We start from the raw sequence: 72,089 nt of genomic DNA on the forward strand, positions 1-72,089 counted from the left end.
TGCTTATAAAAAAATACTTTTTTCTGTTTCGGAGCTAAATCATACTGTAGTAGTTAAAGTAGCGTAGCATACAAAGTACTTTAAGAAACCTACCTGCCGACTAAAATACACGAAAGATTTAACCGATTGAATTCCTTGCAGAGAACTTTAAGCGTATTTGAATACTTTAGATCGAGATATTGAATTTTGTAAATCGTTTTAATGCTTTATAGAATATTTAGTATCGAGGAAGTAAGCTCACGGTATTCAACTCAACGCCAGGATACACGCAGGTACAAGTGTTTGTCATCAATCAGCTATTTCTATAGTAAGTAGTTCAGCACGATTTCATGCACATGATTAATGTCACAATAAACAAAATGATGCCAATGAACACCAATATTACTATGAGAGTTTTACTTGATGTTTGAGCTTTGTGCCAGCCCGTCTGGATAGGTACCACTCTAATTATAAAATCCTTCCACCAAATGGCAATACTTCGTTTTGTCCTGTTCGGGTTTGAAGAATAAGTGAGCTGAATTCCGAAGGTTCGTGGCTCATTGCCGATGTAAGGAATGGTTAATAGTTCTTACAGGGCTAAATTCTATGGGTGGAAGTGAAAACTTACAATCAAGTGACCCCTATTGCTAGTCCGCCAACGAAAAATTATTTTATCGTAAAAATAAGTGGATTGTATAATTTTTTTTCATATAGTTATATTCACACACAAAATATTAATAAAATAAGTTTCAATTGATTCATATTACTACGAGTTTAAATACAACATAGTAAACCATCACATCGGTGATAGAAAGTCTCAGCATGAAGCTCGTGATGGTGACACGTATAAGAATAATATTTTTGGAATGATTAATTTTGGTTACTGCTTAAGTAAGGGTAACAAATTAAAAATAAATGTCTCGAACTTCAATATATTGCATTGAAAGTCGGCTTTGGTGATTGTAATTATTACAATTACCTATTGTTTTTCAATTTAGAAAATTAAAATGATAATTAAGAAAACTCACAATACAGAAAGTATTATAAGGATCAATGAGGACAAACATACAATAACCTCCGCTTTAAGTTGATGAGGAGTTGAGTACCCCGCTGATTTCAGATTATACTGCAGGATTAGGCTAGCATTACCATGTAACAATTGAAGTCACAGGGTACATCTTGAACCGTTTAAACCAATGAAAGTAATTCTCATCTCTTTAACAATTAGAAAAGAGCAGATAGTCATTAAACAGCTGAACAGATTTTGTTTGACCATATCTACTAGTACTCTCAGTCAAGTTACCAATCAAACCAAAGAAAATTAAATAAAATTCAGTTTATTAGTTTAGGAGCTATGGTAAGCCACAGGCGGAACCACTTACGTTAAACTTATAACAGTCCTCGTTTAGCTTCGTTTTTTACCCTCTGTACCCCACGCAAACAATAATTAGTCGCGGAGACGCGTGTTTCTTTGAGTATAAGCTATAATCATGTTGTTTCGTTTTTTGTCAATAATTTAATTGGCGTCTTATATTAAAATAAATAGCCAGTAGGACACCATTTTAAGGTTTTTTTTTTTTGTAAATTAAATTATTTTATCAGTAAAAAAAGAATCTCTTAAAAAAATAGGTTTTGCTAAAAAGTTTTTCGAATTTGAATACAGAATATAATTTAATGAATAATCATAAATAATATATTATTATGTTAGGTATTTAATTAGCAATATCCGTCTCTATTTTTGTTCGATTTCTTCGTGACACCTTAGTCCACTTTCGAAAACGTTTATAATAATGATATTTATCTATTTAAACTTATGTAATTGCATAACAAAAAAACAGACATGAGGTAGAGTATTAAAAAAAACGGTGCGCAAAACCGATTATCGCCTACAGCGATCTAAGAAACGACTATCTATACAAATAAATAATATTGGAGTGTCCGTTTGTAGCGTAGAAACCTTATACTCAATGTATTACGATACTTATAACAAAAAAAAATCTAAGACTTTGGTAGGATGTCACAAAATACAAACAGATAAGCCGAAATATCTGTCAATCTTTTTGTTCCGTCTAATTATGATTTTGACGGAACCCTCACATATTAAGTCTAGTTTTAATAACTAAATAAATCAACCATTTTTAGATTAATTTTTTTTTACTTTTTTTTCTATGTATCAAATTGTTATTTTCGATTTATTTTTTTAAGTATTTTTAAATTATTTGTTACCTAATAATATTTTCATTTTCAGAACAAGTACAAGTACAACAGCATATGGCAGGCTAATAATATATTGTATTTGGTATTAACAAATTTATTACTTAAATCGTAATTGTACACATAAAAATTATGCTACATTCTTAGCTAAATATTGTCCTTAAATAATTTAATGGTGAGACAGAACGTATTGAGGTGCTTGATGATGACCGTGAGCTGGCTGGGCGTGTGTTGATGGAGCGGAGTTTTCCACTTGAGCATTGAATCTGTAAATAACAATTAAAATTAAATACAGTTTAGCACTTTTAAGTATCGTTTTTAGTCATATCATCTATCGGTTGCATCGGGCCTTGTATATTTAAATTCTAATTCAAGTCATAACTTATGAATCAATTATGAAACAATTTTTTATCACGAATCATAAGAAAGTTATATAGCAATATTAGCATAAATTATATCAGCAAAAAATGTACCCATTATGTTTATCAGCGTTGTAGTGGACGGTGCGTACGGAACCATCGGGCTGGTGCAGACTGTAGGAGCCGGTCACGTGGTCACCATCACGAGCTTCGTGCTGAGACTTGATGTCACCAGTGTGATGGTCTTCTACGTTGTATTGGAACTCGTATTTAGGGTGCGACTGAAAAACATAATTTTATTAGAGTATTATAGTTAGAATGATTATTAAATATTCATTATATTGATAATTTAAACTGAATACATATTATAAAATTATGTGATACTTACGTAGTAATCCTGGTGTTCATGAGCGTCATTGTGTTGGCTGTGGTAGACGGGAGATTGATGGTATGCGATAGGAGATGCATGATGAACTACAGGAGCAGAGTGAACAATGGGGGCAGCATGGTGAACGGAAACAGCGGGTTGATGGTATGCGACTGGAGCAGCGTGGACGGCGATAGGTTGGACGTGATTGTAGCCATGTTGGTTGTGGGAGATATCGTGGCGGATAATTGATTGAGAAGAAGTTGCATGACCATGACTTTGTTCATGATGCTGCGCGCTGGCTACCATCAGCGAAGCTGCGAGGAAAAGTACCTATACGAAAAAAAGGCGAAAAAATATTATTATATCATTTTAAATGAGTTTATTACTTTACCATTAATAACAAAAATACGAGTATAATTACTCAATATAATTTATTTATTTCGAACTTACTTTAGATAGCATTTTGCGTTTTTTGGTTTGAGTTCCGAATCGCAATGATATTAAATCGAGATCACTCGTGCTTTTATATTCATAATCGCTTACTACGTGCTTATTTCGGACACGTTACGTACGTTTGATGGAGGTGACAACTTAAAACCAGATTACAAATTGTTCTACTTATTAGGCAACTTACATTTTTAACCCTTCGAGCCTTTGATTTACTAGCTTAACAGATTGCTTCATAAATACATAACGAGAGATATTAAATTATAATCAATCCACTGAAAAAACGCAGCATATGCATGCCGAGTGCGGCTAAATAGTACCGGGGTGAGCACATAGTGTAGTTGACCTGCCTCTGCGGTCTCTAGCTCATAACCTCCTGTGAGTACAGAGTGCAGGAACACCCTAAACTCCTGACCAGAACAGAGGTTCTGGTCAGGAGTTTAGGGTGTTCCCTTATCTTCATCGACGCTTATGGTGGCGGAAGAAGGTGCGCTGACGCTTTCAACTCTGTTGTTTATGGCATAGCGGATCAGCGGTGGCAATGTCCTCTTAGTGCCGCTCCATGGCTACCTCTTGCAACATGACATTTTCGCTGAAAAGACCATCTCCTTCCAGTATCGCTTGCTACTAGACATGACGTTTATCACGCTCGGCAACGAGAAGCCTTAGTAAATAGTGATGGTGCTGTCTTCGGCACACTTTGAACGTGAGGTGCCGAATTCAAGGGCGCGTCATTATCGTGGCAGGAGTGTAACAATTCCCACCTCACTATACAGTCTAGGTATCTACCGAAGTATCTACGTCTGATAAACATCTCCATCGGCTTGAATGTAAAATATCCTCCAACCTGCGAATCAGGGTTCGATAGGCTATCTCCAGCTTCACCTCTAATGACAATTCATCCTCGATTTCACCTGAGACCTATATAACTAATAATTATAAATAAATAAATAAGTTATTTTTTATTTTTTACGACAACTTTTACACATTCTAACTTTTTAAATTAAACTATATTTATTGCCAAATCAATTCTTAATAATCTAGTATTATTGAATAGCAGTTTTAACTGCTGATACCTTTAAATGTTTAGATGAATACTTCTCTTAATAATATTTCTTATTCAACCTGTTAGGTATTGTAATTGTCGTACTATTGATGAAAACTTAAATAAAATGTGTAAGTAGTCATTTCGTATTTTATGTGAAATGTTTCAACATTTTTCAACCGACATATAATACTTTATTTTGATGGATGTAGGAAACACGTCTTTAAAGTAAATGTTCCCACAATAATCAGTAATAGCTAATTATAGCAATACCGTTGATGACGCTTATATCTTTTTGTCATTGTAAGATCGTGACCCACAGTGCGATTCTGTAAGTCTATATTTCATATCTCACTTGTGAAATGTTGACCACCGACTTACGATGATACCATTGTGATATGTGTATTCTATAAATGTTGTAATTTTTGTAGACAATATAGCATTTCAAATTCTGACATTTCATGTTTGGGTTTTGCGGTGAGTTTCAAATTTCTTCTTACAGAATACTCCTACTGAGGTGAATTTGTACTTATAAAAAAACAGTACTGAACGAAAAATCAGTATAAAATAAATATTTCCATCCACACGCATATCTTATACTCAGTATTTAATACCTAAAATATAATAGTAGATTCATATCATGTTTTCTATGAGTACCAAGAGGATTATTTATAAGGTTTTTTTTATAGATTTTTTTATATTTATTAATGTAAATAGTCTTAAGTAAATAAAAAATAAATAAATTGAGAACTTAAATAAGTATTTATTTACGAATCAAAATAAATATAGCTACCGTACAAATTATAATGAAATGGTGGCAAGAACTCAATAGCACTTCCACGTTGAATTGAAATTCCGATTTTATGGGCGAAAAATTAACCAGCAACTGTCACCCGTGGAGGAAATACGACAGGGTATTCTGTGTAAGGAATATATTTTCACTATTATTTCAAATACCGACTTCAAATGTAAATTTTGAATTATTTTAAACAGAGGCTTATAACACGGATACGAATAACATTATGTGAAAGTTACTATAAAGGAGTGGAAATAAAATAAAGGAGAATGGCAAAGTAATCAATCACTTTACTAAAACCATTAAAGTTTTTATTATTCATACTAGTTTACATTCACGAATTCGTCCGCAAAGTGTGGCAGAGTTCTTAAGTACTTTATATCCTTCTCTGTATCGCTGACAATAGGTATGAAAAATTCAATAATAATAATCAGTTGAGTAGTCAAGGTGTAAAAGCATAACAAAATAAACGGACTTTCGCATTTATGAGAATAAAACTCAATATCAGCACGTATCAGATAATTATAATTTATTAAGCAAACTATTACAATTTATTAAGATAACGGGCAATTCATCGAACTGCTAATCTTCAGTTTTGTAATTTTCAGTGATATTATATTTCAATGCTTTTAATAAAAAAAAATATAATAAACATAAAAATTGCCAATGTGACTTTCGATAGTACGCAGTTTGATATTGGACCTAGTTATTTGTTCTAAGTGTGTCGTTTTTCAAACTTTTTCACATGCATCTTTATTGGTTTTTTTATGTTATAGATATTTTAAAAGCGCGTGTAGTCTTAAAATTGTGACTTTGTATCTATAAGAAGGCTATAACTAAAGTGTTTATCAATGAACCAGTTTTAATAATGAAATAATGCATATTTTAAGTTGATAGGCAAATACACAAAATAAATGAATTTTCAGTTTTCTGAATATCAAACAAAATTTGAAACGTTTTAATCGATTTATTGTGATACGTTGATCGGGTATTAGGATTGAATTTATTCACATAAAGTTCTTTCTTAATGTTTTTATTGCTTAGTCTAAGTATACATAACTAAAATGCTATAATACATTATTAAGTAAATATAGTTCTGTAGTAATTTAATGGTGAGACAGAACGTATTGTGGCGCGTGATGCTGAGCGTGAGCTGGCTGAGCGTGTGTTGACGGAGCGGAGTTTTCTACTTGAGCATTGAATCTGTAATAAGTAAATACAATTAAAGATAAATAAATTGTAAAATAGATCCAAGGCTTAAAGGATTATAGTCCTGCTTGTCAAGTTTTAATAAAATCTATGAACATAATACTAATGTAAGAAAAATCATAAGTTGAATTATATTTAAATAAAAATTCAAATAGTAAAGTCATATCTCATCTCATTCATCATTAGATCAGTTGGTAAAAAGTAAAAAAATTACCCGTTATGCTTGTCAGCGTTGTAATGGACGGTGCGTACGGAACCATCGGGTTGGTGCAGACTGTAGGAGCCGGTCACGTGGTCACCATCACGAGTTTCGTGCTGAGACTTGATGTCACCAGTGTGATGGTCTTCTACGTTGTATTGGAACTCGTATTTAGGGTGCGACTGCAAAACATAATTTTATTAGAATTTTATATTTAGAATGATAATTAAATAATAACACTGAATACATATTATAAAACTATATGATACTTACGTAGTAATCCTGGTGTTCATGAGCGTCATTGTGTTGGCTGTGGTAGACGGGAGCTTGATGGTATGCGATAGGAGTAGCGTGGTGAACTACAGGAGCAGAGTGAACAATGGGAGCAGCGTGGTGAACGGAAACAGCGGGTTGATGGTATGCGACCGGAGCAGCGTGGACGGCGATGGGTTGGACGTGGTTGTAGCCATGTTGGTTGTGGGAGATATCGTGACGGATGATTGATTGAGAAGAAGTTGCGTGACCATGACTTTGTCCATGATGCTGCGCGCTTGCTACCATCAGCGAAGCTGCTAGGAAAAGTACCTAGAAAAAAGTATGTTAGAGATAAATAATTTAAATTTAAAACGTAGTAAAACTATATGAGACATGTTAATAACGAATTTAATATAAAATTCGTGACAATAAATAAAAATAATGCTTTGACAAAAATAATTTATTAAATTCGATCTTACTTTGAATAACATTTTGTGTTTTTTGTTTTGTGTTCGGGATTCGAATGATATTAAATCGAGATTACTCGTGCTTTTATATACATAATCTCTTACTACGTGTTTATTATGGACATTTTACGTACGTTTGATTGAGGTGACAACTTAAAACAAGTTTTCACATTCAAAATTGTTTTAATTATTAAGCAATTTAAATTCCTTAACCTTTTTTATCTACTTAATAAATTTATTAAATGGCTGACTGATATTCAAGGAATACCCTAAGCCAGTGAGTCTAACGGCGTGAAATTTGGCACAGGTATTCTTCATGGAACGTAGACGTAGGGGGTATCCCCTAAGAGAGTCGAATGGCATTTATATGGGTTTGTTTGAAATAGATTAAATTAAAAACATATTATATGAAGGAAAACATGCAAAACTCCAATCAAGGTTCCTGCTTGGAAATCGGTATGTGTTAGTAAAAGATAAAAGAACTGCGACAATATAATAATTCACTGGGTTAAGTTTTGTGTATATTACTATTATTCTTATTAATAATTTTTTCCTTTTTCGGCACATTATTTAGCGGTATTTTTTCAAAACGTAATAAAAGTGAATTAAAATATTGTATCGTTACTTTCAAGTTCGTATAAAATTTATTTCAACCTTAAATAAGTAGACAGATAAGTATAAAACATAAAATAGGTACACTGACGGACTCATAAACTGCATCAATGTTCAAAGTCACTTTGAAATAGACATTTTAACCATGTGTTCATAAGTAATTATACTTTTTTAAATTGAAACCTATAGTTTGATGCTGACTTGACTCTTTGTATACGTTTTGCTTATAACTTAAATAATTTGCAGGTGGCCAAATACTTTTGAGCGGTAGTTCATATGCCTTTATTATTTACGTTATGTGTATGTTTGTATACTGGATTCCATACCATAACTTATTTCTTAACAAAATGGATAATTGTACATAAAATTGGTTATGGTTTTTTTATTGAATTATAAATTTTTATAATAAAAAAAGTTGAAGTACGATTTTTTTTTTCTTTTAATAATTATGCTGAATTTCCTCTACGTGCCCTTATTTCAGATTCTATTCGGTGCCGCATATATCTGATAAGGTTTATTAAACGATCTTGCGAAATATTGTTCCAATTTTGTTTTGAATTCCGATAGTATACTAAAGGCTTTTTTGATAACATATCCAATAAAATAACAATTCACTTAAAATCATCTGCTCGTACATTAGATGCAATAGGTTTCTAAATGAGTTATTGATTTTTCATTCGAAACAGTCTTTGTTGATATCTTAAAAGCATTTAAAATAAATATTAAAAAAACTAACGACATGGGGGGTATTTTGGTAAAATTCATCCCATCAAAAACATAAATGTAAACATGAGAGCTAAGTTAAATATTATGATATATATATCTTTATTTAACTTGGCTCTCATTTTTACATTTATGTTTTTGATGGGATATCACTACTTTTTGTATACAAATTATTAGTAGGTACTTATTAATAACAAAATTAATACCAAATGGTTTTTGTTAAGCTATTCTATTTTCCTACGTTTACGGGGTATAATTGTATTTTTTTTGATACTTTTTTATTTTTCTTGTAGGTACCTCTGAAATGTTCGAGTGAATTGCCCATTCAGTGTCCGGATTTTTTTTACGCGTTTTCTGTTTATACTTAATTTGGCCAAGTCGGGGCGGTATAACGTGCGCAGACGGTTGTACTCTACAATAGAGCTCTCTTGTGCCTTGATTTGACTTGGACCTAAATTGATAAGATGTACTCCATCTAAGTTTTTAACTCTGGAGAGGTCAACGTAAGCCTGCTCTTTACTTAATGTAGTGAAGCCTATGTCGAAAAGAGCACCGTCAAGGCGAAGGCCTTATGATTTGTGTAGAGTAGTAGAATATGCTAAGCAAATAGAGAATTGTTTCCTTTGAACATATATGTACATTACTTAATATCTGTAACTTAGTTTGGACTTCTAGTTCGCAAATTAAATTATTTTTAAATTGAATTGTTATATTACGTGCGCTATTGCTGTTGTCGACGTCCCCAATGTAAGGTACATATTATATATTATAAGGTACACTCTATTTTTCCATTGGACCCATTCACCAGTCCTTTGCTGACATCAGCATGCTTGCTCGATACTTTTCTTCCAAGCAATAAGGATCCCCGTTTGTAGCGCTAGAGTACAAACTTAAATCATTCCAGTTAAGATATACATACTCTACTACAGTCTCACGAAACCTATTTTATTGTTGTATACTAGTATACTCAAACAAAAAATATGCAGTCGAATAGACTAGGCAGCTTCCATCAGAAAGCATTGAAATAATTCTTATGAGCGCGGTTGCCACTCGCTCAGACACGTCCGCGTTAAGGTTTAATCGCAACGCTCCTATCCCGCTGCTCCGGCTACGCGTCGCACACCGTGTACCGAAATGCCTATTATTATTATTTTTTTAAGTATAATTATTTTGCACCATTGATGTGCGCTAAATGCTAGTTAATAACATAATAAATACGAAAGTCGGCTATACTCATAAGTAATAAAACGGAAATATTTGGAATTAAAAAACTTAAGGGTGGTATTCAACTTGTTATATATTCACGTGAAGACCTTAAAATCCACATTAAGACCAGCTGTCATAAGTTTTGATTGCTGGTTCTTACATCATTTTTTTTATTACAGTTATTACAGGAACTAGTATATAAGTATTCCTAATCGACCCAATAAAAAGAAAAATTATATTAAAATGATAAAAAATTACCAGTTTCAGATTTTTTCCTTTATAATAATTATCTACCTGCATGCCCAATTTGAACTTTCTAGGTCACCTGGAAGTAGGTTATAGTTTTGATCTATAGGTCAGTCAGTGATAAAAATGACGATTTTTAGACGTTAATATCTAAATAACCATTTGAGGTGCGCTTATGAAATTTGGAACACATATGTATCACGTGAGTCTCAATATGTGAGCCAAATTTGACACATTTATGTCAAATAGTTTTTGAGTTATGAGGAGGTCAAAAGTAGCTCCAAATGGTTCGTGTAATATTACACACGGTGCTGCTCGCCAGTTCTGTTACTAGAATTTGGCTGACACGCTACCGCGTGTCTAGATCAATAACGTCATATATATTAGATATTGCTCGTATATAGCAGTATTTTTTTTCTGTAGTACTGTTATTTTAACAAGAATTTGGACACGGGTTAATTTCCTAACTTGTTAAAATTTTGTAAACTTCTAACAATTATTAAGACTGGAAACAGAAGCGATCTCAGTAATTACAGGACTATTTTCTATACTTCTTTATTTAAATAAATGTTTTAAATCGACTTCTGGTCCATTTCGGTATAAATACTATTTTTCGTAGCGAGGAATTTGGTTTTGCAAGAGATCGGGACAAATGATGCGGTAAGAGCATTTCTCAAACATATTTACGGTATATAGAAGAAATCACTTAATGATTTTGAAGTATTCTGTGATTTGTATAAATCATTTGATTGTGAAAGTTACATACTATGATATTAAAGGTAAAGCTCTAGATATAGTTACTTCATACTCAAGACAAAGAGTCCACCGAGTTTTAATTAATGGATAAAGTCGTCTGGATGCCTATATTGGGTGGTTCCACAAGGAACAATTTTGGGTCTTTTTCAATTTCTAGTATATATAAATGATGACTTTCTATTAAAAGTATTTGTGATACAGTGTTATTTGCTGACCATCCTTCATTGATTTTTAAGGTCGATAGGAAAAAAACTAACAATGACGATGTAAATAATGCATTATCACACATGCACGATGTTTAACAATGTGAAGTTTCTCCCTATCAAATGATAGAGAGCCAAATATATTATACACCGTATTATAATATCTCATAATACGGTGGCTGTCTTGATGTAGCCAACAAAACAATGATTTGAGGTATAATATGTCTGAAAAAGTACTCCAAAATGTTGATTTTCCAAATAAAAAACCATTTCAGCAAAATAAACACGCTTTCTTGCCATTAAATTAAATTTTAAACCTTTTTTAATCCCCCAAAAACGCTGTCATTCCATTTGATGACGTCAGATAGTTAATAACAACAGGTCTGTATGTACTTCCGATACTCATTCAACGTAAACAGCTATTAATATTTGATGTTTTTTGGGAAAACAGCGAATCACAATCATTATCGTTGGAGTTTAATGTACAAATACTAGCATGAAAACTCCAGAAAAGTTGTTTATCAAAGTGCCAGATGATATTGAAATGACAGTTTTTGCCTATCTGACGCCACACCAGGGCAGCTCGTGTTTTAGGTCACGTGATGTACAAACTAATTTTTAGTTTGTACATTACGTGACCTACAACGTAACGTAATGTGACATATATAAATTAATAATGCGCTTTTATAATTAAATATTTAAGTATATTTCTACGTATATAATCGGTCCCAAATATATCTGATTATGTTTACTAAGCGAACTTGCGAAATATTGTTCCATTCTTCAGTATATTTTAATTTTTATGAAATTTTATAATTTAGTTTTCACTATTGAAAATACCCTTTTGCTGTTTACGATTTATGACGTATTAAAAAAAACTACTCAATAAATTTTTGGTGGAATTTTGCATGGTAATGTGATGTACATAATTTTTTTTACTTTTATTATAAAAGTTACACGCGGGGGGGGGGGGGGGGGTATATTTTACCACTTTCGAAGTGTCTCTAGGAAATCGTGACCGAATTTCAGTGTCAGGAAGATTTACGTAATAAGTAAAAATAATTCAAATTTTTCAATGAAATGCTTAATTGCGTCAATGTGAGAAAGTTGTAAGGGCTATAATATAATAAGTTAGGTGTTTTAATTTAAAATATAATTTTACTTTAATATTTTATTTTCAAATATATAATAATATTAATTAAGGACTCTTCTTATGTCTATCAAATTTAAACTATTTAGTGATGAGATAGGATGTGTTCTGAAGCGTGGTGAATCGGCTGGGCGTGTGTCGATGGGGCGGAGTAGTCAACTTGTGCGTTAAATCTGAAAGCACATAAAATATAATAAAAACCTTCACATTAGCCCTTCAGTATTAGAAAAGAATAATTTTATTTCCTATTGCAAAACTAATGAAAGTATTCTTCCGAACCTGACTGAAAGATATAAGACGTAGTATGAACTTTTATCTTCCAGTCTATTAACAAATACATTTAACAAACCGTAGACATTATACTGTTTAAATATTAAATGATATATTCCGGACAAATTTATTTACTTAACCAACATTTAACTCGGTATAGAAAAGAAATATAATTTACCCGCTATGCTTATCAGCGTTGTAGTGGACGGTGCGAACGGAACCATCAGGCTGGTGCAGACTGTAGGAGCCGGTCACATGATCACCATCACGAGCTTCGTGCTGCGACTTGATGTCACCAGTGTGGTGGTCTTCTACGTTGTATTGGAACTCGTATTTGGGATGCGCCTGTTAAAATCGAATTATTAGTAGAATTTATTAAACGAGTTTCTAATATTCTGAGATAAAACATATACTTACGTAGTAATCCTGGTGTTCATGAGCGCCATTGTGTTGGCTGTGGTATACGGGAGCTTGATGGTATGCGATAGGAGTAGCGTGGTGAACTATAGGAGCAGAGTGAACAATGGGGGCAGCATGGTGAACGGAAACAGTGGGTTGATGGTATGCGACTGGAGCAGCGTGGAGAGCGATCGGTTGGTGGCTGTAGCCATGTTGGTTGTGCGAGATATCATGACGGATGATTGATTGAGAAGAAGTTGCATGACCATGACTTTGTTCATGATGCTGCGCGCTGACTGCCATCAGCGAAGCGGCAAAAATTACAACCTGATTAAAACATATACATTTTTATTGTAATAATAAAAATTAAAAATAAATACATTTTTTTTTAATTTAACTCACCTTAAAATTCATTTTGTACTTTTAGATGAGAAGCTCAAATTTGAATGACATTAATTTGAAATCACTCTGGCCTTTTATATTCTGAACGATTTAATGTGTTTAAATAAAGAACTACTTTCGTAGTCACCTTACTATGTGTTGAAACTTAAAACGAGTTTATGGTTTTCCGATTGTTAGTATTCAAATATGTTTTTACGCAACTTCATCGTAATTAATTAACGAAAGCTTATCAATACAATTAACAAAGAAATATTCTACAAAATATTCATAACACTATCATATTTATATAGCTTAATCTGTATTTCATACAAAATTATGAAACGTTTAGATGAAATTAGAGACGAGTATTTAAGATACTTGCTAATTTAATTACCATTTTTTCACGGTTTCAGTGTTTAAATGAAAAGCACTATCACCGAGTAAAGTATTTATTTTTTAATTTGATAGGGCTTTGTGAGACCGTGTGGCGCCGCCCATTTATCATAATTATTTTTCACCACCAAGTAGGACTACTTATAGTTGTGTTCCGGCTGTTAAGGATGAGTAAGCCTTGTAATTACAGGTACAAGGGTACAAGTTCCTTGTAGCTGTAATTACAAGGGACATAATAACTTGACGAATGGCGACTGACTTGTGGCGAATTCACGATTGACGAAAAATTGTTAAGCTTTCTTATTGCAATATCTATGTGGCCAGATTAAATCAGGTGATACATTTGGCTGTCAGCTACTTCGAATGAATGTAGCCAGTCCAGAGTCTCTTACGTATATCTAAGAACGTCTATTTTACAAGATACACATTATTATAAAGATATTAAAAGTGTTGATGAAAATCAATCTTAAGAGTAAAAGTGTTATTTGTGTGATACAATTAATGCTTAATAACAAATGAGGAGATTTTTTTTAATGCTTAATTGAAAAAAACTACGAAACCAATATACATTGCATATTTCGGGGTAGGTTTTGGTATAAAATATTATTATATACTAGCTCCGGCTTAGCACAGGAGGCACTTTCTACTCGTGAAGATTAATTTACAATTGGATCATTCATTAACGAGATTACCTCCTACATATAAACAAACAAATTTGGTTTTTTCATAATATTAATATAGAAGTAGGTACCTGCGCCTCGCAGTTTCTCCCGTATTAAATTTAAGCTATATTGCCGTGACACTCTATAATTTCGTCTTTTTGTATGTTATAAAGGAGACAGGTAAATGGTATAAAATCTAATTTAAGCTTAGTAAATCATTTGTTTACATTTTCGTATTCGTATGTAATATATACTTATCGATTATATTTAATTTGTAAATAATTTAATGAATCAGTAACATATTTGTTTAAAAAATACATTTACAAAAAGACAGATTACTCTTTTATTAATACATATTATTCAGAGATTATTTTGGCATTATACTTAATGTGACACAGAATATTTGTTAATGGTCTATCAGCACATTTTTGTACATTTCTCTTTAGTTCTTTATTCTGAAACGATGTCATTGTCATCGCCGAATCGAATTAATTAATTATTGAACAAAAAATTCATTCTCAGAATTTTGGAAGAATCATCACATCACAACAATTTGACTCAATAATGATCAAATACTATATCATATCACATGATCATGTAATATGATATTAATATATAATTCAATTAACATGTAAAAGTCTAACCTAATTTCCATCGGTAGGGACTTGGATTGAACTGTTTTAAAATGTTATTGTCTGATGAACTAGAAATGGCAAATTATTTAAACGAGATAACTAACGTATACAGATGTATACGTTAGTTATATCGAACTATTAAAATTGTTGTAAACAATGAATACTTTAAAATTTACAATATTTATTCGAAATAGTGCGATGATTTAAGGGCCGCCTAGCTATGTAATAAGTCCGTGGACCGATCCTGACTCTGGAATATTGACGTCCCTACTCCTAAAACAAGATTTAAGCTTAAATGGAGTGGTAAGTAGGAGTAATAGTAATTTTTTACATTGTTGCTATTCTTTTTATTAAAAAAAAATAATTTTTATGTAATTGATAAAAAGTAATTTTATGAAAGTGATGTTATAATTCTAAAGTCTACAAGTTAACCAGATGGGCTATGGGCTCGAATAATACTTCAAAATCTATAGTAATTTTCAAGGAATTTGTGATATCTTCTAATTTTTTGACTCAGTTAAAACTATCTAAATTTAAATCTATGTTATCGAAATTTTTTGATTTATATTACGTAATAAAATAAGGCAAATCGCTTTCTAGTAATAAATAAAGTTAAAAATGATTGGAATCAATGCTATCTTTGAAGAAAAAGGATTGACAGGGAGTATCTTTGATTGCCACTGGCTGACTGATACTAGAATTTAACAACGATTTTAGTTTTAGGTTTAGTAGAAACGATAAAAAATATTCATATATTCTTTATTAAAGAAAGTTTTTGGTAAATATCTCTAAATTTCATAAGAATATAAATAAAAAATTAAATAATATTTTAATTTTTTTTATTAATTAAGCTAATAGTATACATTGAGAGTTTCCTAATGACTGTTAAATCAACGCTTAGTGATGAGAGAGGATGTGTTCAGGAGCGTGGTGAATCGGCTGGGCGTGTGTTGATGGAGCAGAGTAGTCAACTTGTGCGTTAAATCTGAAAACATTTTTCAACCTAAATAAAACTTTCCTCATGGTCATTTTCGATGCTCGTAAATAGTTTGTAAGTTGCGCGTGTCAGCGTTGATACAACACTCATTCCTTACTTTGTTTTTCATAGCTGTCATTTGAATGTATGGACTTATACATAGTAATCTACTAACTGGAAAATTTCTTACCCGCTGTGCTTATCGGCGTTGTAATGGACAGTGCGGACGGAACCATCGGGCTGGTGCAGACTGTAGGAGCCAGTCACGTGGTCACCATCACGAGCTTCGTGCTGAGACTTGATGTCACCGGTGTGATGGTCTTCTACGTTGTATTGGAACTCGTATTTAGGATGAGACTGTAAATACATGAAGATCATATTAAACTCAAAGATTTATAATTAAAGATCGAGATATTTTTTTTTTCAGTTTTTGCAAAAGTAAATAAAAGCCGAATTCTCAAAATAACACAAATGACTAAACTTACGTAGTAGTCCTGGTGTTCATGACCATCATTATGTTGGTTGTGGTAGACTGGAGTTTGATGGTGCGCAATGGGAGCAGCATGGTGTACTATTGGAGCAGCGTGGACGATAGGGGCGGCGTGTTGGATGTAAGCAGCTGGTTGGTGGTGATATACAGGAGCACTGTGGACGGCAATTGGTTGTACGTGGTTGTAGCCGTGGTCATGGGAGACGTCGTGCCGGATGATGGATTGAGAAGATGTTGCATGGCCATGGCTTTGTCCGTGATGTTGCGCGCTTACTGCCATCAGCGAAGCGGCAAAAATGACAACCTGATCAAATAAATACAATTACTAGGAGACTCTTATAAAATATAAGAAAGAAACAGTTTTTTTTTTAATAATGTGAGAGTTAAATGTAATTAATTAATTATTTAAACTAACCTTAAAATTCATTTTGTATTTTGTGACGTGTAGCTCAAATGAGAATGATATGAAATCCAAATTACTCTTGCCTTTTATATTCTTGATGATTTAATGAGTTTCATTGAACGGCTTACGTAGGAACTTGATTACAATTTGTAACTGCAAACGAGTTTATGATTTTTGGATACTTCATAGTTCATAAGAAAATGAATTACATTATATGATTACATTATTTAAAAAAAAATGAGCCAATTCTATGATGGTATGCTCGTTCCCCTAAAAAATTAACGCTATCTTGTGTAAGTGGTAATTTGGTGATGTGCTTTTTTTTATAGTCCATTGTATAAACTTAGCTTATATCGGCCTGGCGACCAGTGATTCTAAATAATAAAAAAAAAAATATCGTCAGTAGCGCTTGAAATTTCAATTACAATAAGTTATAGTATAAATAAATAAAGTACATTGATTTATCAAATGTTCTTTTATTTCAAGTGTGGGTCACTTGGAATAAAAGAACATTTGATACGCATTTAACACGCTGTGTCAAATAACTGTAACCTAATTTAAAAAATAAATCTATTTAAATAAAACTTTTTTACACCCAAAATTTTTATACAACAAAATGAAGCTAACTATGCACATAACTTAGTACTTTTTAGAATTGATTTTCATTGATAAGGTATATTTGCTAGTATTAATATACAATCAAACAAACTTGTAACTTATATTCCTCAAGCCCTTAAACTAGGGGATGGCAGTTAGTATGAGACCTCCAAAATGTTGACACTAGAGATCTAAAAATGAAAATAAGGTGTCTTTGTTAAAAAAATATCTAACCCTGTATAATCATAAAAAAAAAGTTATATACATACATCATATCGTTTCTTTACTACACGAATTATTGTATAATAGAAAATAAAATTTTCACGTTACGCCCATGGGAATGTAGCAACCTAGCCAAGCCACATATGCATTACTTAGGTAGAGAGTTTGTACAGTTAGGTCTTGTAGAGGTAAACGCACTAAGCGAAGAGTTAGAAGCTTGGCTCCACAAGAGATCTGATAACTTTTGTCAATGCGAGTTATATGGACTTGGCAACATTTTACGTTTTTTTTTTTGTGGGATAAACTATTAACGTTTGAATCTTTATTTTCGTGTTCTTTTATAATATAAAGGATACACGTAAATGGCATAAAATCTAATTTAAGCTGAGTCAGTAATTTGCTTACATTTTCGTATCTCTAACAGACTTTAGATTCTATTAACTTTATAAATAACTTTATGAATTAGTAAAATGCTTGTTTAAAACGCATTAACAATAACTTAAATAAATCCCGATACCCCATAACCCATACCCCATGTTTTAATAAAGATTTATCAAAGATTATTTTAGCGCTATACTTATCGTGCTATAAAATATTTGTTAATTGGCTATCAAAACATTTTTATACATTTCTCTTTTGTTTTGAAACGATGTCATTGTCGTCGCCGAAATTAATTAATTCATTATTTAACAAAAACTGCGTCCAAATAATTTTGGAATGTTGCTCTTACTCAATGAATATACATATGATATGATACTACATATATGTGTATTGTCATGTAAGGCACATAATTTCAAATAATAGTTAATTAATTTAAAAATATATAAAAATTGAAAAACTATTTTGGCTCTGCTTTACTTTACTAACAGTATGGAATTTTTAGCAAAACAAGGCAAGGCAATTTTATTTTGTGTATTTATTTCAAACCAATTCCAGTAAGATTTTTGTTTTAAATAATGTTATTTAGCAGTATTAAAATACAATCAATATCGAGCTAAGAAATTGATCCACCTGTACGTATGCTATGTTTATGTAATAAAAAAATATGTTAGTCGAACAAAAAAGACAATTACACAGATGAGAAATTGCATTTTTTTTTTTTTTAATCCTGTGTTTATTATAATAAAACTATTTCTAAATTACGAAATATATATAAATTATATCACAAAGTTTTACTTGATCTGTTATAGCTGTAGCATATTCATTAGTCTCTGTTAAGCGCTCGTGTGCAATTTTTTGTTTTATACACGTGTTAGATTTTTAATAGAGACTTAATACATTGTGTCTGGATATTTTAAGATAATTTCTATTTCTTTGTTACTTTATTATATTTTATGGATACAATAAAAAATTATATATTAAACTCAAATATTTATTTAATCATTATAATAGCTGTAGTAATCGTAATATTGTATCAATTAATATTTACAATAAAACCATTCATACTAACTTTGTATCTTGATAATTGCAAAAAACAAAATTCATATATTCATCAATAATTTAACAAGCAATAACATTTATACTATATCAAAAAATTATATCGTACCTTAAATGTTAGCACCTTGCTGGTCCAGGATCAAAGTAAAAGTATAAGTCTTCTGTACCGAGCTTCCATCACTTATATAGGCCTCACTACCTACTACTAACCTACTAAAAGAAAAGTCAAAGTACCCTCTTATTTAATATCAATGTTATCAACACAATTCAAAAATAACTTAAATTAATATTATTACAGAATTGATTGAAACATACAATACAAAGTGTAAGCCTTGTTTGTAATCGTCAAATTATTTATTTATTTATTACTTAATCTGTCACACGCGTATCAGTTAAAATAGCTCGTGTTAAATATTTTCTTTATAGAATACATAACAGCTAATTAGACTTAAAATATATTGCTTGATAGTCATTTTGTGTTTTACGGATCATAATAATTACAATACTTTTACTCCTAGATACTATATATACTATATTTTATACTTTTACTTTGTGCCCAACAATTCTGAGTATTGTTGTTTGGCGGTAGAATATCTTCTGTGTTCGCGGTACCAACCCAGACGGTTGCGCAAAGTACTACCACCAAGTAAATTATTAATACCTATTCAGATGAATATGTTACTTATCACGGACAATTAAATTAGATTCAAATTGGCCTGAACACTATATTACTTAAATAAATACTTTAGATTCTAAAGTAATTTTAACGTGATTTGAAATCGGTGATTTTTTAAAGTTCCAGAAGAATCGTGTGCTGTAAAAAAGGTTGTCGAATAACTAATTATAAAATTATGATCTTAAATCCATCGATTTTTTGTATCTGTGTTTCATAAAGAAATTTGATAAAAATATTTTATTCTTATTTTGTATTATTTATATTTTCGTTTACTACTTTTAAACTTTGGAATTAATGCGATCCTTGAGGAACAAGGATCGATAAGATCCGTCTTTTATTGCCACTGGCTGGCTGGGATAAGAAGTTTATCGACTATTTTAAATCCTCGTATACCGAATTGATCAAGCTTGAGAAGTATAATTGACTGAAAATTTATCACAGGCTTTAGTGCAATTGATTTTTATGGCATCTACTTCGCGATCGTTATAGTTTCATGCATGTAGTTAAATAATTCACATGATTTATTTTCCAAAGGATTGTGACAAGATTAGTATCTGTTGAGGAAATCAGAAGTTTTTCATAATTTTTTGAAAATTTGATTAGAATATAAATAAAAAAATAAATAAAATTTTAAGTTTATTTTATAAAGTAAGCTAATAGTATACATTGAGTGTTTCCTAATGACTATTAAATCAACGCTTAGTGATGAGAGAGGATGTGTTCAGGAGCGTGGTGAATCGGCTGGGCGTGTGTTGATGGGGCGGAGTAGTCAACTTGTGCGTTAAATCTGAAAACATTTTTCAACCTAATTAAAACTTTCCTCATGGTCATATTCGATGCTCGTAATTAGTTTGTAAGTTGCGCGTGTCAGCGTTGATACAACACTCATTCCTTACTTTGTTTTTCATAGCTGTCATTTGAATGTATGTACTTTTACATAGTAATCTACTAAATGGAGAATTTCTTACCCGCTGTGCTTATCGGCGTTGTAATGGACAGTACGGACGGAACCATCGGGCTGGTGCAGACTGTAGGAGCCAGTCACGTGGTCACCATCACGAGCTTCGTGCTGAGACTTGATGTCACCGGTGTGATGGTCTTCTACGTTGTATTGGAACTCGTATTTAGGATGAGACTGTAAATACATGAAGATCATATTAAACTCAAAGATTTATAATTAAATATTGAGATTTCTTTTTTCAGTTTTTGCAAAAGTAAATAAAAGCCGAATTCTTAGATATAGATATTAAGATTAAAGATTTAAAGTTAATATTTGGATATTTTTTAAAGCAAAATAAAAAAAAAATTAATAAAGGTAAATAAATTCCGCATTTATAAATGACACAAGTGGCTCAACTTACGTAGTAGTCCTGGTGTTCATGACCATCATTATGTTGGTTGTGGTAGACTGGAGTTTGATGGTGCGCAATGGGAGCAGCATGGTGTACTATTGGAGCAGCGTGGACGATAGGGGCGGCGTGTTGGATGTAAGCAGCTGGTTGGTGGTGATATACAGGAGCACTGTGGACGGCAATTGGTTGTACGTGGTTGTAGCCGTGGTCATGGGAGACGTCGTGTCGGATGATGGATTGAGAAGATGTTGCATGGCCATGGCTTTGACCGTGATGTTGCGCGCTTACTGCCATCAGCGAAGCGGCAAAAATGACAACCTGATAAAATAAATACAATTACTAGGAGACTCTTATAAAATATAAGGAAGAAGCAGTTTTTTTTTTAATAATGTGAGAGTTAAATGTAATTAATTAATTATTTAAACTAACCTTAAAATTCATTTTGTATTTTGTGACGTGTAGCTCAAATGAGAATGATATGAAATCCAAATTACTCTTGCCTTTTATATTCTTGATGATTTAATGAGTTTCAATGAACGGCTTACGTAGGAACTTGATTACAATTTGTAACTGCAAACGAGTTTATGATTTTTGGATACTTAACAGTTTAATTTGTACGCAAGAAAATTTTTCACATATTATGATTTGAGAATAAAAAAGTATTATAATAATCATATGATTTACTCAAAATATGCCTGCGTGATAGAAGTCTTTGTTGATGATGGATGATGGCATACCATAGGATTAATAAAATAAGGAATAGGGCGAAAATGATATTTATATAATTATACAAATATTATTAATAATGTACACAAGTAAATAGTTCTCCTTTTTTCTCACACCGAATGCTGAGGTCCTTCTAGGTTGAGGTAGGTCTTCTTTTATGTAAAGGGGGTGTCAGCCAATTTAATTAAAGGCACAACGAAACTACCATTGTAGATTCAGTAACTATGGGTGACAATACTGACTTAGCATCAAGTGCTAACAAATATTGAAAAAAATATAAATATATATATACCTGTATAAGGTACCTTCTTAAGGTAATTTCTTGCGTCAGATAGGTATAGGATGTAATTTTTTTCGCCGTAACATATTCAAACAAGTTATGACCTTACTTATAAGCATTGTTTAGCGGGAACAACCGCTTTTGAGATGTATTATATGTGATTTGATCGATTTTCAAGATATTTTAAATAGCATTGTAGTAAGTGGTCACTACCGCTCATTAAACATTAGCGCTGTATAAATATTAATCATATCTTATATCGCTAATACGCAAAGATGTTATGTTCCTTGTATCTGTAGTTACATTGGCTCACTCAGCTTTCAAAACGATACACAACAATTCTGTTTTGCATTTTCGCGATGGAATACCCGGTGAGTGGCCGTTGCCTATCTAGACGGATTTTCGCTTACCTCTACTATAGCTACATACATCTAGAGAAATATAAAATATTATCATTTAAAATTCATTGTTACGCTACGACTGAGCAATTATTTAAAAGTTTTAACGTTTAATTTCTTCTGAATGTAATAAATATGTTCATGCAACGTCGTTTTGGTTAGTTTCTAAATTAATTAAAGCCTTATGAAAAATATGTTAATATCTGCGATTTAACCATAGCTCCGATCAAATATAATAGAGGTTTTATTTATTTTTATACATTTTACAAAATATTTATATACTTGTACTTTACTTTCATTATTTTTTTTAAATTAATATATGGTATCAATAAGAATTATTTATACTAAGAACTTAAGGTTATTTTTTATGTGACTGGTATGCGGTCGAGCAAATGAGCCACCTGATGGTAAGTGGTCCCCACCGCCCATAGATAATGGCGCTGTAAGAAATATTAAGCATTCCCTACACCGCCGGCTTGCATAAATCCCTCACATCAAAAATATACTTCAATCAAAATTGAAAACATCTACTGTACAAATCAAGATCACAAGTTTTGGTAGCAATAATGCTTACACTTTCTTAAGTTGAATCGCAATTTCAATCTCAATATTTAAAATTGTTACCAAAATTTATTATATCATTATGAATATATAAAAGTTACTTATGCAATCATTATTGTAATAAATATGTATTACGTCTTTCGTATATATTATTTTGTAATTGTAATGTCTTTGTATTTTATTTATTTGAAATAGACTTGGATTAATTGCTGGATATATGTTATGTATTTTTTATGTATTTAGTAATTAAAAAATTTGAAGTTTTTGCGAGATAGTTTCTACCAAGTTGTCTTTTAATACTTTTAGTATTATGAAATAAAAACAAAGGATAATAATTAATGAATATGAACGTAAATATATTATTATAGCCTTTGATTATATAATTCGGACTGATCTGTAAAAAATGTGTTAAGTTAGAGCTAATACTAAAATTGCGCAAATGAAAAAGAAAACAGTTTTTTTATATAGTTTTTGGATCCATAACAAACAAACAAACTCTAGAAAGGAATGGGCATACGGGGCAGATGTTTATAAGACATTTCCACGTTTGCCGAGCACGAGTTGAAACTCAGTGTTACAGCCCAAATTTGAACTTCGGTTAAAATTCATTTTGTCCTTAAAAAATATTTAATATTAAAGTGTTGTAAGTAGCATGTTAGCGCACAACTTCATATACTCGCCAACTTTAAAAGAGGTTCTATGTTTGACATGTAAGTTTTTTTATGTATACCAATCACTCGAAAAGGGCCGGACCGATGATAATGATTTCAACAGTATTCTATTCAGGTAGCTTATAGGCCGATACTTTAGTTCTATTTAGGCGGACTCTCACAGATTTTGTTTTTTTTTTTTTCAATTTTTTTGTCCAATTACCTCACAAGACAAGCATGTCGTATTCTTAGTTGCGTAATAAACTTAACCAATAATTAAATTAAACTTAAATATTTTGAGTAAAACATTATGTACACATGGGGTGCACAAAAAGTAGAAAAAAGACAAAACTTTAGAATGTCAAAGAAACTAATAGATAGGTAGTCTAGGTAATTAAAAAAACAGATCTGTATTTTAGACTAGAATTTATTTAAAAACAAAGCATAATAACATTTAAATCTATTGGTTGATAGGACATTATTAAACTATTCAGTGATGAGACTGGCTGTAATGAGGTTGCTGGTGTTGCGGCTGGATGTGGGTGGAAGGTGCAGAGTGTTGTACTTGAGCGTTGAAACTGCAAAAGGTTAAAAAACGTTTAGAAAAAGAAAAATCACAAGTATCCTTAAAATAACTATAAGATTAGAATATTGTTTTCTTACCCGCTGTGCTTGTCAGCATTATAATGTACAGTGCGCACGGAACCATCGGGCTCATGCAGACTGTAGTATCCAGTTACGTGATCACCATCACGAGATTCATGCTGCGATTTGATATCACCAGTATGATGGTCGGCTACGCTGTATTCGAACTCATATTTTGGATGCGCCTGAAAATACACAACGATTAGAAGATAAGTTAATCTATTGATTAAATAAAAAAAAAGATAAACGAAAGTTAGACATTCAAAACACAGCCTTACGTAATAATCTTGGTGGCTTTGAGCATATTGATGTTCATTGTGATTTCCAGAATGTTGAAGGGCTAGTACAGGAGTTGCATGGTGAACCACGGGGGTAACGTGGTGAAGAGAAGAAGCAGCATGCTGTACTACAGGAGAAACATGATGGACTGATTGTGCAGCATGATGTACTACAGGAGCAACATGATGGACTGATTGTGCAGCATGATGAACTACAGGAGCAACATGATGGACTGATTGTGCAGCATGATGAACTACAGGAGCAACTTGATGGACTGATTGTGCAGCATGATGCACTACAGGAGCAACTTGATGGACAGAGTGTGCAGCATGATGTACCACAGGGGCAACGTGATGGGCAGAGGGTGCAGCATGATGTACTACAGGTGCTACGTGGTGAACGACAGGTACTGCGTGATGGACAGTAGGGACTGAATGATGAATTACGGGAGCAGAGTAATGGACGTTAGGAGAGGCGTGATGGGCAATTTGAGCTACATGATTTATAGTAGGAGTCGCATGATGAACAACAGGGGCTACGTGATGAACAGAAGGAACAGAGTGATGAGCTATTTGGGCAGAGTGGTGTACGATAGGAGCAACATGATGAACGGCAGGAGCTGAGTGAACAACAGGGGCGATATGTTGAACAGTGATTGCTTCATGGACAGGGGCGGCATGAACCGAAATAGGTTGATGGTACGCTGTGTGATGTCCTACGGGTTCGACGCTATATCCATGCTGGTTGTGCGAAATGTCATGACGGATTATTGACTGGGAAGAAGTTGCATGTCCATGTGAGTGATGCTGTGCATTGACTGCCAATAGCACAGTTGTAAACAGAAAAATCTAAAAACAAAAGTCACATTAATATATTTATTTAATTTAAATATTTTATAGGTAATTATTTCATATCAATATTATGAGTGTACTTACTTTAGATATCATTTTGTGTGCTTATTAATTTGAACTTCGCTATCGAGTGATATTCAATACACGAACTTACGCTTTTATATTATGTTTAAGCTTTCATTATGGTAGGACGAGTTTTAAAAATCTTTATTGCCCAGCGAGTAGTAGGGCAAGAACTGGTTTAAAAATTGTGATTGTCTATATTGCAATCATCATGGGTCTTAAAATGGGTAAGTATTGAATAGGAGAAAGTAAGAATGAAACATAATCGTATGAGAAAAGATATATTACATATAAGCAAAACTGGAGCCTTCGCCAAGCACCCCTCAGGCATATTCTAACGTTTCATAAAATGTATTCTCTTAACTAAGTTTGAAAACGGTAAAAGACTTACAAACTAAAAGAAATTATAATACAAAAGCTAGCACCCTAATAAGAGGTACTGGTTGTGAAGTCTTGGGCCGTTGTCCCAGGTCGGATACACATTATGAAACGCTGTGCCTCGAAGCAGACCATTCGTTGTACCGTTACCATGAAGCATTCAAGTTACATTGTCGCATTCTGTCTTAGTCTAAATAATTATAGAAATAAATAGTCATAGTCTTTTTAGCCGTGGATGAGATGACCGTGGCCAAGAGGTGCGGCTACAGCAATTGGCGCGTGCGCAACGGCGGCGGCGGGATGCGCCGCGTGGCCTTGTCTGCTGACTACAGCGTTGAATCTGAAAAGAGAAGTACGTAAATACTATTCCCATTTTTTATTTAAATATATTTACTGCAGAATGAAAATTGAAAATTAAATAAAATCGTCTCGTCGTCTGAGAATAGCTGAGATGGCCCAGTGGCTAGAACGCGTGCATCTTAACCGATGATTTTGGGTTCAAGCCCAGGCAGGCACCACTGAATTTTCATGAACTTAATTTGTGTTTATAATTCATCTTGTGTTCGGCGGTGAAGGAAAACATCGTGAGGAAACCTGCATGTGTCTAATTTCAACGAAATTCTGCCACATGTGTATTCCACCAACCCGCATTGGAGCAACGTGGTGGAATATGCTCCAAACCTTCTCCTCAAAGTGAGAGGAGGCCTTTAACCCAGTATTGGGAAATTTACAGGCTGCTAATGTAAAAAAAAATATAATGTCTGAGAATAATAATTGCTTACCCATTGTGGTCATCGGCAGAGTAGTTGACGGTACGGATGGTGCCATCGGGTTCGACAAGAGAGTACTGGCCCTTTACAACGTCCCCATCACGAGATTCCCATTGGCTCTTCTGGTCGCCAGTGTGGCCGTCAGTGACACCATAGTTGAACTGGTAACGGGGGTGGGACTGCAACATAATATTTATAACAATAAAAAATATGTATGTAAGGTACAAATAAGTATGGAATTTGCTATGTTGTAAAATTATATTTGAATCATCATTTTAAATATCTATCGTAAATTCTGACTGAATATTGTATGGCAAAGAACCGACTAATAGCTCAATTTTTTTAAACAATACATTTACATATATATCGTTACTTACATAAAATTCAACATTAGATTACTTACATAAACCTCAACAGGGGCAACGGCGTGGGCGACCGGCGCGTGCAGCACGGGGCCGTGAGAGACGATAGCACCGTGACCTGGCATATTTAAATTCAGATTAGAAGATTTAACATAACTATTCTGAAAAAATGCCGATCTAAAGGCATGCATCGCAGTTTGAAAAAACAATTTTTTACGGTTTTTTCATGACTCTCCACCACTGAACACTCAGTAAGCGCTCATATAATAAGGTATGTTATCTTATTAAGATTAGCTAGTTTGTAAATTTATCTTTAGAGACTGATTGTATACAATCTTACACTACCTAGTCCCAATCCATAAGCTGGTGCGGCCAGAGCAGGGCCGACAGCGTGAGTGGCGATGGCAGGAGCTGGGTGTCCTAGTACTATGCTTTGAGATGAAATAGCTCCGTGAGGACTCGCGATGAGTCCACCATGAGCCACCACCAAAAGAGCACAAGCAACAATAGCCTGTAAAAATGAATACAATCGAGGTTAAACATGAGAGCTCCTTATTTGAATGGATTTTTTACTAATTGGTTCTAAATCATAAATATAATGTTATATATTTTATATTTACAATAAATTATAATATATACTTAAAAAATAATAAGTATATATTATTTTTAATAAGCTTAAAATTATATAATTAGTAAACAAAAAAATATCACAAATATAAAATTAAGATAAAAAGAAGCCGAATGAAAGACATTTCTATCACAAATTGAACGCTTAAAGTGATAGCGTAAAATAAACCCTTACATTCTTATATTTATTTACCTTTGCGAACATTTTCTCAAATTATCTCTAAGATTGGAACACTAGTTCACTAAGCACTAGGACTTGATGTGTGCCTAAATCTGAGATACTTGGCGCTTATATAGAGGCTGTACTAATACTATGCCCTATAGGTAGACCTAAGGTCCCGCCTGCGGTGTCGCAGGCGCACAAAACTATGTGACTATGTATTATGGGCGCTGCCCGCAATAATCTAGATAGTAATACATAAAGGAGACATACCTAAAACTAATTTTCTAAAATGAAAAATACTTCAAATTATTGTAGAACCCTAAAAAAATTCAAACATTGTCAATAATTAAATATTAAGAGATGTAAAAAATGTAATAGACATTCCATCATTTAAATAGTCGTGAACATTTATATTTGTTTTATTTGTCAAAATTAAATTAAATGAAATATAATAAACTTGTTATTATTAGTTTTATAAATGTTAACGAATTATCCACATAACTCTTTCGTTATTAAACGAGTTAAGAATTGGTTTAAGAACCATAAATTTATACACTTGTGAGTACAGAATAAGGAATAAATTAAACTTTATAACATACGAGTACAGTCCCCCTAATAATTATTTTATTAAAATTTGAATATAATAACAATTATTACATATCATTGTCATTAAACATATACAATAACTATAAAAGTACTTATTTATTAGTGTAAATTTGTTGTTGATAATATTCATTAATATAGATTTTTATTACGAATTGTTCCTTAAGGTAGGAGTTATTACTTTGATTTCTTCGTAAAGACAAATTGTCTGAAAGTAGAATTAAAATACTATAATTAATGAAAAAATATTGACGCTAAAGAAGTAAGGGTGATAGCGAATTTAATTTTTTTTCTATCGAATTCGATTAAGAAATAACTTTATGAAAGTGACTACATTTTATTAATATACGCATATGATATTAGCAGTATTCTTGATGTGCTTCATCTGTATGAAGCTTGCTTAGGATATGCTTACATAGATCAAACACGTCATACGGAAAATTGCTTTATCCTAACATATATCCTAACAGAATATCCAACATGCTTAAATAAATTACTTTTATTTATATTGTACTGACAAATTATTATTTAACGATTATAAATGAATAATCTAAATGTATACGTTTTGGATTGAGGAGTGAGCGATTCACAATAAGTAAAGGGTACAGAGGATTTAGCTTGACCGAATCACAAATACTAAACATCTGCGTGGAGAAATTTGAGTTCGGCAACACAGATCAATTGCAGAACAAACAATCAGAGCTGCTTCTAATGTACAGAGATAGAACACTACTAACGTTCAAACTACGCACTATTATTAAGAATTACTTTACACAAAAACCAATAGTTTTTATTAGTCTTGTCTAGGATTTGAACTCTTTATCGAGAGATTTGCTGTCATATAAGTTTGCCTCCAGAATAACAAGGCAGTTTTTGGACTCTAATATGTTGCCTAAAATATACTGATATAGTGTCATATTGCATTAAATTTAAAATATTTTTTATATTATTTATTTAGTTTTATTCTTGGTTTGAATTGTGATCATGCCATTGTTCGTTGATTCAGATCTCGTTATATATTTACCGGGCTTTCTAGGCTTTATTTAACGAAGCAATTCATTATTATTTTAGTAGTATTAAAATATATTTTAAGCTATCTAGAATCATAGTTCAATTTTGTATTTAAAAAAAGATATATTAAAATATTTAAAAAATCACATAATAGGTTTTCCTCATGCTTGTACCAATACCATTAACATATTTACAAAAACTTTTATTAATTTACTTCTGATTGGTTACTTATATTTTTAATCAAAAAGAAACAGATAGTTTTAAATCTATGTGGCATTTTGTGTTAAGGTCCGTTTTAAAAGTAGAACACAAATTCTTTGTCGGATACATGTCCAAATACAATTAGATTTTTCATTTGAGTACAAAATATTAGTGTGCGGTAAGTTTCATAACGTAATCAATGATTATTGAAGTACGTATTATTAGCTCCTGAGAATTATAATAAAGACGTAATATAATTTGCAAATTTATGTAAACTATAAATAAAAAACAAAATAATATAAGTATTTAAAAAAATATAAATAATTAATTAAAGGATAATAAATAATAAAATTAAAATAAATGAATAAAGTTAATTTTAATTTATTAATCTATTCACTAAAATTTTAATAACCACGAAAAATTATATCATCAATATTTATTTTGTGCTTGAAATTCAAATTTATGTTCGAAGACAAAAACTCGTTTTGCCTAAATTAGATCGAAAATAGCTACCATTCGGTCCGTTACATCGGAAGATAAACTGTACTACGTGCTTTGAAAATAAAATAAGTAACTTTCGTTCTATTACCATTATTAGAATTAGAGCGTTTTATATTTTATTCATGCTTGATCCGACGTATTTACGAAACACTAAAGATTTGTCGAAAACGATTTTGAGTAGTGAGAAGGTTAAATGACCTAATTAAAAGGATTACACTTACAAAATAATTATTGTTTTCTATACACAAAACCTCGCACAAAACATTCATTAATTCTCTTGTTTCTCGACCGCGTAAACCACGATACGTATCTAATAACCTTCCCAAGTCTAATAATTGATTAAGGCTTTGAACACAGCCTCGTCAAGACAATCGCAAAAATATTAAAAACTATTTCTAAGCGATTTTATATACGAAATTATGTTAAATATTTAATTATTACTATCAAATATTTATTGAAAGAGTTAATAATATGTAACGCGGGCTATACACGTATACTTATGCAATCAATATTTTTTTTGTTTCAATATATTTTAAAATCTGAGTAAAATATACATATGTATTTTCGTGATACATGTATATTTATATTATACATATCTACATTATTTCTAAATCATGAAATAAGTGGTCAAATCACGTCTTTTAAATATAATTGCGTATATAGTTTAATAGAGCTTACCTTATTATTTTATACGCAGTTTTAATTCCTAAAAAAAAACACTATACGGAAAGCCATTGTCTGTGATCCGTTTCATATTCTAAGTATTAAATAACTATTTTTCTTCATGTTCATTTGTTTTTCATTTCCTTTTCTTTATAAGAATGCATTTTAAAGAAAGTGTATGTAATATACTTACTTAAAAGCCTTTTTATATAAATGTGTGTATATGCCCTAAGATTGTGTTAAATGAGTCATCGTGTCATTAACCGGCGCCTATGCAAACCTTACTTAACTAGTTATGTTAATTAGTGCATTGAAGGTCGAATAAAATGCCTGATGTTTTCGAATTCAAATGCCAAATTAACACGCGAGGCTTATTTTCATACTTCATACTATTTACCAGTATCTCTCTAGTTTTCAACTTATTTACACACCTCACATATCGAGCTATCATTAAAAGTATCGTGACGTATCAACGCTTTAGTTAGATTACCTAGTATTTATCGTCGGTTGTACATAAGAAGTTCTTCTGACGTGGATCTGTGTTATATGTTATATTAAAAGTGTTCAGGATAGAATTGTCGATTTGACTTTTCCATTTGTCACAGAAGATCGTCAGATGTTTCTAATACTTAACAGTTACTACATATCTGCATATCATATCTACATATCATTATTATAAATGACATAATGCAAATCATATTACGACAATAGTAATTATTTCTTAGAAAGAGATGAAGCGATAGTCGATTTGTGGAAAATTAACCGACTGTTACTTAAAATTATTTAAACAAAATATTTTAAATTTTTTATCCATTTTTAAACTGTCTAATAAACTCACCTAGAAAGTGTGTAGTTTCGTAATATATGTTATTGACCCTGTCATACTTCAGTGAATTTTATTACAAGCATAATAAATCAATCATTAATACTCTCAAGTTCTAGATCTACTAATTGACGCTTGAAATATTAGCACAAATTATATAAGGATAAGAAAAAAATGTTCGCTCACTATATATGGATATTACTTTCATAACACCTACATAGCTATGTTTTTACTGAAATTAACCCGGTTTCGTTTTGTCACTGTCATACCTTGCGTAGGTTAATTTGTATTAGTAAATATTATATTAGTTATTGAGCCGCTTTACTCTGCGCAAAGAAATCTATCGCCTTCCCATATATAATCAAGGGTGTAATTTAATAATTGGGAACACAATTACGTATTACATTTACATTTCATTTATACGACAATTATAAATACGAAAATACTACGTAACTTTGTCTGTCTGTCTGTTGCTTATTCACGGCAAAACTACGAAACCGAATATGATGAAATTTGATATGAAGTAAGCTTGAACTCCAAGGAAGACCATTGGTAACTTTTTATGCCTTACATACCAAACCCCTAAATCGCGACCAAAGTCGCGGGTGATAAATAGTATTAGATATTCCTTTCCTTTTAAACATGTGTAAGTTGACATTATCTGTCGCTAAATCTAAATCCTTTTCGAAATCCGTATCCGTACTTTGAGAAGTAATTGAATCATACAAATATACGGCGCATACTATATTTGTTATTATTTAAAATGCCATCAATATTTAAACGAATTTCGTGGAAATTTTAACGAATATTGAATATGTGTCATAATAAAACATCACAAGGGCTTAAAATATTTAGAGAGAAAGCTTTTCCAAAATACTGATAAATTAAATTCATAACCGCCCCGCCGTAGCGACTTAGTGAAACTAGTTCACTCTCCCAGCTTTTCTTCTCTGCGGATGTCATAATATTAAGAAAAAGACATTTTCGTTAACATGGAATGGAATATTTTCAACCTCGCATTTAATTTTAATTTTTTTTTTAAATCACAGTTGTTTTCGTATTAGTAATTACTTATGAAAATGTAATTCAACAATGTCACGTTTGTTTAACGTTTGTATTTGTAAGTAGAGATATTACTAGTGACAAAAAATGTTTATTTAAATCACTAGGCTACAAAGAAACAGTATTGAATATTTAAACGCATTGAGCGATTGATCTGACATTATTCAAGTAAATTTCAATGCAATGTATTCAAAGCCTTTAAAGTTATTGACCTAATAAAATATTCTATCGCAATAAGTAATGAAACTCTATTGACCGTGAGTATAATGGAATATTATGGAAGGAAATTTTAACAAAAAATCAATTATATTTAATTTTACCTTTTTTTGACATTCTTAATTATAACTGAAGATTTGTGAACTTATTTATTTGCGCAACCGCCTTGTCGTTCTAGTGTTTAGGGTATAAAGCTAGACGATACGATACGATCTTGTCTTCTTGCTATCGTTTTTGCAAGGACATCTGGGTAGGTACCACACTCTCACCGGATATTCTACCTCTAAACAGCATTGTTGTATTCCGATTTAAAGTGTGATCGAGCCAATATAAGCACAAACACGCGATATAAGATCCCAAGATTGGATTATCGCAATTTGGCGATATAAGGAATTACTAATATTTTATACAATGCTTATTTAATTTAGCGCCACTTAACATTGGGTCATCTGCCTATAAATATTATTAATAAAATCTTCGGGGCAGGATAGTAAAAATGTATCGAGTTTTAATAGTAAAAACCCGGAAATTTAAAAACTTACTCTTCTTAAATATTATAGAGTCGTTGGTTGTACAATAAAACCAATTACAATACGATCGCCCGATCGATTGCTCTTGGATTATAAGAGTAAGCGTTTAGAGAGTACACTTGTATTTGCGCGCATTCGTGTACTCGTACACTTTAGGAATATTATGTACTACGCAGTTGGATAATGTCCTTTGAGAATTACTGTTGTGTTCAGGAAGACATAATTTATTTATTTATTTACTTAAATCTAATTATTATTACTACTTGCACTAACTAGATGATTTTGTATTAATTTATAAATTACAATAAACATAAGGAAATATTAAATAAATATAAAACAACGTAAATAAAGATTAAACTATTTAATAATAGTAGTATATTGCAGTGTAAAATTAAATATACATAATATATAAAGTCAATAATTATTAGGGTCATTGTATAACCTAATGTATGAATACTAATGAACTAATTATATATATTACTATTCTAATAATTATATAAACAAATTTAACCGAGCTCAATATAAATGTACATGACGTATCAGTACATTTACATGCTGGTAATAAATTATTGTAGAAAAAAAACAACGAGTTTAATGTTCTCAATATAATATATTTAGTATATGATTCGAAAGAAAATAAATATTTTTTTGTTTATCATTATTATAAGAAAATTGTATAATGTCTCAATTATTATTAAAATATAAATAGCTAAGATCACATTTATATTATTATATTTGTTTTTTTTTTTTATCAATGTGAGAAAATTCACCTTAGAACTTTGTATATTCAATAAAGACTATACTTAATTACTTATAATTATCATCATAACATGACAACCAATTATACAACCTCATTTTAATAACCTCTTTGAGCGCTCATTGAGTTATAATATATTTAATACGTTAGAATGATACGGATTAATAAAAGGGTAAAACCAGAAAGAGTGTGTCTTTGGTATTGCGACAATGGTTGTCGTGTCACGGCCGCGCCCAGTGGTGAATGTTCACGACCACATGCGTATATTGAATAAAACATAACACCACTCGTGAGACAAAGTTGAATTTGGAACACATTCTGGCCTTATCTAGATCATTTTGTACTAAACTATTATTAGAAAACGTATTTATAAAATATTAAACTTTACCACATTATTGCGCGTTTAAATTGTATTGCTGCGACACGTCAATAGTACGAAAACGTATGGGAAAAGACTTCAATCATTAATCGGTATTTAAAATCAGCGTTCGATAATAAGTAGGTACAAATTAATTTGTTGCAAAAAAATGTAAACGTGAAATAATGAGTTTTCTACCACGCACGTCGTCGCTCAAAGTGCGTAATTTATTCCTATCTTCCTATATGTGGAGAATTTCTATTCATTTAAGTAATTAACAGTTTCCGTAACATTATTAAAGTTTTTGTTACATTATCGTATACCGTTATAAGTTGACTGAAATTAATGTACCAGGACGTCCGTTATTTTTCGGATATGGAACACATTCGAATACTTTTAGAATTATAATTTAAAAAAAAAATTAGACTTTCACATTTACCTTGCGAAGTATTTAAACTAATCGAACGGTTTTCGCATTATTTAATTTTAACATTCACTTTCAAGTCTTTCGTGCTAAGATAATGTTTCAATAATGATCAGGCCACCGAGATTGTCTGTTACTGTATTTAATTTACCCAAGTTAACTAACTCAAATTCCAATGGAAATTCATTAATCAATGCAATCTCTTACATTGATTTTGTTCCTAATTAAATTACTATTAAACATTAATCTTCAATATGTTTATTATATTTTTTTGTCATACGTAGTTGTAGTCATAATCCTTTTAAAATTTATTTTAATTTATTCGTTGTTGGGAATTTTTCTTTCATAAATATATTTCGATAGCGATAAAATGATTTCCAGTAACAACAGTTCTTAAATCACTTTACTTTTGAATTATAATCATATGACTGTGTTGAAGTACTTTCTAAAACTTTTGAAAAAGGAACAAATTAAAAATAATAAAAATCTAAATAAATATTATTTACGTAAAATAACATTGAATGACTTCTTATTCACAACTGAATTGAACATTATTTTAAATAAGACAATTTGCTTATTTCTTCAAGAAATAAATATTGAAAACAAAACACGAAACAATTATATATTAAAATCAATAATATTATTTTCCACTATTATTAAAAAACATTCTATGATAAAGTATTTTATAAATAATATTACTTTTAATATAATTGTTAATGTATTTTTTTTAAACAGTTATGTATATGAAAAATGTAAATAGCTGTGTATGAGTGAAATACTTTGAACGTCCTTGTGAGGTAATACGTGGCCTACACACCCGTTCGCTCCAGTTTCATTACTTTCACTATCATTGTGAGATCGGTTGCGCAAGCGCATTTAACTGATATTGCCCTGTCAAAACTAATTACCTTACCACGAAACAATTGCATAATTAAAATATATTTTTATAATGTTCATTTGATCCACTATATTGTGTGTAAGAAAAAATTATATGTTAAAAATAATAATCAATTATTCTGAAATATAATAATGTAATAATGAAAAAGAAGTGTCAATTAAAAGTGGGCGTGGCATGGCCCTAATAATCTAATATGAATTAAATCAGCAAAACGAGAGTTGGTACAGATTTTAAAATAAAAAGCATTAACAATAAAGGTTTTATTAAATAATATCATGGATCAGTCATAATTTAAGAATTAAATTAAACAAAAGGCAAGATTTATGTTATCTTATATGCTTGTATAATTCAAAAGATAAAATATTTATCAGAGATGTACAATTTTAGCAATTTCTATAATAATGTTTTAACGATTCTTAAATAATTTAAAAATGCCAATCAATAAATAATGCCGAATTGTACCTAAACTAGTTTGTAAATAACTTATATATCGAATATGTCTAAAATATTTATCGCAGGCTTCTTTTTCTTAACGATTTTTCGTACTACCTCTTTATGATTGCCCCGTGGGGGCTTATGGTACCTGTCATCGTCATAATTATCATCATAACCCTCATCTATATCTGGTTGATATTCAGAGGATTCTACTGGTCTATAAGGTTTTTTGACTTTTTTCTTAGGCACTAAAACATAATCGTCGAGATCTTCAGCCTCAAACGGTTCAGGGTTTTTATGAGGCTTATATTTCTTTTTAGGTCTCGGAGGAATGTAGTCAGAATAAGTATCTTCTAATTGCACATCTGATAAGCCTTGGTGACCATGTTTCGTTGATGTCCATGAAGTATATTCTTCAGGCTTTGAGGATTTATACTTCTCATTGTGCTTATACATTTGTATAAGTTTCTCCATGTTAGATGAATCACCGACGTACTTATCAAAGTCATTATTGTAAGAGTCTGACGTCAAAGAAGGATATTTTTGCCTTCGAAAGTCTAAATCTATGTTGGTGTAAAGATTATTTTTCTTTTTGTGTTTCGTTTTACAACTTGGATCAAATTTAAACCCTACATGACTGTGTGCCGTTGTGTCAGAATCTAGATCTTCATGTGGGTGCTTGATACTGAAGCTGTGAGTATACTCACTAGGTTCTAAATCGGTTGGGTATTTCGGTCGTTTCATTAATGAATAATCTTTAAATAATGATTCGTATGGATGTCGATTCCGTTTTCTGTCACTCCCTTTGTATGGTTGTTCTACATCAGTGTCCTCTGAAAAGTCATAATATCTGTCATAATCTCTCAGAACTTTGTCTTCCATAATACCATCATCAGCTGTTAGTTCAGGGGGTAAACCATCATTGTTGACTGATGACGTAAATCCAGAATTAGGTCCAGAAGAGTATTCTACAGTTCTCATAGAGCCATCTGGTTCTATTACACTGTAATGACCTACGGATATAAAAATAATGTTTAACTTATTTCATAAAAATGGTACTGCGTTAATTTTGGTCATCAAAATATATAAGCAATATAAAGTCTAAGCAATATTATGAATAAATATAATTTGTAAATAATAGTATATTTAATTATATAAGTTGCGTATTAACCTTTAACAGTGTCACCTTGTTTAGCTTCCCAAACAGTCTTAACATCACCGGTATGAGTATCAGAAACTCCATAGCCAAAGGAGTAATTTGGATTATCCTAAAAATAAAAACAATATAATATAAATTTATGAGTAATCAATTAACAGTCTCAGACGACTTTTAATTATTGACGTTCTTGACAGCAAGAAAAAAACAAGTGAAGAATTTGTGAAATGATACCTTGCGTGCATTGACTCCGTATTTTACTTATTATGACGATTCGTTGCATGTCTACTGATTATACTTTAGTATTCTGAATAATCAATGAGTCTTTTTATAGTTTCCATAAACTTGGAATGCAACTTGTGTAATCAAGGCGAAAAGATGTGAGAGTACAGATGTCAGTTCGTCTATCTAATAGCTACACACTTTCAACGCTTTCGTTTACGCTACGCTACTTGAATACAGTTATATTTTTTTACTATCAGCTAAATTTATTGAGACTCTTTATTACTCGCATGACATTGATGTATTACACGTTTAAACTTTCATGATAATTTATTAATCTTAAGAGTGAGCATCGAAGATGTAACACGAACCGATTTAAAATAGCATTAAATAAATTTTGTGTAACATAATCTTAATATTATAATATAGATTCATTTTAATTTTTTTTTATAATAAAAAAAATAAATGGGTAAATAAAAAAATAAAATTATCCATACTTAATAATATACAACATACAAAAACCAGGCTCAAATTTTAACGTACTTTCAAAAACAATAGTAAAACTAAAAAAATTAAAGGCAAACTATGTAAATGTAAAAATAAAATTTAAGTAAAAAAAATACCAATAGAAAGTAGTCCACGTGATAAAAATTAAGCTCGTATAAGTCGAGTGTAAAAAGTCTATATTTATTTCTGTAATAATTGTATAAAGTCTATTGAAAGCGCTAATATCAAGAAACACAAGTTCGATTTTCAAATTATTCCCCCGTTAGTTCGCCATTTCCTTGAGAAATAATCCGACCATTATGAATTCACGTATTATATCCAAAATAAATCTAAAACGGGCCCGTGTCACACAAATGAAACCGCATAGTTAGTGTAGATTCAAAAATGTCAATCAAAGGATATGTGTGTATGACGTAATCATCAAGTAAAAATCATTTAACGGGTTTGTGTTTGTAAACATAATTCGCCAAAAGTCAATCGCCCGCGGCCATCTTCTCAAGTTCAAGATGAGCGAGCCGCGCGCGCCTGCGCATCGCTCAACTCAATGTCAATGACGGATCGTTGACTTTCGTTTGTTTCCGCATTACACGTTCACTTTTCATTGAAAATTATATAACTTCTGATCGAAAATTATTAATTTAACTTTGAACAAATGTATTGAATTACTTTAAGGATTTCATACTGTATAAAACCACCTACCCGTCCTGAATTTCTACCATTACGATTAGGGTTATATTAATTAAAATAAATAATGTAATAATGTTTTACAAAATAATTTAAAGAAACATAAAAAATCAAACACAATATATTTTTTGTCAGCAGCTTGCGTCACAAAGGCTCTGGAAACGTCGAAATTCTAACGGACCTACCTACTTTAAGTCTAAGCGCTTATTACAGCTTATTAATTATTATGTCACTGTCGATACTTATTAAGAATAAATAAAAACAGCAACTGGTTCATAATTTTACCTACTTTAAATCTGGTTATGGGGAAATGTGGGTGAACGATACCAATACTGGTCCATTATATTTCGACACCGTCTCACTTTCAATATTTGCGTATCCAACGACATAACATAACGAGTATTTCGTAAATTAACCCGCTTATTGAAAACAGTTCTCATTTAATCGGTAATCCATAAACGGTAAATGATTTTAGGCTATATTTGATCATATTGTATGTTATTAGAGGTTATATAATTTTAATTTATGCACAAATAACATTACCATATACACGTGTTAAGCGTTAGCCCTGATTGTAAGTATATTTGTAGTTCAATTCTCATAAGGTTACCTAGTAGAATTTGAATACGGAATAACCGCGGCACTATTTGTACTCCAGATTTCATACTCTTTCATGTAACTGTTAGGAATTTAAGATAAGACTTCTGCTAATCAAATGGTTTATATTTTGAATATTTTTTTTATTTGATTATTTTTAACTAGAGAAATAACATTTAAATTAAATAATATCATCCTATGTATATCTAATATTTTAAAATTACGTACGTCTATTAGACTTATTGTTAGAAGTAAAGTACCGGACTGATAAACTTACTTTAACAATCAAGTGAGAAAATTTATATAAATAAATAAAAAAAACTATGATTGCTTTGGATTTTTACATTGTAACGTTACTTAAATAAAAACCTTCATTAGAAAAAAAAATACAATTTAAATGCTTAATTTAATATGAAACCTTTTTGTATATTATTTTTAATAATAATGTGAAATAGATACAACAATAAGAAAATAAATCAACTATACTTACTTCAACGGATGGTTGGTGTCTTATAGAGTCATCAATGAAGTGGTCTTCTTGCTGAGATGATAAAAATATATTCCCTAAGATAACCTGGAAAAAATATAATTATAATGCTTATAATTTTTGCTTTATAAAATGTTGCTTATGTACTAAAATAGCATTGTGAAATTTAATAAGATTAAGACTATTTTTTTAAAATATTTTTTATGAAAATAAAAAAAATTGCAATAGTTATAATCATTAATAAGTTCAGAAATAACATTATGAACTTTGAATTAATTTTCAAACATATAAGAATTGATGTGCTGTATATACTGATTTATTTGTAACTCACCAACAGGGCTAGTAGCTTAGCCATAATCACTTTACCACTATGCAATCAAATGCACCATGTAATTTATCCTTCACTATTTTTTAAACTTAGATGTATATATATTTTTTATTTTTTAGCAAAACATTGTGTAAACCTGTCCATATCCAAGGTTGATGCAACACGAAGACGGCATGCAATGTCCATCACTTACTTATTTATAAACGCACACCGTCATACCTGGACTATGCGTATGAATACATACAATTTGCACACATTAATAACTCTCGTCACGTACCTAGGATGCCTTGTTTAATTACTTTATTGTGTATAGTCATACTTACACTAATGTTCCACCCCGGATAGAAAACATAATTCGTTTCCTTAAATCTAAGATACGATTAAGAATTAATTTTAACAATTATTGTTTTTAAATACTAAAATATTAAATCCTTTTTTAAATAAATCCGGCTGGATATTAAAGCCAAGCGACTGTTTCAGGAAAAAACATTTAAAAGGGAATTAACTATGCGACATTATTAAAAGAAGAACCAAGAAATGTTAACAATGTCCAATGTTCTTCGCAGTTATGTAATTGGTTTTTCTTGATTAGTGAACTCTCAATTTGAAGAGTTCTGTTTTAGTTAGCTGAGTTTAAAGTCGCATTTAGAGTGACGTTATTTTATTATCTGCGTTTTGAAAAAGATAGTAATAACACCAAACTATTTCATAAAAAAACGACTGCTTATATATTCGACTATTTATATATTAATATACTCCTTTGATATTTTTTGTGCACTACTATTCCGTATTAATTTATAGATCATTTTTCTTTCAGAGTTCTTATATTTCAATAGATATGGAAGATGAAAATTAGTATAACAAGGAGGCCATTTTGGCTGAGATAATTATTCAATGTTACGCTAAATAACAAAAATAGTATTACTAGAAGCAGTTTTTTTATCATGAAAGACTTTCAATATTGAATTCATAATTTAACAATATGATACGATTGTTACATAAATGATAATGATTTTCTGTATCCTTGAAAACTTTATATTCCTTTTTCCTAAAGCGATAAAATATAATCTTCAAATTTGCGAATTAAAGACAATATATTATTATAACGAAAGACGAATAAAAGCTTTTATAATTGGTAATATTAAAAAAACATTTAAATATATCACCTGTACGGCACATTTGGATAAAAGAAGGAAGCTATGAATTATTTTAATATCACTTACAATATCAGAACGTTTTCGTTTTAAAACGCATCTAAGCATGCAAATCAACGAAAGTGAATGCGTTAGACGTAATAATTGCGTGTTCTCAGATACAGTTAACGCATACCGCTGTAAATCGCTGTCAAGATATTGCCTTAATAATACTTTATGTTCCTTGTGATTTGACGCCTTATAATGAAATATAAATATTTTTTATAGATAGACGTAAATTATGATTCAAGGAAAAAATGTCGTTATTTATTTACAGATAGATAAGATGAAACAGTTTTTGTTTCATTTATAATAAAAATCTAAGATATGTAAACGGTTGTCATAAAAAAAACGTTTTTTTTAACGACTAGGACATATTTATATTACGTTTTTAACTCTTTCGGTGCAACGAGTAGTGTTCGACTCGTTTGAGAAGACTACTTCTTTTATTTGATAACAATAGCTTCAAACGTTAAATTATTAAGGCAGTAACATATATTCGTACTTAATTTTCAATTATTTACTTTTGAAATAAGAAGTCAATACTTTTTTTTTTAAATAAAAATATATTGAAACACATGGAAAGGGATTTTTTATATTTAACTTTAAAGTCTATAATCTAAATAGGGACGTACTTAAGCTCTATTTAACAATATCATACATTCTGTAATATTTGTAGAGTTGTCTCGGGCAGTAAGTCCCTGAATGAACTCCATTTATTAATAGAAAAATACTTTATTTGTGCGTTGCAGTAAATTTATAAAACTTAAAGAATAACGTAATAACACTTAGAAGAATACAACAACTTAGATTTAAAGGATAGTATGTTTTGTTAGAGAGCCGAGATGGCCCAGTGGTTAGAACGCGTGCATCTTAACCGATGATTTCGGGTTCGAACCCAGGCAGGCACCACTGAATTTTCATGTGCTTAATTTGTGTTTATAATTCATCTCGTGCTCGGCGGTGAAGCAAAACATCGTGAGGAAACCTGCATGTGTCTAATTTCCACGAAATTCTACCACATGTGTATTCCGCCATTGGAGCCGCATTGGAGCAGCATTGGAGCAGCGTGGTGGAATATGCTCCAAACCTTCTCCTCAAAGGGAGAGGAGGCCTTTAGCCCAGCAGTGGGAAAATTTACAGGCTGCTAATAATAATAATAATGTTTTGGTAAAAAACAGAAAATTGCATCTTTTAAATGTGATTGCGGCTATTGAGCTAAAGCTGCTTCTTTTTGACATATACTTTTCCAGTAGGGAACGGATAATAGACGAATTATAAATACAAAATCAACGCATACAAAATCAATTGTTCTCGCTTTAACTCTCAAAATTTTCTGTTAAGATTATTTTTTTAACTAATTTAACACAAGTATATTTAACATCTTTTTTTAATCTATCGTAAGTAACTATTATTGTAACCTAACTCGTATTGTAAATATAAATAAATTTTTTTATATAAATTTAACTTGACAATTTACGTCGAGGAACAACTTACAGTCACGTATTTTTAAAATCTGATACTAATATTTATAACCTTCTTCTATTGACAATTAAACGTGTTTCTTGTTTAATGAAGATGAATAGTTGAAATTTCTTTAAAAAATAGCAGTAGATACTTTTTAAAATGTTTTAACTTCCATAAACGATCAATTCATTATGTTTCATGCTCGAGTTCTTCATATAATTATGACGAATTGGATGAGGAAGAACTGAATATTAAAATTTCCTTCTTCGCTTCCTTTAATAAAATCCTATTTGATATACAACCCTCTGCCTGCAAATTAATGACGAACCGCTCCGACGATGATACTTTTTCATATAGAGCTAAATGTAATTAACGCTGCATTTTTTGCATTTTATTAACATAGAAAATCGATAATTAAGAACTATGTATATGAAAAAACTTAATAACAGAAATTAATACAACTACAAAAGTAATAATAATAATTTAACCCTTAACCACCTAACACTGGACTCTAAGACAGTAGTCAATTTTGGAATACGAATATTATGATATGTTTGTGTCGTGGGTGTATACTTATTCTACACATCGAACAAAATCGTAAGAGACATATTTATTTTTCTTTCGAAACGAATTAAAACAATAAAAAAAACCCTCAAGTCAAGAGGTTAACCTCTTTCGATAAACCTGCAAATTTTTTTCGGTTAAATCGGGTTCCTCATCGCATCCTCGTCTGGCATATCTTCCTCATCATACATCTCTTGCTGAAACCTTACAATTATTAATAATGATCCCATCCCTCAGGCTACCTTTCAATTATTGTGATTGAGAGGAAATCCACGGCTGAATATATTGTTGCTAATCATTTTCGTTGGGCTGTTAGCGCTGGACGACGACGTTCGTGCATTGTAGTACAATTTCATGCTGCAAATGTTGTTAGCAAAATGAGCTTTTTGTAGTAAACTCAATAATTCTACAAATTAAATGTATAATATAAAAGTATGACACAATAAAAAAGTGACCACAAATGCAAGCTTGCTTTTATTAGCAAGCTGTAAAACGCGAAAAAACGCTAATATAAAGCTATAGATACCATTTTTTCAAAGTATTTTTTTTTTAAATTATAAAGTTAATTTACGCAATTTATCAAAATTGATACAAAGCATTTCATTTCTTTTGAATATTTTGTTCCTCTGTCAACATAGTAGGCTTGTAAACGTTTTTAAAATACCACTAGATGTTTTGCTATTTATATTATTTGACTCAAAAATAAAGCCCTAGAATGTAAATAAGTCTTTCTTATTTTTATAATTTTAATATTTTTTTATACCGTAAATCCCGAGTTGGATGTACTAAACCATGAACGGTCTCCAGGACCACTCGTAGATAAGTTAGAGTGGAATCGTTGATAGGTAGTTAAGGCTTAATTAAAAAAAAAAAACAGTATCAACATCCAATGTATTCGCTTTCTTTAATCAATGATAATTAATTTATTCTTCAATAATATTTAGATATTTATTAATATTTTCTTTTTTGTACTACTTACTAAGCGCGTAGCGTATTTTACTTCAACGGACTTTTAACTAAACGTACCATCACAATACCATTTAATACGTAATCAACTGACTGCAATCTAGCCTTACAAGCATTCGCAATCAAAAATTCCCGTTATTCAACGGTGTTGATGGAGTGTAAAAAGGGAAATAAGACGCTGTTTTACGATAGTACTCGAGGACGATAAACTAGAACGCGCGGGCAAAGTAGGAGCCATCCACTTGATAAATATTTCATTTACAATAAGTAAAATAATATCAAGAATTGCCAAGAAAGAAGTGCCAGGTACAATCGTATGATGTATAGAGTGTATTTTTAATAGTTGTTATTTGCAATACGCATCAATGCCTAAACAAAAAAAAAACTTCTGTTTTCGATATGTTGCGGTATTTTAAATATTTATAGACATATTGCTGGTAAGCCTTTCGTCCCCTCTTCCACCACCTATAAATTAACCATTTTTGGTTGGTTCATTGTCAGGTCATAACATTTATTAAATTTAATCTTAGGTATATTCGTTTCCACATCATAGTATTTGCCTAGAGAAAAGGAGTATGTCCGGTCTGTGTGATAAAATCCTCACATTCATAGTTTAGCCAGATGCAGTAACTTGGATTGAGTAGGGCTAGGTTTTAGATTTTGCTATTGAGCCTAGTTAATCCATTTGGTCATCCTTTTTATTCCTCAAGTCTAACCCAACTCTGTTAACCTGTGTAACTGCCGTAATGGGTTATGAAATTAAAGTTTTGAGAAAAGACTATCCTTTGAGAGTGATGTGATTATTTTATGGGATTTTCCCAAGAAATGTTCTTTAGTAACGATAAGGTGGAGTACGATTTTCAATGGATTTTTAACTTAAACCATACATACATTAAATAACTGAATTGTTTCAAAAACACTTAGATCGAATGGTCAATGTTTAATATAATTAGAGTTTTTAGAATAATGGAAAAAATATCTCAGTGATAAATCATATATATAATCTAATCTAACATGAACGTATAAAAGTAATAAGAGTTAAGTAACGACATCGTTCAACAAATACTGAAAGCACATTTTATTATGTATTGAACGCCTTCAGGTTTTATAAAAGGAAACTATTGAGATGTGAATATCAATACTATTGCTATTCTTATATGAAAGGCACTTGGCAAAATCTGTGCCCGATTTTTTTTAGAAACTTGATCAGGCTATGGCCTCCTTTTGCTATTGTTTAGCGGACTTTAATAAGTTCTGTAAACCAATAGAGGCTTAAATACAAGTATCTCGATTCTTTATACAAACTAATAAGACATCCCACTAATTAAGTACACACATATAATAAGATCATCGATTTAAAAATAAAAACAAAATATTATTGTTCTTAATATTTTCCAGTAACGATTTAGTTAGTCTATAATTTAAAAAAAAGTAGTGGAGATTCACAGACGAATACAGTGAAAAATTTTAACTTGACTTAGAAACTATAATATAAAGAAAAATTTGTATTAAAATATGGACCCAAATAATTTAATTTAAAATATAATCATAGTTATGGATAAAATAACGTTAATACAGCTATTTAGATTTATTAATGAAGTTTTATAATCAGTAATTAGAATGAATAACTAAACTAACTTAAATACATGCATTGCTTCAAAAATAATTGACTCACTTTGATACTGTTTATTCCATCTTTAATAATAAAAATAAATTATTTTCACAGATAATTAGTATAAATGTATAAAACATTAATTAATTGTCATGAAACAATTTAAAAATAAGGTATTTACAGTTTTTAATATCAACACTATCACAGTTAATATTCACGTGCTGTCATATATTGGTCATTTTTGTATTTTTTTTTTTACATTATTATTTATGTATCTATATCTAATGGTATCCATAATAACCGGGTCTATTATAGTGTTTTCCGTATATTTGAGGGTGGTGAGCATGTCCAATTCGCTTGACAACCGCATTGAAACCATTGTGTTTGTCAGCTGTATACTCCACTATACGAGTTGTGCCATCAGGCTCGGCAAGAGAGTAGGCACCTATAGAGTAAAGAAAATTTAGGTCAATTATAAAATATAACAAACCGGTTAAACATTATTTCTTAATATCGGAGATCATTCTGGATAATTTTTTTTTTTTATTTAAAATAATTATGTGAAAACGTCTTACCTTTAACTACATCCCCATCACGGGATTCCCACTGTGTTTTGTGGTCACCAGTGTGGGGATCATTTACAGAATAATCGAAGGCATATTTAGGGTACGCCTGAAAAATAAGAAAAGCAAATATTATTCACGACGTATTTATTACAACTTAAAACACTGAATTTAGAATTTACAAAATTTAATATTAAGGAAATCGGCACTATGATACTTTAGAGCAATGGTTAATTTTTTTTTTAATAACTTTTTCCTGTTTTCCTCTACTTTCTTTAAAATCAAGTTCGCATTTTATAAAAATATTTTTATTTTTACCTATTAAAGACATCAACGAAATAAGAGCTCCTAGAAATAAGTTTAGTTTCATAGTATATTAATAATAAATTGGAACTCCCAATTTCGTATAAGAACATAATTATACATATATCTAGTACCAGGACTGTTATACCTTCGAATTTTTTTTTTTTATTTTTATTATGGCATTGGTTGGCGGACGAGCATATGGGCCACCTGATGGTAAGTGGTCACCACCGCCCATAGACAAAGGCGCTGTAAGAAATATTAACCATTCCTTACATCACCTATGCGCCACCAACCTCGGGAACTAAGATGTTATGTCCCTTGTGCCTGTGATTACACTGGCTCACTCACCCTTCTAGCCGGAACACAACAATACAGAGTACTGTTATTTGGCGCTAGAATATCTGATGAGTGGGTGGTACCTACCCAGACGGGCTTGCACAAAGCCCTACCACCAAGTATTTATTCGATTTCCCTTATATTTTAAAAACGTGACATCAACGACATCAAATTGTATGCGCAATTTCCGAAGTCGTAATAAGACTGCTATAATAATACAGCTTACGGATATTCGTGTAGTGTCGCAAGCCGGGATGTCACGGTGATTAAATTTTGGCTATGGTTTGTTAGTTTTAAATGACGTATGCTTCATTTTTATATACTTTGTGCAATAGCAATAATAGTTATATGTTATTAACCGTGTCCATATACCATATTAATATTATGAAGGGGTAGTATTATATATTATTTTAAGATCGACATAATATGTTTAATAAGTTCAATATTTTGAGTAGTATCTTTATTTCTGTACTCGCGTAAATGTATTTTGAGATATGCTTATTATGACTACTGCAAAAGAATAAACAACTTGTATTAAAACAAATAACAACATTTCTTTATCTGAAAAAAAAATATAGATTTGAGTTGTATAATTATAACAAAACCTTACATAAAAATTTTGTAGATCTCTCTAGATCTACTCTACTCTAGATCTTTCATATATTATAATTGCTTGCTTCGCCTGATATTTACTCATCTCATATCATACTTCATCGAGTATATTCTAAATTTCTCATGTGCTGCCTAGTAATTTTCGTTATTGATATATCAGTATATTAAGAAGTCAGTGTTATGCTATCGTATTAATTTTTGTAAAAAGCCATAATCATTCCTTATATGCTAAAGCTTCACCAACAATTATTCGAAGTTTCGTTTACTATCCTGTCAAAAGGACTGGGCCTAACATAATTTAGACAATAATAAATAAGAACATTTAGAAATTTACTAAAGAGATTTTGGAATCAAACCCTGAACGGATAAATATTTATTATTTATTAAATACGTTTTGAATACAAGACAATGGTCTAATGCGAAGTGATAGCCTAATCCTAAACTTACCAACTGATTTTATACCAAAGTAAATAAATGTAAATAAAAAACTTTATTAGCTTACGTAATATTCTCCGTGATTACCGCCGTTGTAGCCACTGTATCCATGAACGACGTATCCTGGATAACTCTTGTAACCACCATAGTTTGCGTACCCTATGTACCCTGTTTTGACCACAGCGCACAATGCCAATAATAAACAAATCTGCAAAGAAATATTATACTTACACTTCATTCGTATAACCGTCAAAACAGTATAAAATTTTATAACCATAAGAATTAAAATATTTATCTAAAAAAAATCTTTAATTTGAATGTGACCTCTGTAAAAAATTATAAGTATTTTATTCTATCATAGCATCTTTATTTGTTTTATTTTTTTTCTTACATTAATAGTTTTTGGTTTATATTGGGACACATAAATTACTAAAGTATCGTCAGCATACGTTTTCTATCTATTTTCGTTTTCATTAGCATCAAACTTTTACATATTTTGCTTTAGATGGATACGACTATAAGTTACCTATATAAGACATTTTAGAATATTAGAAAAAAAACGGATATTAAATTATATACATGAAGAGTTATTTACCATTTAATAAACATAACGAGTAATAAGACTACTATTTATACATAGTATGGGTACATATAAAAAATACACGAAAACTTACTCCGACTAATATCAAAGTTTGTACACTTGTGGTTGGCACTTGCGTAAGTTTTCTGGTATAGTGTAATACTATTAACGTGAAATTGGCAAGGTGCGAACCATTTTAGACTATTAAAATTTTTAAAGATACATTGTCAAGCTTATTAGCAATAGCTTGTCCACTAGTGCATGTTTTTGTAATAGGTTTATCGATTGAAATTGCTAAGACATAAAAAAACTAAGTTTTTAATTGAAAAAGGCGTATTGGCATCGATACCCGTATTCGAATTTTGGTGCTACAAAGACATAGACCGGCAGTCAAATAAATAGGCGTCAAATTAACAAGTCTCGTCTTTCGACGTCGGTAATTAAATAGTATCAAATATATATATATATATATATATATAAGGTCATATGTAAATGATACGCCATGAGACAAAAACAAACAATGCATGTTGCGTTTGACGTTTACTCTAACACATTAATTGATCAAGAACAATGGTTATCGTAAAAACAAATGCAGGAAGTGTTATACTAATAAATGATAAATTATATAATTTCCGCTTATCCACGCTTCAATAACAATTATATTTGATAGTATACGTGAATCTTAATTCTTAACATAACCTACGTGCTGTAACAGAAGTTATGCCCGACTAAAACACATCGATGAAAAACAAAATGTTAATGAAATATCTTCCTATCATTATTGATAATTATTCAATCAACAAATTACAAATAACACTTATAACAGAAATTATATATATATTTGGTTCTGCAGTTAAACGCGTGGAAAGTTTAATTGATAGACTCGAATTAATCTTTTCGGTGCAATTAATATATATTTAGAACAGCGGTACCGTCGTTATGCGTGTTTAGTAATATACTCTAAAGACATGATAACTTATTTACAAAGTATAATAAGTAACTTATTTACAAAGTAAGTAAGTATAATAAATATGTGTTATGAATAAAGTTGTTCGACTGTCTTAGATGTTTGCATTATTGTATATTTAATATAACGTCTTTATTAGTTGATCTACAAAAATACTGAATTCATTAAGTTTGCTTTGCTTTAAAAATTTAAGTAATTTTAAAGTATTTTAGAGAATAAATAGAAATAAATTCATCAAACGACTTCGCAATAATCATTTAACGACTTGCAATTAAGTAAGAAAGGGTTTTTATTTATTTATTATTTTTTGCCCAATGATGATTTAAGTGGTGTCTCAAAACAATTTATTTTGCTATCACAATTATTTTATCTTTATGGAAATAAAACATATTTAATTTACATGTAAGATAACTAAATGTTATACAAAATTGTGTTATTATTCTTATATTAATATTTCAGTGTTTTGTATAAAAGCAAAATTATTCTAAATTTTAATTATATTATTATGTAGGAGTCTATTTTTGTTTACATAAAAATATTTTAAGCGCATTGTTGTTTTATTTTACACCGTGTGTGTAGCGTTAGGTTTTTTTACTCCCCTGATTGATATACAATATGTGCACGCGAACAACATTATATTTCAAACAATTGCGTTTGTTTTGCTGATTACATAATTATCACGTAATATTTAAGGAAATGTAACAAGTACTAAGTAATCATTTCCCAAAGGGAAATGTTAAACTTATCCCTTGGGAAGTAGTTCTTGGATAATTATTGTAATATATGTTTTAGGGTTCCGTAATTAAAGATTATAACGAAAATTATCAATGATTTATTTTATACTGAAATACCGTATAATACGGGAAAAAAGTTAAGTAAAGTTTATAATTTTGAAATTTCAAAATATAAAACAAAAAATGTAGAATATATTTTGTATGATTTTAATATATTCGTATAGTAAAAATATATCTTAATTAAAATATTGGTGATAAAATAAAAAATCGGCCAAAAATTTAGGTAATTTTTTGTATAAAAATATTAAAGTAACAATAAAAATATTAAAATTCGGTTATAATTTTAGAAAAAAAAATGTTTTTATTTTGATTCATCATCATCATCACAAAAATATCAAATTTTTTTTAATTTAAATAGAAAATAAAATTCGTTTTTTATGGTGTCCATTTTTTATGAAAATAAATACCATGTTCTTGTTTTATATATTTTAATATTTTGCTATGATTCTATTCAATTACTTACTTGGAGTCCACGCATTTTATCACTGGTTCCTCTTCACCGACACTAACAATAGTACTGATATGCTTCTGTACCACAGTATTTATATCAGGCTGTGGGTTACACCACCTTGGCGCATGCGCGTGATATGACTATTTTAGATAATACCTTTAGGGATTTCGTGCCTTAGTGCTCTAATTTTTTTAATTGTTAATGCATTTCGTCCAACACTCGTCACATTCTGTATTTAAAAATAATTTCAAAAGTTGTATTATTTATTGATTTAAAGCTATCATTTTGACTTTTTCGTCAAAAATAATATTTAATACATGTATAAAATACTTTGTCTGCATATTAAAGTCGGTTTAATTTTATTTTATGATAAAGGCTCTTATTTACTAATGTGTTGTATTATAAAAAAAAAATCTTGACAACAATATAAGTTGATTAACTTTCATGTTACAAGTGAATATATTAAAATTCGAATTGTAAATAATCAAATAAAACAATATTTAAATTTTCTTATCAGTACTATTCTGTAAGAAGAAACCCAAAACTCGTTGCAGCAACGGGCATGATATTTCAAAATATGATATACGATATTGACTACAAACATTATACAATGTATAGTATACACGTATCAAAATGGTGTATCACCGCAAGTCGGTTATCCACATTTCACCTTACAAAATTGCACTGCTTATATTTTACAATTTGTAGATAAACAGTATCTCAAATATAAATAATAACGTCAGCAGATACATTGTCGGTATTATCTGTTAGTATTTGAAATTAAAATGTAACTTAATTTGAAAATCAGGAGATTGCTTTTTAATTAGTTATGTTTCACAAATGTTATTTTAATAGTTAAAAATTTAAAGCCATTGTTGCCATAATCTTTATTAAAAACTTTTTTTATAAAAATAAATAAAAATGATTGTTTTCCAAATGTAGTTCAACCGTTCCCAAATATAGTAAAACTTATAAATAATATTATTATTTAACTTCCCTATATGATGTGTGGCTTCGTGAAGGCTTATCATTTAAACATTAATCAGAGTCATTGTATAATCAGCTTAATTAATATCCAATAACAATATTTATGTAATTCCTTATTTTTATGTTATAATTCTTCCACCTAACAATCTTTCATCAGAATTAAAAAAAAAAACATTAAAAATAGCGCTTTTTTCCCCGTTAACTACTTTTTTTTAAGAAAAAATATTTTTATCTCAATTTTATAAAAAAATCTTACTCATTTCGTATTAAAAGACTTAGTATAATAACAAATGCGTTTATATAATTATAATAGCAAGACTATTACAATATTATATATGTACTTAAAAGATGCGAGAATCCGAAGATAGGTCGCAATTGGAGAGGCCTATGTCAAGCAGTGGACAAGCACGGGCTGCTGATGATGACTTAAAATAAGACGGATATTGCAATGCTTACAGTATTTCATAGTTAAATTAAATATAAAGTTGAATAGAATTACGATTTTGTGAGAAAGCAATCAACCATTATACCCCGCTGTCCGAAGTAGCTGTTTAATATGTTAAATTTTCTTTATTAATTTATAATTCTAAGATCCTTGTTTGAATTGCGAGACATTTATTTGCTTCAGCATTTTTCGTGTCAACGACCTTCCTTGACGCTCTTTCCCTCAAATGGAACCAATGTAACAAATATCATTCAACATTAGGTTTCATACCCATTCCTAAGAAACCAGCGTCAACCTGTCAGACATGATTGCGGTGCCAAGATTCCTATGACTAACTTAATATAATGTCTTATAATGTCGCTTTATAAAACACATAATTAAAACTTATTGTTGTTGATATGTCATTTAAAATTCATTTAATAATCTTACATTTGTATCTGCGTCACCGTCTTTCACCGTTAATATGCTGCTTGCAAAGAGATCTCGTACGTATAAGAGACAACATATACAGACAGAACAGCTGTGTTATATTGCATACAAAGTACTGCTGCTTGGTGAGAGAATTGGTGATTTATTGATAACTACCCAAGCAGACCTGCAAACTCTAATGTTCCGGTTTGAAGGATAAGTGAGCCAGTATAACTATAGGCACAATAGACCTAACATCATAGTTCCCAAGGTTGGTGAAAGATTGGCGATTAGGGATTGTCAATATTTTTTAAAGTGCCATTGGTAGTGACCACTTACCAACCGTTGGCACATTTCATCCATGTCCTAACCATGTACCTATTTAAAATAAACATGTAAATTTTACAAATACTTGTATAAACTAACGAAATAGAGAACGGCTCTACGTTTAATTGACGTGGAAAAAACAATCCACGGTTCATTAGTCTCAAATATCGATCGATTATTTGTATTGTGCAAATTATAAAACAAGATTCAACAAAAAGTGTCGGTAGGTTAATCATTATAGGAAGCAAAATTAACACGTTCAATCCGTCAAGGTTCATTTTGTACTATGGTTACAGTTTGAAATGATTTTATATTTAGCTAAAGACCACGTGCATAGGGGGATATAGGTTCTTTTGTTTTTTTTTTATTTAATTTACAACATCCACGGGCTCGCAGTTGCCCCTGCCTTTTTTATATCATATTTTTATAAATTTTGGCATTATTTTATATTTTTACTGAACATCAGCAGATCTTTGCTAGACTTCGAGCTTGTCGTCTTCTTGGAAGACGTGGCCCACACTGACACTTTTTTTTTTAATTTAAGTTAATAGGGGATAGGGGATATAGGTTCATATGTAGGTTTAGATAGTTTCTGGTTACTGACATTCATTCCTTGGGAACATGGACGGGCTGTTGGACAGCAATTCGACGGGGAAATGATGATAGCATTCTTCCACCATTCCACGTGGTAATGATTTATACAATAACAATATTAAATACATATTTGTGTATATTTAAGGCCTTAATGTAAATGTTATCTGTGTGAAATAAAAAGTAGACTTTATTTCAAATAATTGTATTGATTAACGTGTCTCGTTCGTGACGTACGACTTTCAATGGAAGTGAACTGTTATTATAAAATAAAAAACTGAGCTGTGATTCCCTGAATACGATTCAAATCTGTCTCCATCCAATCAAATGATAATTATATTATATTGAAGAGCCGAGATGGCCCAGTGGTTAGAACGCGTGCATCTTAACCGATGATTTCGGGTTCAAACCCAGGCAGGCACCACTGAATTTTCATGTGCTTAATTTGTGTTTATAAATCATCTCGTGCTCGACGGTGAAGGAAAACATCATGAGGAAACCTGCATGTGTCTAATTTCAACGAAATTTTGCCACATGGGTATTCCGCCAACCCGCATTGGAGCAGCGTGGTGGAATATGCTCCAAACCTTCTCCTCAAAGGGAGAGGAGGTCTAAAGCCCAGCAGTGGGAAAATTTACAGGCTGCTAATGCTAAAAAAACTAATTATATGCATGTAGCTTAGAACTTGAACACCTAAGATTGAATTTAAATAAAGTGAAACATTTATTTGAGTATACATACAACATATGTTCTACGAAAGTCGATATTTGCAAAGTTTGAAACATACCAGTATGTGAAATATTAGCACTATTCGACTGAAAGTGGGGCACGAATTTTTTTTAGATGAATTCACACGGTTAGTGGACCAAAACGCAACCTTGGCTTCGTGTTAATTGAAATCAGTTCATAAGCAAATAGAGAAATCGACTAAATATGCCTAAAATGATTGTTTATTCGATCGTTGTAAACGTAACATACATAATGTTGAATTTTAGTTACATATGATAACCGCATATATGTATGCTTTTGTAAAAAGATATGTTGTAATCTGTTCGTATAGTGTTATTTAAATTACACATTCGTTACATATGTACTTATGAAAATTATGATAATAACAGTACCATTTATAGAAATGAATCGAGGATAGGAAAAGATTTTCTTGTGATAATTTAACACTGATTATTTGTTTTTTAATATAAATATACACAGCTGTTCCCTCATCAGTGGTTACATACACGAAATGATTACTGGTCAACACTTATTGGTAAACATTTATATTCCACTTCTTAAGCTTAAAGCGTGAAGTTCTAGTAGTATTTCCTTTCTATCTATCTTTTAATTGAGTTTTCATATAATTTGGGGAATACCAAAGATTCGCGCATTTAAATAAATATACTCTCCAGCTTTATAATATAAATAAAGTTCTAGTATAGCAGCAACTTGTGTAGGAGATTTTATACTGATTTTTTTCAGGAAAACTCAATAGCGTACCACTGGACCAACCCTCGATTTGAACCCAGACCCGACTTAGAATCTAGACAATAGACTGAGTAGTCAATCTATCGAATATTTACGACAAGTACACTGGACCCAAGTCAGCGTAACATAAATCAACAACTTCAACCTTTCAATAAAAAGATGCAAATACTTGTAAAATATAAATTAAAAAAAGACGACATGAAAAAAAAAACTATATGGAATAGTGGCGCGTTTATGAAAATCAGTGCAGATAAGAAGAAAAAATCTCAAATATTATTCAAATATGCTGGTCATATTATTGCGCCAGCATACTGGAACTTTTCATCAAAAATCGTTTCGTAAAAACCATTACTACGAACTAAACGCTTAGCCTGTATAAGGTTTCACTAAAAGCAAAAAATATTCACCTGGCTTATTATAGTCTAGGTGTGTGTAACTTTTATTATGTACTTACATAAATTCATTATTATCTAATATTATCTTCTAGACCATTTATATATAGACATTTCAGATCCGACATATACTTCCTTGCCATTCAATCGATTTTTTAATAACGGGATGTTTTTTAAAACAGTAACTGCTACGTTTTAAGTAATAATCTCGACGTAGTTTAATATATAAACACACTAACAATGGATGCGTATATATAATATTGAATAATTTCAAATAACTGTACCTATCAAAGCCATTGAGTACTCGGTACTCGGTACAATCTACTTTAAAACGTCTGACAACAATATCGTAACCGATTAAATAATGGACAGAAATTCCTATATACATATATATAATTCAGGCGACTACCAAGGATGGATGTTGCTGCGACGTTAGTAAAAGCAGCAATATCTCTAATAATATTTATTGTGAAAATTATAAGCAAATCTTATAGTACTTCATTGCATAGTATAAAACCAAGTCGCTCAGTGCTGCCTGTACATGTGAATGCTTAGATCTTTAAAATTACACAACGGATTTTGATGCGTTTTTTTTAAAATAGATTGATTCAAGAGGAAGGTTTGTATAATACATGCACAATATAGTAGACTGATAATTTTAGAGGTTTATAAAGTGATGTCGTAAATAAACAATTCTTTTGCGCTTACATTGCAAATGCTGGCTCATCCCGACGAGATAGATTAAAATAAACATTATTTTAATGTGAAAATGTGTAGGTGTAAGGTGTAACCTTAAAAAAGTTGTTAAAAAGTTTGCGATGGTATACTTATGTCTATCTCTTAGGGATAACACACAATAACTATTTTTTATCCTTTACTTTTTACTAGAAATAATGGCTTATTTTCGAAGCGATTTTAAGCAGTACAGCATTAATCCTGATCCAATTAAGTACCTTAAATACATAGCGCATTTAATATAGATCAATATGGCCTTTACAGCATGTAATTTAAATGAATATTTTCGAATATTACAAATTTAAAACGCTTGGACAAAAACTGTGAACGTACATTATGTATATAGTGTATTTAGTGATACCATTGCACCCGTGTGAAACTGGGGCGGGTCGCTAGTTCTGCTATAAAATATTTTTTTAGTAAATGAGGAGTATCGTTTCTGGTCATACCAGTTGGCGCCACTAGTGAGTAAGGTTCAACTTGCCTCAATAAAAGTACTTTTTTTAAAAGTACTTTTAGAACGGGAGATTTGATTTTATTTTAAATAGCCAAACTCAATTGATTATGTGCACATTGTTACGCAGTACCGTTTTGTTCTGAAATAAAGGAGGACATACGATTCCGAAGGATAAAATTCGCCTGAAGCATTGCGTTACCCTATGGCTGTAATAATAATTAATAAACTATGGCGTAACCTTTACAATAACAATGAATATAATATTATGTATATATATATATATATTATATACAAATATATATAATACTTGTGTAACATTTACATATCTATAGACCTAACTCTACACTAGTGTCTCTTTGGGTGAATTCATAGATACCCGTGGCAGCCGATGTTTAATAATAATTAATGAAAAATGACTTAGGATTACTATGGTAACAAATAATATAGATAATTGTGTTCTTCGATCAAAAAAGTACTCAACTGCATTATAATCTGTGGCGAGTTTTTGAGAACGGCCCGTATATTGCAAAACAATTACAATTGATTACCACTTATCCTTATTAACTTCTTATAACTATTCCTTTCGTATAACACAGTCGGGTAATAATATTAAAAATTATATCTTTATAGCGCCATCTAGGCAGTTGTGAGTTAACTATTAACGATTGATGCCAGACAATTATATTTGCCTTTATAAAGTTACTTCACGCATTTCTATGCAAGCTAGTTATCGTTTTTGATTTAAACACTAGATGGCGCGAGTAACAAAGAAATTGAGAATCTTTTTTTTTATGGCCAATATTATTTTACTTTTAATAAAGCGAATTTTTGCTTAAATTATACACTTACATAGAATATCAGTAAGGTGCCAAGTTATGTATGCAAAGAATACTTTTTTGTACAGGCGGTCAACTCTACCCATAGATATTGCCAGGACCACTAATCGGTATGTATGATATATATTATATATACATATCATACATACCGAGTAGCAAACATATGCACCACTAACCATAGTATATAAAACGCTACGCTATTTTCTAAATAGAATTATTAGTGCTTACCGATAGGATTTCAAACAGTATTGTTGTATTCCGGTTTGAAGGGTGAGTGAGCCAGTGTAACTACAGGCTCAAGTAACATAACATCTTAGTTCCCAAGGTTGGTGGCGCATTAGCAATGTAAGGAATGGTTAATATTTCTTATAACGCCATTGTCGATGGGCGGTGGTGACCACTTACCATCAGTTGGCCTATTTGCGCGCGAACGAAAACGACACGAATACAGATAGGAGCGTATTCATTTTTTATGACGTTGGAGCACTAGAAACGAGAGCACTAAAGGTTCTTCAGATACCTTTTATCTTTATAAGGAATTAAAATAGTATTTTGTGAAAATTTCCAGTTTTCTTCTGGTCGATTTCCTGTAGGTAAATATAAATCCTTGATGTTCATTTTACCTCCGCTCAGCTCATTTGCAATTTCCACTTGTATAATTATAAATTAATAATCGCACCTCATAAATCATAGAATTATTCTAAGAAAAAGAGACAAACGACATATTATTTAAACAAGTATTGCTTGGTAATAATTGTATTCTGCGCTTAACCAAATAATAATTATAAAACAAAAAAGCGTGGAGCGTTAATACTAAATGACGCAATATTAAAAACACTTTGCTTCAGATACATAAGTTATTTATTGAGATTTTTATAGGAAGTTTCGTTACAACAAGAATAGCCACTTGTTTTATACCAAATAAGAAAAAGAGTATGCTATTTCGCTTGCTTTCCAGATTAAATACAGGGTCAATATCCGAAACGAAAACAAAAACAGCTTAATAAAATAAAAATAAAAAATGATACCTAATATTTTATAACCTTAAGGACATTTCTTATGTTTACTAAAAAATATTATACATATATAAAATATTATGACTCGTAGGTACAAGTGGGTAGTTGGATAGTTTGTTTCTTGCGTTGCAAATAGAATTGACCACCTTAGTGCCTTCTTTATCAGATATTCGGAAATTTTGTAGTACATAATTGTAGGTCTTCGAAATATTATCAAAAGTTTATGCTTAAAGGTATCTCTCTCGAACAGTATTTTTTAATATGTGATAATTTTTTATTTTTCAAAAAGTGATAACATTTGGTTTAATTTACGTTGATTTTTTTAGATTGTATTGTATTTGAGCATTGCAATCTTGATAAGAATTTACTTTCCGATATGATTATTTTATATATACGATATTTCAAAAAACGGTTGTTTTAGCAAAGTACGAACGGATATATGCAACTTAGCGACAACTCGATACTAATTGAATTAAGCTATAGAAAAGGAGTTTAATCTTAATTTTACAATTATATCATTTTAAATCTATAATAAACCAAAAAAAAATCTACAATATATAACTTATTTATATAACATTAGCACAATTAGTTACATTGGTTCATAAAAAAGTACATATTTTGAAGAGCATAAAATGTTATACCTATTTGTGGTAGAGGAAAAGTCAAAACTAAATACCGTGATAGCATAAATGCTACAAAAAATATGATTGTTTTTAAAACGAATGTGTTAATCAAAGATGTTATGTAAAAATAGGTATTATTATAGATTGTTAATAAGTATTTATATTATTTAATCCTTAAAATTACGGTGTTTAAATATTGAATAAATAAATTCTTAATTTAAAACAAATCAAAATAAAAAAAACCTTTAAAAATTAATTTATTTTAACAATGTTGTAAAATTATTATAATCTCTACTCAGGTTAGGTTAGATTAAGATGAAAGGAAGATATATGCGCTTTAAAGCTTTTAAGATATTCAAAAGCTAAGTAAGAGCTTTAAACGTAAACTAATCTGGAAACACTAGGGATAGTATGTACAAAAAATCACATTAAATGACCAGTTTCACCAACTGAAAATATATTATAAATAATATTTTTTTAAAAAGGATTTAGTAAAAAAAAAAGTTTTTTTAAGTGGCACGATCCTTTTCAGATTCTCAGTACAAAATAAAGTTGTCAAATGTGTCTATCAGAACGTCTTTTGTAATTCATGTAATTTAAATTGTTCAATATTTAAGACATACGGAATGTTGACACAAAAATAACTTAATTAGGCGTGACCTTTTCATTGTATTGACAGAGAGCACAATTACTTATAATTTTACATCACTCAGTGCTGTGTTGAGATAAAAATTATTTCAATTATTAAGTAGGTACAACTGTTTAAAAATAAACTACCAATATATTTCAACTTCACTCGCGTTTATTTTTATGTATTTATTTCTTTGAATTTCCGTACGAATCGAACAGTAATTTGTTTCGTAAGTTATATGTTATCTTTTCAATTAATGATTTTATTACAACAAACATTTATTATAAAGCAAATAAATCGAAGATTAAACAAAACGCAGTAAAGTTATTGACTTATTACCTCTTAGTTGTCAACCGCGGCTTCGTTCACGGTTTAATGGTTGGTCGGAAGACAATAAATTTATTGATTAGGCAATAAAAAGTATTCAATGTCCTTCTTTGGAGTTCAAGCATGCTTTATATAAAAAAAAAAAAAATTCGCTCTGTGGTTTGACCGTGAAAGAGCAATAGACTGAAGACAGATGACAGATAGAATTACTTTCGCATTTATAATATTAGTTTTTTTTTTGTCATAGGTCGGCGGACGAGCATATGAGCCACCTGATGGTAAACGGTCACAACCGCCCATAGACAATGGCTCCGTAAGAAATATTAAACATTCCTTACATCGCCAATGCGCCACCAATTTTGGGAACTAAGATGTTTTGTCCCTTGTGCCTGTTGTTACACTCACCCTTCAAACCAGAACACAACAATACTGAGTATTATTAGTATTATTTGGTGGTAGCATATCTGATGAGTGGGTGGTACCTACCCAGACAGGTTTGTACAAAGCCCTACGGCCAAGTAAAAGTATACGTAAACGTATGGTACCCCGACTTATTGCTTAAATTACGATTTAAAAAATGATTATAAGTACTATCCCTACAAATCGCTCTAAAACGGTTGCATCTATGATGAAGTCGGAAGTATAAGAGAGTTCCTCTTATACTTTCGACTTCGTCAAATTTCGAATTCGGCAATACATTCAATACCGGTTAAATTTAATGAAACACAATGATAAAAAGCTGTAAATTTTAACGGCAAAGAATAACAATTATTAGACGAAAGCTTGATGATGTTACCATATCAGCATTATAGCGGTCGCATAAATTTAATAACATTTTGAGAGTATTTTTGTTATTTTAAACAATTTGAATTGAATAATTTAAAGTTTACTGTTGTTACTTTAGTTCAATATGTAGTTCAATATAATAGTATCAATTGTGATCATGATTACTATTATAATTGCGAATTTATTGAATGGCGTGTTTTCTGTACGATAATGTAGCTTGCGGAAAAATACTATAGCCTACAATTTACCGACACGACGTTATATTAAGTGAGTGACAAGCATCTAGATGATAAAGTTGTTCGCTATACGACTAATAATAACTATATTTATGTATATCTCATATTTATATAATAAATGATTATGAACCGTCCAGTTGTGATAGAACATTTTCATATTTTATTTTAATGAGAATGTGAAATGTTTTTAACTCCGCTCCATAATACATTGTACTACGTGACGTGCGAAATATTTATAAAATATAGATTCGATATTCAAATAAAAAAAAAATGTTTATATCGTTTGTAATATACACAATTTACAAATACATAAATTGTTATTAGCATATATAAAGACATAGACATAAATCTGACAACCCTAGTGTAATAAGTGTAATAAAATGGGTATGTTATAAGAACTAGTCGTTTACACAAGATACCCAAGTGGAGACTTAAGTAACGTCTGAGCCTAACTAGCAAGATGACATAAGTAAGGATCTGGCTCATCGCTTGTATATGGTGTTCTAAGCAAGGATAGCTTCGTGCGTACGATAATATTGCTAAATACTAATGCAACGCACCTATTTAGTGTTAGGAAATCAGTTTACCCTTTAGAATTTGCCAGACATACTGGAAAGTAATTTATTGTATTTTATATGTGTATCTCAATAGTGTATCGTTTTTTGTTTCGTAATTGATTTTGTTTATAAACATGTCAGAGTGTCAGATAAACTTCTTTGATATTTAAAATTAATATATAAATGTAATGTAAGGCTGTTCTGCATTTTATTACTATGACTTTTTTTTTGTTGATAATTTTGGAAAACTTGACGTGACGTCACATTGCAATCAAATATAATATTTATATTGCTTTTTTATTTTGTGTCAATCCAGGGAAAATTACTAAACGTATCGTTATGGGACTTTGGCCAATCGAAGCGAAATCGTCCGTAGACGGTATGATATACATTTATTTGGATTCCGTTGACCCTTCCCCCTTTTTTCAGGTTTATTATAGACAGCTATGCGGCCGAGTATCAGCTACACATACGAACAGAGTTATAGCAAGATGACGACTTCCACACAATATGACATTTTTATATGAAAAAACGTTTAAAAAAACTGTCTATCACTTGCCATTTAACCAGAGTCAAATATGGCTTAAAATTTACCTGTCTGTTTTATACAGTTTGCCATATTTAGTATTATTGCTTAACTGTTTAAGGACGTAGCGTGTAAGTATGTACTCTATAGCCTTCCTCAATAAAGAGACTATCTAAAGCAAACATATTTTTTCTATTCGGCTTCATAGTTCGAGATTGTCATACAATTTATTGAATTTGGTAATATACGCAGATAGATATAGATTAGACGTGTATTAATATATAGGTAATAAAATTAAAAAGACCAAGGCGACAGTTACACTCTCCAACAGTAGACACATACATACATTAAAGATTTAATGTTACAAATCCAAATTTTGCAATTATATTTACGTTAGTTTTCAGTCACATAATATAGAATTAGTTTTCCTGTAAGCATAATACACGTCAAGCGTAATAAATAATAAACTAGTGGGTCACACGCGAAACATCTCGTTTATTCAACACATTTTTACAATTTTCGAAACCTATGACAGTTTTTTTTTTTATTTAAATTCATTGTAAGCTGCCGACGTCTCTTTGCACAATTTACATTTGTTTTTTTTTTATACATCCATAACGCCGTTCTCTACGTGGCCAGTAACTTTTTCCGCTCTTAAAGATGAATTCTTTGTTAAATCATAACAATTTAATAAATTGCAATAAAGAATCCTCTTTTATTTTCTGCGCATTTACGGCTGGAGCTCTTCAAAATGAGACTGTAACTGATTTTTTATGTGCAGCTATCGTCCCATAATCACTGGGACAAAAATCGGCTTACGCTATTCATATATAAGATTTTGAATACGGATAAGCTCTGAGTTAACGAGATGTAACTTTTTCGATAAATATCTTAGCCGAAACCATGAATTATTGATCTTAATTATGAATATCATAATAAGTGTTTTAGAAAGGCTTTTATCACTATGTTGATTTAGCAGAACAAAACGACATACTATACATACATATAAACATAATTATTCTTCGTCTAAAACAAGGAACTATTTCAAATAAAAAGTTTGAATGCGAGAAATAATACGAACGACAAAATATCGTACTTAAAATGAGTTATATCATAAAATAAAAGAAAAAATATTTTACAAAAAACAAATTAGTCGAATTATTTTTTTAATTAAGCTGTAAGTATAATCATAAGCATTATTTTATGATAGTATGATAGTCTACGTTCATGATTATATTAGTAGTTACATAATTATTCCGATAAAGACGAATTTAAATTTTAAATACGAAAGTTAACTGTTAAGCCGTGTCTAATTAAACGAATATCCAGCAGTTATTGTGTGAATCAGTCACGCAACAGATGGTGTAGTTTTCGTTCCGTTCCATCACCAATCCTTTTATGTTTGTCGTCTAATTATGCAATTTATGCAACGACGCGGCCAGACCTTGTGCTCTTTTGTACTGTGCGTGTTAACGATGCTTCTTATCTGAAAAAACGTTTATGGTGATATTATCATATCTTAATACTAGTAGCTACCTCACTGTCTAGTTTGGGAGATATCAGATTGGAATTTTAATTTTCTCATTTCTTATGTGCAGCATGAACTGTTACGCATCAGCGTTGCTATAATAATATTAAACGGAATATATCCTGATTAAATCTAACACCATTTTAATTTTTAAACATTTTTTTTTCCTTTTCGTTTTTTTCCGAGCGATGATACTTTTTTGGGTTTTATTAAGTTAACTACTTGTACTACTTTTGCGTGATAATTAATTCCGGGTCGAGGTGCCAATTTTTATGAACTTGTGGATAGAAATTAGCTTATAAAAAAAAAGTATTGCTTCAATCTGTGCTCCAGTATACAACCGAAGAAGTCAAATCATTTTTATAATGTGCTTAAATCAGTTTATCAGGAAAGCTCAGGATCTACAAATTCTACTTGAAAATTTGCGTTTTAAAACTGTATGCCCTTTTATTGTTAATCTCTGATAGATTGAGAGGTTATAAAGATACGACCTAGAAAGGCGGAGCAGTAACACTTAACGCGGAAAACACGGTCATTTAATAAAGAAACTTCAATAAAAAAAATGTAATGAGATATGCCCTTTAATTAGCTATATATATATATCCCATGAATTGAATATTCCAACAGATCTTTATTATAAAATATATAACTGCGCTGAAACTTCCTTATGAATCAGATTCCTAGTATTTGTAAAGGATTTTTTATAGTGTAGTTTGGAACGGGGATATGGGTCAACTGATGGTAAGTACCACCGCCCATTGTAAGAAGCACATCGTTACAACATCAACAACTTTAGGAACTAAGATGTTGTCCCTTGAGCCTGTAGTTACGCTGGCTCACTAATTCTTCAAGTGGCTACACAATAATACAATATTTTTTGGCGGACGAGCAAATGGGTCATCTGATGGTAAGTGGTCACCACCGCCCATAGACAATGACGCTGTAAGAAATATGAACCATTCCTTACACCACAAATGCGCCACTAACCTTGGGAACTAAGATGTTGTGTCCCTTGTGTCTGTAGTTACACTGGCTCACTCACCCTTCAAACCCAAACACAACACTACTGAGTACTGCTGTTTACAGGTAGAATATCTGATGAGTGGGTGGTGCCTATCCAGATGGGCTTGCACACAGCCCTACCATCAAAACCTACCCAAAGGCTTTCACAAGGCTACTACCAAGTGATTGACCACCAAACAAACATGTAGTAAAAGCTTACAAAATTTATTTAATTAAACTCTTAAAACATGATGAAATTTTGTAACCATGTATGTATTTAACAATCGAATCTCGTTGATAAAATATGTCAATATACCTAACTTGCGTTAAAGACACGTTTTTTTACTTACCGTATCGACAGAAATACGTATAACCAAATTAATTGATGTTTTTTAATCACAAAAATAAAATAAAAAACTATAAATAAAATCTCAATTAAGTACTGTAATGCTATGTCGACCTTATTTCGTCAGTAACAACGGTTTTTTTTAAGTTATTGCTGGCGGTAAGAGCCGAGATGGCCCAGTGGTTAGAGTGCGTGCATCCTCGTCGATGATTTCGGATGGATGACCCAGTCATGTGTATAATTTAAATTAAATTCCGACACATGTGTAACCAGCATTGGAGCAGATACTGTAATAAGCTCCAAGCCTTTTCCTCAGAAGGGAGAGAAGGCCTTAGCCCAGCAGTGGGTGTTTAAAGACGGTTACTATACTTTTTACTTTTAATTGTTAATCGGCTAAACTTAAATAATTGCGCCACCTGCCGGTAAGTGTTTCTCCACTCTGCATAGACATTGGCGCCATAAAATATTTTAATCATTCCTTACAATTTATGGGATTTTAGAAAATCCTACCACCCAGTAAACCATTAATATCCCACTGCTAGACAAAGGAGAAAGAGAAGGTTTGTAGTTTATTTCAACAAGCTGCTCCAATGCATGTTCATAATATCATCTAAACAACAAGATGTTTCCAGCGAGTTCGAAATAAAATGAAAACGAATGAAAATAAATTAAAAATCATTCATATTTTTCACCCATAAATTGTCTGGGTTTGAACCACGGATCATCGCTTAAAAGTCACGAGTTAAACACTGGGACATCTCGCCTCTCTGATTGCGTCAGTTGAATGAAAGGATTACCGTCATCGCTTTGAGAAAGGTCAAGATCACTTACACTCATAGCGAAAGTGAACAAGCGAATTGAGAACTCCGAAAGATTAATGTCACGACATCATCTAACTTCCGATTTCAATCGCTTTATTAATACATTTGTAGGTTTTTGATAACTTTTAATGTTTTAATTTATCATAATTAGAGCTTAAGTTACAAAAAATATATTTATACCATTACATTAATATAATAGATACAGTAAAACTTATTAAAAAATACTTTCTTTACAAACTACTTTTTTATTTATTTTTAAACTATATGATTAAAATTTAGGGTCTCAAGTAAATCTAAAAGGAATATCGTTTATATAAATCGTATGAATGACAAAACATAACTTTTCTTTAAGTTGATATCATTTATTACATATAATATTTATTATAGACAATATTTAATTTAAGAGTTTTAAGTATAAACCAATACAATTATTTGAACACTAAAATTATTTTTTTATTGCTTAGTTAATTTTTTTTTCAAATATGTATTTCAAAGAATGTCGAAACAAATAACGCGCTGAAAGATTTTCTTAACATCTTATTTAAAAATCATCTTAAAGCAATTATACAAATGGTTAACACAGACAGTTATAATTAGTGTTACAGTTTGAAAGAAGTGAACAAGACGTGCCAGGTCACCTATATAGATAAACAATTAAGAGATAACTGTACGTGAGAAAATCTAAGATAAGCGTGCAATGTTTTCTAAGCAATTGTTTAAACGTTAATCAGAACGTACTGCGCGTCAAAAAGGAAAGAATTACAACTTTTAATGTATAGATCATATGCAGTTAATTTTTTTCTTATATTTTTATATTATCGTGTAGCGTTATCAATTTATGAGCAACTAGCACTCGATCCTAAGGATGTTGCACAACACCAATGTTTCCGGATGAAACAATGAGATGCCACTTACAACTATATTTTCTATGAATATTTCTATGGTGCTTATTAAAACAATTATAATAATAATAATAATTTTAAATATGCAGATGGTCGTCATACTAAACACATGCAGAATATTACGCTTCTTGTAACAGAAGGGGGAAAGAGATTGCTTTAAAGCTTTCAGTTTTTAGAAGCGTCTGACCACTTGGCTTCGGCCCGTGAGAATGACGTAAACCGGCTCTAAGCCGAGTGTTAAGAATAAAAAATATATATTATTATTTTATTTACACCGAAGAAACTCACGTACACAATTTGTTTGCAGTATTACCTAAATCTAGGGTTTTTACATTAGCAACACCGCGAAACTAATATAAATTGTAATATCAAAGTCAGCGATTCCTCGACAATTCATTGCACACTAGATGCATTTAAAGGTGTAGTAAAAAATATACATAAAAAACATCAATTTTGCCATCGCTGTTCTGTAATGTCAGTAATGGCGGATATAACGCCATTCAATATTCGTAAGTAAAAATAAATACATTAATCACTATCCCGATTCTTTATTACTTATTTATTTAATGTTAAAGATAGTCCGTAAGAGATAGCGATCAGTCAGCCATGGTTGCGTTGAATTTTATTTGTAATTACCTTTCATTTTTTGTTTACTAATCATATCCTTTTTTTAATTTCTTCTATCTTTATTTAATCTCCACAAGCCAAACTTTTGTTCATAAATATTACTTCTATTCTTTTTTTTTCTAAAAAAAATTACGTAATTTTATGCTTAATTAGTGCTATGAAAATTCTATACGATTTAAAATTAAATGGACTAAATTTATAGGGCGCCATAAATGAGTGAGTTTCAAGTTAAATCTAAAAGAAACTGCGTAAATCATATTAAAATTTACTTAGTTTAATCGATGAAATAGCTCTATTATCTTATCTATGCATTTATAATTGTTTAATGAAACCGATAAACCTTAATCACACCTTTGGCAATTAAAGCTTTAATATTTTAGCTAATGTAATTTATATCGATAAAATAAATAATTATGTTTTAAATTTTAATTTGATATTTACGATGTACTTACGTTTTATTGTGCTACGGTGCCTTGGTACTGAATAATATTGCTTACAGATTTTCTTCACATATGTAAAATTGTATGTCAAGTTGTCAATACGCTTTCCATTAATTTATTCCTTTAATATTCAATTAACATATTTTTCTTTTTCCGTTAAAGACAGTTTATATACTTATGATAGATTTTAAAATGTTCTTAGTAATTAGGCTTTTTGCCAGCCCGAGTAAGAACCAGATGGTTCTAGTAGAGTAGATACTCATCAGATATTCTACCGCCAAACATAATTTCTCATTATATTGTGGTGTTCTGGTTTGAACGTTAAGTGAACCTGAGTAACTAAAGGCACAAACATAACATGCCCAAAGTTGGTGGAGCATTCACCGTGTAAGGAATTGGTAAAATTTCTTATAGCGTCAATGTCTAGCCCGTCATCCTATCCACTTAGTTATATCGTTAAATAAACATTCAAACAAAAATAAAATAATACGTAGATATACATATTATATAACTAAGATTTAATGAATGAACTCCTTCTGAAATTATGAATTCAAGAATATATACTAGAATATTGATATTTTGAAAAGTAATTTTATTTGTTCCATTATAAATTGTAAATGGTCATAAATGAACATGAAAATACTAAAATTATGCGTAGTGTAAGAAACGGTATTAATGTCTAAATAATTTAATATTTTGTTCTTAATATCTCTATTTAAATAAAGTATTTATATATAAATAAAGAGTAAATAAAACTTTTAACATAAATGTTTTATCGTCTTTTAAATAATTTGGTCTATTTCCTTATCATTTTCCGTCTTTGTAGTCATCAGTTACATTCGATATAAATTAATCAGAAGACTAGGAACGAATCACGACAACGACATTGTGATACTTATCTAATTAATGAAATAAATTCGGAGAAAATCATCAGCCATAAAGACCCCATACTGATTGGTAAAGGATATATCTCCATAAAGATGAGAAATTCATATTTAAATATATGATATTGAGTTGCACTGCAGTAAAAAGTATCACACACATCAAAATGTTCTATTTAATATATTCTAACCAAGATTGAGAAATACATCGTTATTAATAGATATTCTTATTTTACATCTATATAATTTAACCTTTGACTTTCTAGATGTGATGTATATGGTCACGATAATTTATTTAAATTAGTAATATATAAATAACTTAACTAAAAATAAATTGCATACTATTATATTTACTTTTACGAAATTCGTACAACTCGTTTTATTCGGATAAAAAGTAATATATGTACGCCTGTTAACAGTTAAGGCGTTCAAGTGTGAAATTAGGACGAACAAACATACTCACTTTCATATTTATAATATTGGCAATCGCAAACGATAACATTAATAATCTTAACACATACTTTATATTACATTGTTTCAAATCCCGATGACACACGGTGTATGATTTTACTTTAAATATGTAGGTATTTAGGTATATAGAGACGTCCAAAAGCATTATTATGATCGATTTCTTTCACGTCAGGTATCCTTAAGGGAAACTAGGCATCTGGGCAACATATATGATAGTGCACTATAATATATGTACACTCTCTATTTAAAAATTTACCTCAATTTTAAATTCCAATGCAGCTTTACGTGTTTTCCGATATTACACACTCTCATCTGTCAATATTGTCAACTTCGAGACTCCAGGATATGTTATGCCCTTGATAATTTCTTAACAAAAAGATCGATAACTTAGTCATTAGTTTTTTATTATTGTTGCTTTCCCGATCCGGAGTTTGAACCTAGGACTTCAGAGAATACTGCCATACAACCTAGGCTAGTTGGTAAAATAGTAAAAATAAAGTTGATTGATAAAGATCTTCACATATATCTTTCGTATCATAACGCACCACATACTTTTATTGTTTTGATTTGCTGTTAGACCATTGAAACATTATACTCTTAATTAATAATTCATTCTTTTCTCCCATATGTCCATTGATATGCCCATCAACATAAACATATTCTTATGTAAGTGAAAAATCTATTTGCACTATTTTTTAACACTTCTTTTTTAAAGCCTACGAGTGGCACATTTATTTTTCACCAAGCTATATGTGCACATATTACAAGTCGAATTCTTTTCAATCCAAAAATAGGAAAAAGCTTATAATTTTATATTATTTGCTTAATAACATAATGTGGATTTAAATTGTGGGTTTAGTAATTCACATCACCGTAAAATGTTGTATCAGACGTGTAGCTTCAAACTAGGGCGCGGTCGCTTTATTACTGACAGTTGACAGTTACAACCTCTCAAGCATAACACTCGGATGACCTCTAGCACCCCATTATAACAACACTTTGATTATAAAATTGGAAATGTATCAGAACATGTTGAAGAAAAAAACAATAAGTTACTATAAAATTAATATTGAAACATATGATATAATAAAATAACTTGTTTAATTTTATTTCACATTTATAAATATATAAATATCGAAATATACGAAAAATATATAATCGTTCTTTCTCGTGTCCGGTACTAATTTGATCATAATGCTAGCTGAATGACAAGTGACATTTTCTAGTACATCGATGTTAAGGTCACGTACAAGTAATTTGTTAACTAACAATTAAAGTTTCAATGGTTAGCTATCGATTTGTTTGGATGAGTTGTAGAAAGTAAACGTCGATTTCTATTGCGTCACAAACCGAACACACTCCTAAAAGAGATGTATTTGGACTTTAATCCGTCACGTCGATAGTTGTATTGAGGGTTCTATGGTATGTATGTACCATCATAATATAAACATTTGTATGTAATTTTTTCAATAGTCGCAATATTTAGGTAATATGTCGTATTTACGCTTTATAAAAATACATTAATTTTATATCGATTTACGTTCTTACTGGGGAAATTTTACTTTTTAGGATATCGCCACCATTGAATTAAGACTTTCCGTATAAAAAATCCTATCCAATTGAAAAAATACTCATTTAAAATTATAATTTAATATCAAATAGTGAACATGACTATTATTATTTAAAATAATTTAAAACCCATTTAATTGCAGTAGTTATAATTGCCTGTAGTAATAATATATTCTACAAACATTTCAACGTTATAAATATTTATATAATATGATTTTATAGCCTATTAAAGCTATTTCTCTCTATTAATATAGGAATGCTTCAAAATGATATTTGAGTTTGCGTTCATGCACTTAACGTATTGATTTGTTCTTAATCTTCGTACCTTGATATTGGCATTAACTTAGCATATTAGCGTGAACTTTTCTACTATAGTACTCGTACGTAGGCGTATTGTTAACTAAGATCACCTATATTATCAATTTTAACTCGATTATATTATTAAATAATATCAATAGTAAGAAACTTTTTTTTTTGTAGAACTGGATCTCCTCTATTTGTAATTATTATATTTTTGTGTGCAGATATTTTCAAGATTAGATACAATTAGGATTTCCTATTAAACAAATATCTCCCTTTCTGCTCCTACAGTTTTGCAAAACCTAACACAGTACCAAGTGACTTTCACCATAATAATAGAATCTAAAAAAGGAAAACAATTGTTATTAGGAAATCAAACATAACATTAACAGTCTATGCTAGAAAGAAATAATATCAATATAATATGACGTTATACTTCTAAGAAAGAAACATGAATCCAAAAAGGTTAACAATTCAATAACAAAACGCCAACTCTTACGATCGTTGAGTATACTGAAATAGGTTCTATTGAATTATGTCAGTATGGATGTTAAACGTATTTGTTCAACAGGAAACTCGTTGATGTCTTTAGATACATATACTCCTACGAGGTCGAGTAATGCACAGCGGTTAGCATGATTTGATGTACGGT

At 30.7% G+C, this 72,089-nt stretch overlaps 9 protein-coding genes across 10 annotated transcripts; all 9 read right to left on the reverse strand.

Annotated features, from left to right (window-relative positions):
* Positions 1-2,362: 2,362 nt before the first annotated feature.
* On the reverse strand, positions 2,363-3,384 carry LOC125064049 (cuticle protein 8-like). The gene is made up of 4 exons (XM_047670826.1): positions 3,373-3,384; positions 2,941-3,252; positions 2,667-2,833; positions 2,363-2,459 (listed from the first exon to the last, which is right to left on the reverse strand). Exons 1-4 carry the CDS (start codon positions 3,382-3,384, stop codon positions 2,363-2,365), a joined length of 588 nt encoding a protein of 195 aa, XP_047526782.1.
* A 2,877-nt stretch (positions 3,385-6,261) lies between these two features.
* Positions 6,262-7,364, reverse strand: LOC125064396 (cuticle protein 8-like). The gene is made up of 4 exons (XM_047671387.1): positions 7,353-7,364; positions 6,892-7,203; positions 6,634-6,800; positions 6,262-6,413 (listed from the first exon to the last, which is right to left on the reverse strand). The coding sequence occupies exons 1-4, from the start codon at positions 7,362-7,364 to the stop codon at positions 6,317-6,319; spliced, it is 588 nt and encodes a 195-aa protein (XP_047527343.1). The 3' UTR covers positions 6,262-6,316.
* A 4,957-nt stretch (positions 7,365-12,321) lies between these two features.
* Positions 12,322-13,359, reverse strand: LOC125064048 (cuticle protein 8-like). Its single transcript, XM_047670824.1, has 4 exons — positions 13,308-13,359; positions 12,924-13,232; positions 12,685-12,851; positions 12,322-12,409 (listed from the first exon to the last, which is right to left on the reverse strand). Exons 1-4 carry the CDS (start codon positions 13,317-13,319, stop codon positions 12,322-12,324), a joined length of 576 nt encoding a protein of 191 aa, XP_047526780.1. The 5' UTR covers positions 13,320-13,359.
* Positions 13,360-15,828: 2,469 nt separating this feature from the next.
* LOC125064398 (cuticle protein 8-like) lies at positions 15,829-16,722 on the reverse strand. Its single transcript, XM_047671388.1, has 3 exons — positions 16,438-16,722; positions 16,143-16,309; positions 15,829-15,961 (listed from the first exon to the last, which is right to left on the reverse strand). The coding sequence occupies exons 1-3, from the start codon at positions 16,720-16,722 to the stop codon at positions 15,874-15,876; spliced, it is 540 nt and encodes a 179-aa protein (XP_047527344.1). The 3' UTR covers positions 15,829-15,873.
* A 3,663-nt stretch (positions 16,723-20,385) lies between these two features.
* On the reverse strand, positions 20,386-21,587 carry LOC125064047 (cuticle protein 8-like). Its single transcript, XM_047670823.1, has 4 exons — positions 21,559-21,587; positions 21,139-21,447; positions 20,746-20,912; positions 20,386-20,564 (listed from the first exon to the last, which is right to left on the reverse strand). Exons 1-4 carry the CDS (start codon positions 21,568-21,570, stop codon positions 20,477-20,479), a joined length of 576 nt encoding a protein of 191 aa, XP_047526779.1. The 5' UTR covers positions 21,571-21,587; the 3' UTR covers positions 20,386-20,476.
* A 2,647-nt stretch (positions 21,588-24,234) lies between these two features.
* Positions 24,235-25,615, reverse strand: LOC125064399 (histidine-rich glycoprotein-like). Its single transcript, XM_047671390.1, has 5 exons — positions 25,604-25,615; positions 24,735-25,516; positions 24,668-24,701; positions 24,408-24,574; positions 24,235-24,322 (listed from the first exon to the last, which is right to left on the reverse strand). The coding sequence occupies exons 1-5, from the start codon at positions 25,613-25,615 to the stop codon at positions 24,235-24,237; spliced, it is 1,083 nt and encodes a 360-aa protein (XP_047527346.1).
* A 244-nt stretch (positions 25,616-25,859) lies between these two features.
* On the reverse strand, positions 25,860-27,924 carry LOC125064400 (larval cuticle protein A2B-like). Its single transcript, XM_047671391.1, has 5 exons — positions 27,913-27,924; positions 27,438-27,603; positions 27,134-27,210; positions 26,743-26,909; positions 25,860-26,300 (listed from the first exon to the last, which is right to left on the reverse strand). The coding sequence occupies exons 1-5, from the start codon at positions 27,922-27,924 to the stop codon at positions 26,186-26,188; spliced, it is 537 nt and encodes a 178-aa protein (XP_047527347.1). The 3' UTR covers positions 25,860-26,185.
* Positions 27,925-36,250: 8,326 nt separating this feature from the next.
* On the reverse strand, positions 36,251-40,497 carry LOC125064030. Its single transcript, XM_047670803.1, has 4 exons — positions 40,349-40,497; positions 40,021-40,104; positions 37,536-37,632; positions 36,251-37,377 (listed from the first exon to the last, which is right to left on the reverse strand). The coding sequence occupies exons 1-4, from the start codon at positions 40,370-40,372 to the stop codon at positions 36,413-36,415; spliced, it is 1,170 nt and encodes a 389-aa protein (XP_047526759.1). The 5' UTR covers positions 40,373-40,497; the 3' UTR covers positions 36,251-36,412.
* Positions 40,498-46,334: 5,837 nt separating this feature from the next.
* LOC125064057 (cuticle protein 19-like) lies at positions 46,335-51,247 on the reverse strand. Of its 2 annotated transcripts, XM_047670834.1 has the most exons (4): positions 51,204-51,247; positions 48,467-48,607; positions 46,723-46,819; positions 46,335-46,592 (listed from the first exon to the last, which is right to left on the reverse strand). In XM_047670834.1, the coding sequence occupies exons 1-4, from the start codon at positions 51,216-51,218 to the stop codon at positions 46,429-46,431; spliced, it is 417 nt and encodes a 138-aa protein (XP_047526790.1). In that variant the 5' UTR covers positions 51,219-51,247; the 3' UTR covers positions 46,335-46,428. The 2 variants fall into 2 exon arrangements, with proteins under 2 accessions (XP_047526790.1, XP_047526789.1); XM_047670833.1 differs by lacking the exon at positions 51,204-51,247 and having other exon boundaries at positions 48,467-48,637.
* Positions 51,248-72,089: the final 20,842 nt, after the last annotated feature.

Source organism: Vanessa atalanta, chromosome 5 (assembly GCF_905147765.1).
Source record: "Vanessa atalanta chromosome 5, ilVanAtal1.2, whole genome shotgun sequence".
Classification (NCBI taxonomy): Eukaryota; Metazoa; Arthropoda; class Insecta; order Lepidoptera; family Nymphalidae; genus Vanessa; species Vanessa atalanta.

Bases quoted from the DNA above. Each gene is read 5' to 3' on its own strand.
- LOC125064398 (XM_047671388.1), bottom strand. From the start codon at position 16,722: ATGGCAGTAAGCGCGCAACATCACGGACAAAGCCATGGCCATGCAACA. The intron at 16,310-16,437 runs GTAAGTTTAGTC...ATGTATTTACAG, and splicing joins ATGAACACCAGGACTACTAC to TCTCATCCTAAATACGAGTT. The intron at 15,962-16,142 runs GTAAGAAATTTT...AAATGTTTTCAG, and splicing joins AACGCCGATAAGCACAGCGG to ATTTAACGCACAAGTTGACT.
- LOC125064399 (XM_047671390.1), bottom strand. The intron at 24,702-24,734 runs ACTAGCCCTTCA...AAATCACAATGA, and splicing joins GTTCACCATGCAACTCCTGT to ACATCAATATGCTCAAAGCC. The intron at 24,323-24,407 runs GTAAGAAAACAA...AACCTTTTGCAG, and splicing joins AATGCTGACAAGCACAGCGG to TTTCAACGCTCAAGTACAAC.
- LOC125064057 (XM_047670833.1), bottom strand. From the start codon at position 48,637: ATGAAGTGTAAGTATAATATTTCTTTGCAGATTTGTTTATTATTGGCA. The intron at 46,820-48,466 runs GTAAGCTAATAA...CTTATTTTTCAG, and splicing joins GTAATCACGGAGAATATTAC to GCGTACCCTAAATATGCCTT. The intron at 46,593-46,722 runs GTAAGACGTTTT...TTTACTCTATAG, and splicing joins TGATGGGGATGTAGTTAAAG to GTGCCTACTCTCTTGCCGAG.
- LOC125064030 (XM_047670803.1), bottom strand. From the start codon at position 40,372: ATGGCTAAGCTACTAGCCCTGTTG. The intron at 37,633-40,020 runs GTAAGTATAGTT...TTTTATTTTTAG, and splicing joins GACACCAACCATCCGTTGAA to GATAATCCAAATTACTCCTT. The intron at 37,378-37,535 runs GTTAATACGCAA...TTATATCCGTAG, and splicing joins ACAAGGTGACACTGTTAAAG to GTCATTACAGTGTAATAGAA.
- LOC125064396 (XM_047671387.1), bottom strand. The intron at 6,801-6,891 runs GTAAGTATCATA...TATGTTTTGCAG, and splicing joins ATGAACACCAGGATTACTAC to TCGCACCCTAAATACGAGTT. The intron at 6,414-6,633 runs GTAATTTTTTTA...TACTTATTACAG, and splicing joins AACGCTGACAAGCATAACGG to ATTCAATGCTCAAGTAGAAA.
- LOC125064400 (XM_047671391.1), bottom strand. The intron at 26,910-27,133 runs GTAAGTAATCTA...ATTATGTTGCAG, and splicing joins TTGCCCCTGTTGAGGTTTAT to TCCCACCCCCGTTACCAGTT. The intron at 26,301-26,742 runs GTAAGCAATTAT...TTCTCTTTTCAG, and splicing joins TCTGCCGATGACCACAATGG to ATTCAACGCTGTAGTCAGCA.
- LOC125064049 (XM_047670826.1), bottom strand. The intron at 2,834-2,940 runs GTAAGTATCACA...TATGTTTTTCAG, and splicing joins ATGAACACCAGGATTACTAC to TCGCACCCTAAATACGAGTT. The intron at 2,460-2,666 runs GTACATTTTTTG...TGTTATTTACAG, and splicing joins AACGCTGATAAACATAATGG to ATTCAATGCTCAAGTGGAAA.
- LOC125064048 (XM_047670824.1), bottom strand. The intron at 12,852-12,923 runs GTAAGTATATGT...CGATTTTAACAG, and splicing joins ATGAACACCAGGATTACTAC to GCGCATCCCAAATACGAGTT. The intron at 12,410-12,684 runs GTAAATTATATT...ATGTGCTTTCAG, and splicing joins AACGCTGATAAGCATAGCGG to ATTTAACGCACAAGTTGACT.
- LOC125064047 (XM_047670823.1), bottom strand. The intron at 20,913-21,138 runs GTAAGTTGAGCC...ATGTATTTACAG, and splicing joins ATGAACACCAGGACTACTAC to TCTCATCCTAAATACGAGTT. The intron at 20,565-20,745 runs GTAAGAAATTCT...AAATGTTTTCAG, and splicing joins AACGCCGATAAGCACAGCGG to ATTTAACGCACAAGTTGACT.